This window comes from Saccopteryx leptura, chromosome 9, assembly GCF_036850995.1.
Source record: "Saccopteryx leptura isolate mSacLep1 chromosome 9, mSacLep1_pri_phased_curated, whole genome shotgun sequence".
NCBI lineage: Eukaryota > Metazoa > Chordata > Mammalia > Chiroptera > Emballonuridae > Saccopteryx > Saccopteryx leptura.
The window spans coordinates 17,214,593-17,267,440 of NC_089511.1; the positions used below are offsets into that span (position 1 = coordinate 17,214,593).

At 44.9% G+C, this 52,848-nt stretch overlaps 1 protein-coding gene and 1 non-coding gene across 2 annotated transcripts; both read right to left on the minus strand.

Annotated features, from left to right (window-relative positions):
• Nucleotides 1-10,225: 10,225 nt before the first annotated feature.
• Nucleotides 10,226-10,356, minus strand: LOC136381637 (small Cajal body-specific RNA 8). The gene has a single exon (XR_010747124.1). It is a non-coding gene; the product is annotated as a small Cajal body-specific RNA 8 (non-coding RNA).
• A 1,350-nt stretch (nucleotides 10,357-11,706) lies between these two features.
• On the minus strand, nucleotides 11,707-43,567 carry DYNC1LI2 (dynein cytoplasmic 1 light intermediate chain 2). Its single transcript, XM_066348228.1, has 13 exons — nucleotides 43,409-43,567; nucleotides 43,220-43,293; nucleotides 40,605-40,721; nucleotides 33,870-34,100; nucleotides 26,935-27,104; nucleotides 25,543-25,636; nucleotides 24,101-24,236; nucleotides 21,287-21,398; nucleotides 19,323-19,382; nucleotides 18,533-18,574; nucleotides 18,025-18,142; nucleotides 16,161-16,277; nucleotides 11,707-14,661 (listed from the first exon to the last, which is right to left on the minus strand). The coding sequence occupies exons 1-13, from the start codon at nucleotides 43,513-43,515 to the stop codon at nucleotides 14,561-14,563; spliced, it is 1,479 nt and encodes a 492-aa protein (XP_066204325.1). The 5' UTR covers nucleotides 43,516-43,567; the 3' UTR covers nucleotides 11,707-14,560.
• Between the last annotated feature and the right edge of the window lie 9,281 nt (nucleotides 43,568-52,848).

Genomic DNA, 52,848 nt, shown 5'->3' on the forward strand with positions numbered 1-52,848 from the left:
ATTGGGTGTCCAGGATTCCATGAGGCCAAAACATAATTCATAATCTCACCTGATGCCCCCCAATAAACACACCATTTCTTTCTTTCTTTTTTTTTTTTTTTTTTTTGTAGAAATCCAGCCAATCAACACATTTTTTTTTTTTTTAGAAATCCCACACCCATTTCTTTATGAGGCCAATAAGAGGGAGAGAAGGAGGAAGAGGAGGAGGAGGCACTTACATAGTGCTTTCCATGTGACAGACACCCCTCTACTTGGTTTTCACATGAACTCATTTAATCTTCAGAACAGCCCAGTGAAGAGGGCTAACTCCTGGACATCCAGCAGGGCTCAGGCTAGATGTCAACTCACCCAGGAGCCCCTTCCTGAGTCCCCAGGCTGGGTCAGGTATCCTCCCATCAAACTATTACACAGTATTATGACTCACTGTTTACCCATCATTGGCTGCCCTTCCAGCCATGGGCTCAGAGAGGGCAAAGGTCTCACTTATCTCTGTTGCGTCCCCTGGGCCTGGCTCAGGGGTAGATGTGGGATAGACATGGGAGGAACCGTTCACAGAACACAGGGTTGTATCCACTGCCTGTGTACCCTCAGACAAGATACTAACCTCTGCGGGCCTATTTCTCCATCTGTAGATTGAAAAGAGTTTAGAATTGTGTCTGAGACAAAACAGACACTCAGCAAATGTTTACTCGTTATTGTTGTCATTATTCTGAACAAGCAAGGCAGGGCAGGGCAAGGCATTCTGGAGTGAACAGCTGTCTTAAACAAAGGCCGTGATGGAAAGGCCTGAGAGGTTCAGAAAGATGTGAGCAGCCTGGGTTCCTGTTCGGACAGGGAGAGGTTAAAAGGTATTTAAAGGGCAGGGGAAGGGCCAGCTGGGTTGGGAACGCTGGGAACACATTCTGAAGGCCCGGCCTTCAGGGAAGCCATCACAGCTGCATTGTGCTCTTTAAGCAGGGACTGATGTGATCAGATTTGGGTGAAAACAAAAAGTATAGATGAATAATTCAAAGTCTTATCTCCTCAGTATCAAATGGGTAGTAGAGATTCTATTACCCTGAATAATGTAGAGTTCTTAAAACAAAAAAGTTCTCAGAGCCCCCAAGAGTATGTCTGTGAATACCTAGGGGACCCCAATTCATGTGGGGAAAACCTGGAGAAGCAGGAAATGCCCTCAACAGTTCCCTGATTCTTGGGAGAGAAGGATGGGGTGAGAGCCCTTCAGATCTGTGGGCACCTGAGCTAAGCCCAAAGGACAGACAGGCCTGAGGTAAGTGATCAGAGTGGGCAGAAAAACACGATGCTTGGACATTTGCAAGGCAGAGTCTGGGAGACCCAAAGATTAGAGGAAGGGGAATGAAATCGTGGCTGAGGAACATACTTATTAAAGTCACGGGGTGAGGGTTTTAGGAGCTATTGCCAAAGGCCTGAAAGTCACACCACTTGCGCTTTTTAGCCTGTATACACGGGCAGGCTTGAAGATTGTTTTAATTAAATATATTTATTTGGAAACAATATCAAAAGTATTAAAAAAAATTTTATTTATTCATTTTAGAGAGGAGAGAGAGAGAGAGAGAGAGAGAGAGAAAGGTGGGAGGAATAGGAAGCATCAACTCGCATATGTGCCTTGACCAGACAAGTACAGGGCTCTAAATCGGCGACCTCAGCATTCCAGGTCGAAGTTCCATCCACTGCACCACCACAGGTCAGACCAATATCAAAATTATTTTAAAAAATTGTAAGGCTCTTAGTACAAAGAACATGCCAACTAATACTCCATCACTCCCAAATATACTCTAGTGCATATGTCCTACAAACAGGGGACATTCTTCTTTACCAGAACACAATCAGGAAATCATTATCAATACATTATTATCACCTAGTCCTGGGCTCCCATTCAAGTTCTGCCAAACGTCCCAGTCTTTGTAGTGCAATGATCCCATTCAGAATCACACATTCCTTTCATTGTCACGTCTCTTGAGACTGAAACAGTTCCTCAGACTCGGCTTGACTTTCATGACCTTCATTCACACTTTTGAAGATCACAGCCAATTATTTTTCAGAATGTACCTCAATTTGGATTTGTCTAACGTTTCCTCAGGATTAAATCCTGGCTGTACACTTTTTTTTTTTTTTACAGGGACAGAGAGAGAGAGGGATAGATAGGGACAGACAGACAGGAAGGGAGAGAGATGAGAAGCACAATTATCAGTTTTTCATTGCAACACCTTAGTTGTTCATTGATTGCTTTCTCATATGTGCCTTGACTGTGGGCCTTCTGCAGACCGAGTAACCCCTTGCTTGAGCCAGCGACCTTGGGTCTAAGCTGGTGAGCTTTTTGCTCAAGCCAAATGAGCCCACACTCAAGCTGGCGACCTCGGGGTCTCGAACCTGGGTCCTTGGCATCCAGTCCGACACTCTATCCACTGCGCCACCACCTGGTCAGGCAACGGCCGTACACTTTTGGCAGAAACACCCTAGAAGTGACATGTTCTTAGTACAGCCTATCAGGAGGCTCGCGCTTGCTCTCTGTCCTGTTACTCATGTTCACTCAGTTCTCTAGACTTGTGTCTACCAGGCTTCTCCACTGTAAGTTACTTTTTTTTTTTAATCCCTTGTCATAAACACACACACATACACACACACACACACACAAAACCACCTGGGACACTGGCTCTGGCCAGTTGGCTCAGTGGTAGAGCACCAGCCCGGTGTGTGGAAGTCCCGGGTTCGATTCCTGGCTAGCGCACACAGAAGTGCCCATCTGCTTCTCCATTCTCCCCCCCTCTCCTTCCTCTCTGTCTCTCTCTTCCCCTCCCGCAGCCATGGCTCCATTGGAGCAAAGTTGGCCCAGGTGCTGAGGATGGCCCCATGGCCTCTGCCTCAGGTGCTAGAATGGCTCCAGTTGCAACAGAGCAACTCCACAGATGGGCAGAGCATCACCCCCTGGTGGGCATGCTGGGTGGATCCCGGTCAGGCACATGCGGGAGTCTGTCTGTTTGCCTCCTTCCGCTTCTCACTAAGGAAAAATACAAAAAATAAAACCTGAGACAATTTGAGCATCCAAATATTAATTGTAATGGATTATGACCCATTGGATAAATCATATAAATTTAAATTTTGATGAACAATGCTGTTTCTCATGAAACTTTCAATTTATTGATTGGCATTAACATAGGCTCATGATTTCCTATTTTATTCAATGGGTTATACTCCATTATAATCTTTTTTTTTCTTTTTCTTTTTGATGCTCAAATTGTCATTGATTTGGCCAGTGGGCTCCTGCTTTTGACATGTTCCCATCCTTCTTTGATCCCTTTGACTTTCTGGCCCAGATGTTCCAAGTTCACTTACACTTTCCTTGCGCCAGCCCTGGAATCAGCCATTTCTCCCTGATTTATTTTACTGGAAAATGGTATTTAGAAACAAAGATCTAGGCACAAGGTGGGCTCATTGCTATTAGGCTTTCTCTGTTCCCAGTGCAAACAGCTAAAGAATATATGTATATAAACATATGCATACATATACATACTTACATGTTTTTTATACCTTTGTGTATTGAAAAGTATAAGTTCACACTGATAGTTCCAACATTCTAGTTTTCTTTTTCCATGATTTTTTAAAAATTTATTCATTTTAGAGAGGAAAGAGAATGAGAGAGAGAGAGAAAGAGAAAGGGGGGAGGTGCAGGAAGCATCAACTCCCATGTGTGCCTTGACCGGACAAGTGCAGGGTTTCGAACCAGCGACCTCAACGTTCTAGGCTGACACTTTATCCACTGCACCACCACATGCCAGGCCAGGCTCTCTTTCCATTATTTTTAACTCCCTTCTCTGTCAGTGAGAAACCTGGGCTATTTTCTTTCACACATTAACTTAGTTGATCAATGGCCCTGTATGTAACCATTCTCCCACCCCCACCATTACCCCATATGCAAATGCCCTCCTTCCCATGACCCCACACTGGACCACCCCTCTCAGGTAGAGGCTCACTTCAACCCCTTCAGGTTCTGACAACCCATGTGGATGCCCTCCTCATACCCTGACCCACGCAGGAAGATGCCCTTTTCATCCTAAGTGGGCTAACTCTCCATGCCAGGCCACCTCCCTCGCCCACCTCAGACACACACTTGCATCCTGCTCAGGTTGCAGACTGGCTCTGGGTCACCACTGCTCTCCAGCCCAGCTCCAGACTCTGACATACCATGCTCTGCCCACTTCAAGGTTTTAGGATCAAGTCAGTGGGAAAGAGGAAGATTGCCACAAAACTTTGGTTATTTGAACAAAGAAGCTGATTGTGCCTTGGCCAGATAGCTTGGCAGGTGAGAGTGTTGCCCCAAAAAGCACAGAGGTTGCCAGTTCAATCCCTGGTCACAGCACAGAAACATATCAATGTTCCTGTCTCTCTCTTTCTCCCCCTTCCTCTTCCTCTAAAATCAATAAATAAAAATTTTTAAAAAAGAAAAAAAAAAGGAAGCTGATCTGGTGGTAGGGACATCAGTTGGCTTGTCTGTTGCTCCTAGAAGACTAGTCTGTATGGGCAGGACCTACCTTGTTCACCTCATCACTGGCATCTCGAGTGTCACACTCATGCCCACTGTTCCTTGGAAGATGGCAATGGTTGCTGAGGAACAGCAGGGAGGCCTCAGGAGGCCCACACTTCAACCACGTGTGCAGAAGCCCACACACGCAGATGGCAGAGAACTGCTTTGCCCAAGAAATCAGGCAGTTACCCAGGTGATGGAGTTTATGGTGTATAGAAAGCTTGTCTCTCCAAAATAGTGCTCCTGCTCACAGTCTAAACTAGCAGTTTATTTCCTCGGGTTGAGACCTGGTGTTTGGCATTGCCCAGGCTGGGGGAAAAGTGTGTAGACTGGGTAGAGGATGGCGGCCACAACTCCTGGCTTCTGGATCCTGTCCCAACTCTGCTCCCTTCTGTATGATTCTGACAAGTAACCTCCCTCCCGGGTCTATTTCCCCATCTTGAAAGTGGCAATTTCTCAGGCCCTTTTAAGAACTAAGATATTTCTCTCTTACAATGTTATCAGGGCTGACTGGGGATAGAGTGCAGAGGATAGAGCATCGACCTAGGATGCTGAGGTCTCAGGTCTGAAACCCAGAGCCTGCTGGCTTGAGCAAGGGGTCACTGGCTGACCTGGCACTACCCTCCTCTGCCAAGGCACACATAAGAGAGCAATCAATGAACTAAAGTGACACAATTACAAGTCGATGCTTCTCATCTCTCTCCCTTCCTCATTCCTCCTCTCCCTCTTGCTCTCAAAAAAAAAAAAAAAAAAAAAAAAAAATTAGGTCTGGTCCTGTTTCAGGATCATCGCATGCTTGGCACTGCACAAAGCATTCACCTTAAGGCATCTAACTTCCCTATGAGGCAGGTGAGAGTCTCCATTTTCCAGAAGAGGAGCTAAGATACAGAGAAGTGACTTGTTTGCCTACATTTATGAGTCAAGACTCAAACCCAAGTCTGACTCAAGGTTCCAAGCTGAGACAGCCCACGTGTCAGGCCTGGAGCTGTGGGCTAGTGTTCCTTTAGCGTCCAAGCAGTTCCAGTTCAACTCAATGCCAGAAATACCCATGGTTACACATGTGGGCAAAAACCATCTGGTAGAATGGCTGGTTTTAGGCTGTTTGGTGAGGCCTCCCTTGAGGACTCAAGCCAGCAGCAGGGCAGTGTGCCCAGGACACTGGTGCCCATGGGAGTCACCAGAGAAAGCTTATCCCAGGGGTAATACCTCCCAAGGGTGTCATAGTTATGGCAAGCCCACTAATTTCCAGATGCTGATTCCCCTGGGGCTGCGGGAGAGAGAAGAGCAAGTGGCTCAGGAGAAAGCTGACAGGCCACACAGGTCACCTGAGTCCACATTCTGAGCTGTGACACATACCCTGACCAACCTTGGAAGCCCCGTGTGTGAATGTTCTCAAAGGGCACCTTGAGGGGCCTGCCACCACTTCACAGCCACAGCCAGCTGAGAAAACCCACAGTTGAGCCCTTGTGAAGTCACACCTACCCAGTCACCCATAAAATGAAACGAAACAAAAACACAACCTGTTTAATTTAAATCTAGTCTTCCAATCCTACTTCACCTATAATACATGTCCAGAACACACTTTGGGAAACCCAGATTTAGGCTTTGACAAATGGGAAGGGGAATGTTGAGTGTAGCTGCCACAGTGCAAAGCAAATCCTTGCTGTCTGTCTGCTCGCCTCCTATGGGCCTGTGTTAGGAGCCCACATATCCTCAGATGAGTTTTCAGGGTACAAAACCACTGGGAAGTAACTGGAACCCCTGAAGTCCCTTCTCAACACGCACGTAGTATCTGTATAAAAAGTTTAAACAAGTACTGTGTTCAGTTTCCTATAAGCTCCAAAGTTTAATTCCAGGCTAACATTTGTGAGATGATTCTAAGTAAAAAATGGATTCCCAGTAAAACGGTGCCAAATACTTGAAATATCAAGGACAGATGTTAACATGCCACAGCCTGCTGACAGATGTACTAACGCAACCCCACTCTCTAAAATAAATTACTGCCTTAAAAAGGGACATACTTTTAAATTGTTGAATTCTTTTCCAAACAATAATTAAGATGCTTATAATCTAAAATTTAGATCTTATTTGCTTTTCTAGCACTTTAGTTTGTTTTTTTTAATTACATTTATTGGGGTGACATTAACGGTGTTTGCGAGGAGGCAGGGCAGGGTAAATGGTGGAGCCCAATGACCACTTAGGAATGTAAATTGAGTTCAATTAACATCATATATAAAAATATCATGATCTTCTTATGATTTTTTGTTGTTATTGATTTCAACAAGAGGGGGGAGAAAGCAAGTGAGAAAGACAGGAACTTCAATCTGTTACCGTATATGCCCTGACAGGATCAAACTGGCAATCTCTGTGCCTTGGGTTGATGCTCTAAACAACTGAGCTATCTGGCCAGGGCTGTGATTTATCTTGAGTTGCTTGGTAAAAGCTATCTAAAACACAGTTAATGTTAGCAGTACAGGAAAAAATGTTTTTATCTACATAGGAATTTTTTTAAAAATTTATTTTAGAAAGAAGAATGAGGAGAGAAACAGTGATTTTGTTGTTCATGCCTGCATTGGTTGATTCCTGCATATGCCCTGACAGGGAAGCAAACCAAACCCTAGCGTACTGTGAAGATGCTCCAACCAACTGAGGTATCTGGTGACGGCACACATAGAAATTTATTAAAAAGATTAGACACCCTTGAAAGGTTGGGTTCCTCCTGTGTGAAATGTTGCCCAAGGTGTCGACTCTCCCAGAAAGAGCCCTGGTTTCCACCAAACCCCCATTCCTATCCTCTCACACCCCTGCTAGCTCAGCAGCTCCTCTCCCTTCAAGCTGTGTGATTCCCTCAGAATCACAGCCCAGGATACTTCTGGGCTATGGCTAAACCGCGACCTGGCCCACTGCGCCAGCTGGCCACATTGTCCAACCACAGTGGGAGTTCTACCTTCTTCCTTGTGTTCCCAACACAGCTATAGGTCTACAGTCTCCTCTTAATCAGAACACAGCGTCTGTGCCTCATCCAGCAAGTCACAGAGTATCGAGGTGGCACTGTGCATCCTGTGGCTACCTGCTGGCCTTGCAGGGCAAGGCACACAGCACTAATCAGAAAGCACTGTCCTTGTCTCCAGAGTTGAGGGCTCAGGCGTAGCTTCCCATGGGAACTACACCAGAAGAGTGGTTACCAAATACCCAGCCCTCCAACCTCTCTACTTTCTTTAGAGAGATGTAAACTACAAAATATGCCACAAATGGAAAGGGTAGATTCTATACGGATACAAAGGGCATTGCTGGAGCAATGTTTATTAGTTTCCTAAAGGTATTTTCACGGTCAACAATACACTGAAAACCTACCATATGCCCGGCACATGTGGACCTCATCTAATGTTCACAAGGAGTGAAAAGAAATGTTATCCTCACTTTACAAAGAAAGGCCTAAGAGGGGTGAAATTCCCCAATTTTGGTTGTCTTCTTGTTCTTGTTTTTTTCTAAGATTTTATTTATTGATTCTACAGAAAGAAGGGGGTACAGAAGAAGAAGTATCAACTGAGTTGCTTCACTTTAGCTGTTCATTGCTTGCTTGTTGCTTGTTGTAGGTGCTGGACCGGGCAAGCCCAGGATTTTGAACCAGCGACTGCAACATTCCAGGTGGATGCTCTAGCCACTGGGCAACCACACACCAGGGTTGTTCTGCTTCTTGGTCAATTTCTCATCTGTCTAAACTGTATTTGCTTGATTCCAAAGGTCAGAGGAAATACCAGGACTGGAACCCACCGGAGCCCACGTCCTCCCTCCCCAACACTCCAGGAGCTCCTCCCGTGGGCTGCTCCCAATCCAGAGGTGGCAGGAGAGAAAATCCAGATGTAGACCTGGTGAAGGTCTACATCCAGGGCCTGCCAGAAGCCCTTACCACAGGTGACCCTCAAAGCTCTTCATGCCCTGAGAGGCAGAGGTCCTTCCAAGATGGGAGAATGGCAGGCACTTCACCTCCCTTTCTCAGCAACCTGTGACTACAGCCCCTCCCCCTTTGTGCGCTGGATACTTTCTCTTTAGGTATATTCTCTGCCTAATAAAAACGACTCCTCCATCCATGACACAGAGGGGGAAAGGCTAAAAAAAACAACAGACATGTCCTTAGGATCACATAAAAACACTTTCAATGGACAGTTTACCCCCTCTGACTTAAATGAGTACAATAAATAGCTGCACAACACCATGATTAGCTGAAACTCAGCAGCTTGACCTCTTGGGCTCACATTCTGCCTCTGACCTAGCAGCTGTTTAGCCTATCTGTGCCTTAGTTTCCTCATTGGGAAAATAAACGGAGATGGTAGAGGCACTTGTCTCACAGTTATTGTGAAGATTTAAATAGGTAATTCTCCTAAGAAGATATATACAAATAATAAGAGCAGGAAAAAAATGTTCAACATCATTAGTCACTGAGATCCACCACTAAACATCTACTGGGCTGGCTATAATTAAACAAAAAACTCCCAGAAAACAAGTAAGTGTTGATCAAGATGTGGAGAAATTAGAATTTTTATACATTGCTGGCAGTAATGTGAAGTGGTTTAGTTGCTATGGAAAAGTTTGGTGGTTCTTCAGTTATAACTGAATCACCTATGACCCAGCAATGCCACTCCTCAGTATGTACATGAGGAACACACACAAAAACTTATGTTAATGTTCACAGTAGTGTTAATCGTAACCAACAATTGGAAACCCAAATGTGCATAAACAGATAAACAAAATATGGTTTATCCATGCAAAGGGACATTATTTAGTCATAAAAAGCAGTACTGATATGTGCCACAACATGGATAAACCCGGGAAACACTACGCTAAATGCAAGAAGTCAGACACAAAAAGGTAAATACTCTATCATTCCTTTTATGTAAAATATCCAGAGTAGGCAAATCTATAGATGTGTGGTTGCCAGCGACTGGAGGAATGGGAGAATTGGGATTAATAGGTATAGCGTTTCTTTTGGGGGTGATGGAAATGTTCTGGAGTTTGTTATTGGTAATGGCACACAACATAGTGAATACACTAAAAATCTCTAAATAGAACACTTTAAAATGGGTTTTATGTTGTGAATTATATCTCAATTAAAAAAATGAAAAAGACACAGCTAGTTAAAGTAATTACCACTCATTAAATCTGGGGGTAAGGTGAACATCAAAAAGATTAAAATATTAGATTACATAACATTTGAATAAAAAAAAAAATTCATAGTGAAAACCACCACCCAAAAAGGACCAAGTGAAGAACTCTTCTTTACAGATGAATGCCTGCTAATAAATGTAGGAGAAATGACGGGATAAGAGAATTATCATTTAAGGACTCCCTAATGTGGTAGCTGACTTAGGCAAAGATCTTCAGTGAATGTTATAAGCAAAAAGCAAAAGGTGGCTTAAGGCCAAGATCTTCAATAGTTATCACCTCACAGTTCATTTGATAGATGAGGGAAGGGAGATGGGCAAGCACCATCTTCATCAAGGACTCAAACCCAGCCATCACCAATACAGGGACAACCTGATGTGACACACTGGAACACAAACCTCACTTATTGAGCATTCTTGCAAAAAACTGAACCTGAACTGAATCATGAGGAAACAATAAGACTAATCCAGGATGTGGGCTTTTTCTTGTCTTTTTAAAATTAAAACAAAACAAAACAAAACCTATCTGCCCTGCAACTATCTATTACAATTTCACTTAATTTGTCCTGGTTTTTAAAAGGCAGTTTATTCTAGGGCAGTATGGTGACAATTAGAGCAGTACTTCAGTATAATTTGTTTATCAGCCTCCCAATGTGGGATTTTTCTATAAAATAACTGGCCTGGACTCATCTAATATATTTAGGGGTGAAATGCCTTGATGTTAAAACTTACTTTAAATGACTCAGCAGGGGAGGGTATGTGTGTGTAGAAAGACATGGAGGGAGGAAGAGAGGAAGGAAAATAGAGAAAGCAAATGTGGCAAAAAGTGACTAACTGGTGAATTTATGTAAAAAACCATGGGTATTCAATATATTCCTCTTCCAACGTTTCCGTAGGTTTATAATTTTTCAAAATAAAAACTTGAGCCTGGGCCCTGGCCGGCTAGCTCAGTGGTAGAGCGTCGGCCTGGCATGTGGGAGTCCCGGGTTCAATTCCCGGCCAGGGCACACAGGAGAAGCGCCTGTCTGCTTCTCCACCCCTCCCCCTCTCCTTCCTCTCTGTCTCTCTCTTCCCCTCCCGCAGCCAAGGCTCCATTGGAGCAAAGTTTGCCCGGGCGCTGAGGATGGCTCTGTGGCCTCTGCCTCAGGTGCTAGAATGGCTCTGACTGCGGTAGAGCGATGCCCCAGATGGGCAGAACATCACCCCCTGGTGGGCGTGCCGGGTGGATCCCGGTCGGGCGCATGCGGGAGTCTGTCTGACTGCTTCCCCGTTTCCAACTTCAGAAAAATACAAAAAAAAAAAACTTGAGCCTGACCTGTGGTGGCACAGTGGATAGAGCACTGACCTGGAACACCGAGGTCATGGGTTCAAAACCCTGGGCTTGGCCAGTCAAGGCACAAAGGACAGGCAATCGATGAACAACTAAAGTGAAGCAACCATGGGTTGATACTTCTTGTGACCCCCTCCACTGTAAAATCAATAAATCTTAAAAAAAAAAAAAAAAGGTGGGGAGAAAATCTGTATAATAAACCAGCTTTAAAGAACAAAATATTCAACACGCTTAAAGTGTAATATCAGAAACACAATGAATCTCTAATACAAATGATTTTCCTGAACATATTTTACTGTTCCCATTGTTATTGTTGCTCTGAAATTCCTCTATGACTCCTCAAGGCTTCTAAGTTAGTTAAGTGAAAATCACTTAGCCCATTCAGACAATCACAAATTTATCCAAGAGACAAGAAAATAGGTTGGGCAACGCACAAACCCTACTGTACTTTACCCATAGCCTGGGACTCCACATACCTCAAATGTTTCCAAATTTTTGAAATGGGAAGGTGTTTCAAGGCTTTAAAATGTTTTTTCTTTAACAGAATTTCTGATCATTTTTCAAGTGAGACAGGTGTACATTTTTAGCTACAGGGCAGATTCCCCACATGATCGGCACACAGGTCAATGTATCTCCAGTAGGAGGATTTATCATAAAAAAGTCACCAAAAATTGTAAGCAGTCTGGACTCGTGTTTATTGAAGCCAGTAATTAGAGACATTTTTTCCAGCACTAGAAAGCAAGGTTCCACATGACTGCATACTGCCTCTGGATAGAGCCACACCCCTGGACTAAGGCTGGTGGGGGAATAATCTGCAGTCCTAAGTTTAAGTTAAAAACACCAATAAACCTAGTATCGAGACAATAGTGGACTTACACTTATAGCATCAACATTGTTAAGGTCATGATGTACAGAGCAGTCACTCTCAACTTTGTTAAACTAATGAAATGCGATGTCTTCAATTTAAATACTGATTTTAAAATGCCAATCAAAAAAAAAGTACAAACAAAATTAAATAATTCTAGCAGCATACCCGTTGCATTTTTTAGGAAAGACCAATTCATGGCCTTAATATGGCCACATCTTCAAAACTGAGCTTATTTCTTTGATTTTTTTCCATTTTAAAGAAAAACAGCAGATGTAACCACTATAATGTATATAAATAGTCATAAAATTGTCTTTACCAGTCTACCATACAAGTGTATTATGCAAATAAAATGAATTTTACTTTAAAAAGTAAAGGCTATTTATTGTTTGGCCTTTGGTTCCAATGCTTGAAAACCCCAAAATAACACAAAAAAACTTCCCGTCCTCCCACCTCCCATAAAGAACCCTGCAGCTCCCCAAAGCTGGTAGACTTTGGCAACCACTGAGCACACGACACTATGCATCAGCTTCATCTGATACTCAGAGCACCCACTAGTCATGAGAAACTACAAGTGATCTCCAAGAAGCTTTCCTTCACAAGACAGGTGTCTTAACATTTCATCAGATTTAGTATATTTTATATTGATACAAAAGTGCTTATCACTTTAAATGATAAAAAAATAAACAAAAATGTAAAATTATGTATTGAAATTTGAAATCACACTCTCTCCCTCTTAGGCATGTTCCTTTCCAAGAATGCTTTCTTGTTTCTGAGGTCACTCATTCTGTGCCCCAACCCCCAGCTGCTAGAGAGAAATTAGGTGACCCCTACACTGGGTGGTCACAGATGTTTGGCATCTGTCAGTCACTGCACCATGACTATCACTCCAGTCAGGTTACTGTCATTACCTGGACAGTCTGGTAAATGGAAACCGTAAGGCATTAAAAAAAACCCTGAATTTAAAAAGGGGGAAAAAAGTATATTTTCAATAATAAAACTGGCACAAGAAACATTTTACATTTGTCAGAAAGGCAAGTAAATACTCAGCTTTCTCCTTAACAGTGTTCAGACCTTTATAAAAGAGCAATTCAAGACAGTTTTAGAGTCTTGTTATACAACATATTAAGTTACGCCCAGTACTATGTTAGTGGTCAGTCAAATCTTGCATGTAAAAGTAATGACATTAGGGAAGTTATGCTCAGACACAGTACAATAAACATTCATATAAAAAAAGTAAACTCCACATAAGTGAACTGTGGTTTTTCCCTTGGCTTGACAACAAATGTTTTACACATTAATTGGTAGTGTTTGCATTTAAATGCTCTGCATCATGTATAAAATTAAAAGTGCCATTTCAGATCCACAGAAGTCATTTCCAAATGGTGTTGTGACATGATAATGTGCATGAATTTGTCCTACATGGAGACACCTGACACTCTTATTTCCATAAGAAAAAATGCTACGTTTTATGAAAAACAAGAAACAAGAGAAATGTTATCATTTGCATTTTCAATATAAAACATTCACTTATTTGTCCACCTGATAGCACTAATCAGACCAGGGAGCTAGGACAGACCCTTTTCCCTCAGTGGAACTCCAGGATGGATACCACACACCGTAAGGCAGGGATTGGTGCAAGCCAATTAACCAGTGTGCAATTACATTAAAAACCTCCCTCAAACTTTCTGTAGCACATTGCATTATGGTAAAATGAGAGGTTGGTCACCCACTCTCTATTTGTAGGCCAGCCTGTGGTAGTAAAAAAACAAAGTTTTTTTTTTTTAATTTAAAAAAGCAGGAGTTATTTAAAGAACATAATTCAAAGAAAACTAATTTCATAACTGCTGATTTTAAACACACCCCACAGTGACTGTCTGCCTCACAACGCACATGCGTGGAGCCCAGCACCTGCCATGGGGACGTGGCCTAGGCTAAGCATGTGAGTCCTGGGCAGCTGCCATCTTCCCCACCCTTGTCAACTCCACCTGACTCAGGCACACCAACACTTAACACATCTTCCATAAGTTAAAGATGCATTCAGAACAAGTCTCATTCCTATTTTGCTTAGTGTTTAGTTTGGAAATGCTTCTGATATTAAGTCTTAAAAATGATTATTCAACTTCTACTGAACGCACAGTATTTATTAACACTGTTCATCCCCTTCTTGCTTCATCTCCTTCAATGTTCAGCTTCCTCCTATCACTTCTCTCATTCCTCCCTTCAGCCTTTATTGTTTCCTGGACTTTCTGCTACTAACCTGCTTCCCAAGAACAAGTGAATTTGCTAGCAAGCAACTGGTCAGACTAACCACCATCTGATAATGATCTCCTGGTCTCACTTGCTCCATCCACCCTTAGAGAAAGCGGGCCCTTTCTCTCCATCCACCGGCCCCTCCACATGAAGCCCCGCCTGCACTTGCCTCCCACAGAGAGCCACATGCCTGAGAGTCCAAGGTTATCCTTAACAACGGGATCTGACACATAACCTTCCTAAATGTGCAATTCTCACTCGGACAAGCCAATGAAGTATTTTTTTTTAAAGTTCATCTCCCCTGCCCCCAAAAACTGATAGTATGTGCCATATCAGAAAAATCCTGGTCTTAGCAGATCAATATACATAGTTATTTGGTCATTTTACATATGCACTTTTAAGGAGTATCAGGCTTCATTTTCTGTTGAAGAGTTTGTTACCAAGGAGTCTGGTTTTCGAGTCATTCTATCCAGTTCTTCCTGAACATTTGTCAACACAGTCTTTTGTCCTTTAAAAATAAAAGAGAGCAGTGATGAGAGACCAGAAAAGAATTTTTAGAAAGGAACACTTACAACTATACAGACTTTATTTGTGGTGATAATAACCTCAATCTTAGTAAGAATGAGAAAAGCTTTATTTTATTACAATGATTATGAGACAGACCTAAATTTTCCTTCTTTATTCCAAATCTCACAGGTCTGTGCTCCCCTGATCACATGACTGTCCCCTGCCTGGGGATGCCATTGTGCCGATATGAGGGCCTTTCTGAAACCCTCTCACTGTGGATGGCAGCACACTACTTTCTGTGCCTCGAACACGGAGGTGTTCAGACTTTGTTTCTAATTACAACACTAAACTGACACAAATGTATGGGCCAGAAACACTACATTTCAATAAGAAAATAAGACTAAACCCAGACATTTTGATCTTACACAGAGTCAGTGTTCATATTTTTTTGTTGTCAAATACTAACTGGGGCCTGGAAATGACCCCTATTTTCTACTAAGGAGGAGCTCACAGCCTGGGCCATCCGACAGGATTCTGAGTCTCTAAGAACTCAGGAGCCCCTGAAGGCCCAGGCTGACCTGAGGACGGAGTGACTTCTAATGGTCTCCCTTCGATATGAAAAGATTAATTAGAGAAAAACCCTGTATCAATATTTTTTATATCCAATGGAGAATTAAAAGCCAAAAACTTAAAATGGCCACAAGCTTCCCGGGAAAATATGTAACTCCCAAGAAACTTGAGTATTTGTTTCAGAGACTTGTAAGATATAAACTGGCCCTAATGGCCCATACAGAAACACAAATGGAGGGGGTGGGATGGGTGGAGGTGCTTCGTGGAGGAGGAAATGAAAACCCTCCAGTGAGACCGTGAGTGTTCGCAGGCTCCAGGTCATGGCATGACTGGGGGCAGTAAACAAAAATCCTTGTAAAACAGTAAGAAATTAAATACATAAAATGTCAATGGTACACCCTAGAGTCCTAGTGGTTGGCAAACTCATTAGTCAACAGAGCCAAATATGAACAGTACAATGATTGATATTTCTTTTGAGAGCCAAATTTTTAAAATTTAAACTATATAGGTAGGTACATTCCTTATCGAGGTATTTTGTGGAAGAGCCACACTCAAGGGGCCAAAGAGCAGCATGTGGCTTGTGAGCTGCAGTTTGCCGACCAGGGCCCTAGGCCATGATCTCCAATGGATCGAGCTTCTACGCCAGGGCCACATGTATAGTTTAGGACCTACCTCAACTCACCCAACAGTCAGCTCCTGAGAACCTGAGTATACACAACCCCCACCTTAGTGCCCAGGAAACCTGTACAGCAGTAAGGTAATCCCACCGTAAAGTATACTGTCAGCATAAAGCAGAGAAGTGCTTCCTTGCTTGGCTGTTCATGTTCAGAAAACCGATGGTCTGCAGGTCCGGTGAGAGCAGACTCTCCTGCCGCCCCCCTTCTAGACTCCTCAAACAGAAGGTGATAAGTCTCGACGGTCCTTCAGTACCTGACTTCTTGGCTGTGCTCTGCACCCCACCAGCACCAGGACTTCCAGGAGAGCCTGTTTTTTTACTCAATAGACTATTGAAGAAGCTGGCCAACACACCTTCACTTGCCGCATTATCTAAGGAAACATTAAGGGGAATAAAAGCATTACATGAACTGGATTACTCGACAAAATACACAAACCTTAGTTTTCAGCTTGGCATCATCCACTGGTGGTTATTGTCTTCCTAGGATACTAAGCACATTCATTTACTATGATGCCTTACACACTGCCACTGCTGAGGCTGGTTATATGTTAGCGTGATTAATAAGTGGAAACCTATTTAGATTTCCACCTGTTTGGGGCCTAATAGATAACCTGTATTCCACATCAGCTCCCTGTCCACAAGACAGTGCTTTCCTCATTTTTTTCTTTTTTTAAAGATTTTATTTTTGATTTTACGAGGGAAGGGGAGAGATGAGAAGTTTCAACTCATAGTTGCTTCACTTTAGTTGTTCACCCATTGCTTGACCAGGCAAGCCCAGGGTTTTGAACTAGTGATCTCAGCATTTCAGATTGACACTCTATCCACTGTGCCACCACTGGTCAGGCCAAAACAAAAAGTTTAATGTGACTTATTCTATTGTATTTCCCTCCAAAGGAATTGGCACTGCCTAACCAAGGTCTTACAAAAAGCCAGGTGCAGGTGGAAGGGCCACTGATTCCAATAAAGAAACAGGCCTTGCCTGACCTGTGGTGGCGCAGTGGATAAAACCTGGAAACGCTGAGGTTGCCTGTTCAAAACCCTGGGCTTGCCTGGTCAAGGCACATATGGAAGTTGATGCTTCCTGCTCCTCCCCACTTCTTTCTTTCTTTCTCCCTCTCCCCGCCCCCCCCCTCTCCCCCCTCTCTCTATAATGAATAAATAAAATCTTAAAGAAAAAAAGAAAAGAAACAGGTCTTGACCTGACCAGGCGGTGGCACAGTGGATAGAGCGTTGGACTGGGACGTGAAAGATCCAGGTTCAAAACCCCAATGTTGCCAGCTTGAGCCCAAGGTCTCTGGCTTGAACATGGGGTCAACTCAGTCTGCTGTAGCCCCCGGTCAAGGAACATATGAGAAAGCAATCAATGAACAACTAAAGTGCCACAACAAAGAATTGATGCTTCTCATCTCTCTCCCTTCCTGTCTGTCCCCATCTGTGTGTGTGTGTGTGTGTGTGTGTGTCTCTCTCTCTCTCTCTCTCTCTCTCTCTCACACACACACACACACACACACACAGAGGCAGGCTTTCCAATAAACTTAAAAAAAAAAAAAACAGGCCTTGGCCTCTCCCTGCCATGAGCCCCTCTCTTTGAGAGAGGGGATATGGAAGACAGCCCTTCCTGGGGAAAAATTGCCCAGGTGCCATGAGTCTTTACCTTCCACACCCAGTCATGTGGGCCCACAGAGCTCGAGCCTAGGACTAAACCACTCTCCAGAGACAGGATACATACTTTTTTTTTTTTTTTTGTATTTTTCCGAAGCTGGAAATGGGGAGGCAGTCAGACAGACTCCCACATGCGCCCGACCAGGATCCACCCGGCACGCCCACCAGGGGGCAACGCTCCGCCCATCCGGGGCGTTGCTCTGTCGCGACCAGAGCCACTCTAGCGCCTGTGGCAGAGGTCAAGGAGCCATCCCCAGCGCCCGGGCCATCTTTTGCTCCAATGGAGCCTCGGCTGTGGGAGGGGAAGAGAGAGACAGAGAGGAAGGAGAGGGGGAGGGGTGGAGAAGCAGATGGGCGCTTCTCCTGTGTGCCCTGGCCGGGAATCGAACCCGGGACTTCCACACGCCAGGCCGACGCTCTACCACTGAGCCAACCAGCCAGGACCTGGATACATACTTTTGATGTTTGGATCTGGTTTCTTTACTGACGTGCCTGGAGAGGCGCTGGGCACGCTGGCTGGCCCTCCCCGGCCCTGAGTTCTTGGAGACCCAGAGGGTCCTCTTGCAGGGGATTCCTAAGTCCAAAACAAGCCCAAGTCACACACAGGCATAAAAATAACAGAAAATACATATTCCCAAAATGAAACCATGAGTGAAGAGGGTATTGTGCACAGTCTGGGGAGAAGGGTGGGAGGATTGGGAGTTTACTCCCAGTTCAGTTCCTCTCTAGAGCTGTTTCTCCTGAAAGAAGAGATATCAAGGTAACAGCCTGCTCACTTAAATTCCCAGAGCAGTATTCCTTCCTAAGGTATTTTCTGAGTTCCTACTATGTTCCTGGCCCTGGGCCATTGGGGGACCAAACTCCCTTTGAAAATTCAAAGCCCACACTAACTCTCACAAATGACAGAACAAAGTCTGAAGACACCCAAGACACTGGGCCTTGACCCTCTGTTTAAGGTACTCACGGAGGCTCTGGTGGGCGTGGCTGGCTGCTTGGCAAGGAGTGACTGCAAAGAGAGGGACACACGGGCCATTAACCAAAGCCTGCAGAGTGCACTGAAGGTCTGAAGAAACATTTCCAAGTATTCCACTAGAGGGCACCATTAACAATCAAGTCATAGATTTTACATTCTAAATGCAAAAACCTTAAATTGAGCAATTTGGTATGCAGTAGAAAAAAATATCCCAAGTAACCAGTTTTGAAACTAATAAAGCAAGGAAAGCACAGAAGGGAGGGGAAGTTGGCAAAAGAACTGTTAACACCCCCTGCGGACCTGCCTGTACCATCAAAGCAGACCTAGGACATGTCTTAATAGTCCAAGTGAAACAGTAAGGCAAGATTGAGTCCCTAATGTCAGTTCGGGGAAGTTACTTTCCTCACCTACCAAGTGGGTGTATCAGCTCACCTGCCTTCCGGCACAAGGCTGTGTGGGGCTATGTAAATAATGGAAGTGAGGTCAGGGCACTTGGTAAACTGTCAACATAGGAAATACCATAAAGAAAACCTACATTTCTAGACAGAAAGAGTACTTAAAAAGATAACGAACCCAATCACTGTAGGAGAATCTGTAAGGCAGGCAGAGAACCCCAAGGCAGGGGGTCTAACCCCTACTCTGTACCAGTTTTAGAAACAAAAGGAAACAAGGAGACCTGCTTGCAACTCCTTTAGCAAGCTCGCTGATACCGACACCCTGTCCAGGGGCTGATATTTCACTCATGAGGAGGCCTCTGCTCTGGCCTCACTGGTCTTCTTACCTGTTGCTTCATCAGGAACACCTGCTCATCCTCTGCTGACAACTCTTTGTCATGGACCAGCTGTGAAGGGAAAAAACAGAATTCATTCATGGTCACAGTTCAAGAACACCCGAACTACTGTCAAAATTCATGCTGAGGCACTGGCCAGTTGGCTCAGCAATAGAGCGTCGGTCCAGCATGTGGAAGCCCCGGGTTTGAATCTTGGTCAGGGCACACAGAAGTGACCATCTGCTTCTCCACCCCTCCCCTCCTCCTACCCATAGCCATGGCTTGAATGGTTTGAGCAAGTTGGTCCCGGGCGCTGAAGATGGCACCACGGCTTCACCTTAGGTGCTAAAATAGATTGGTTGCCGAGCAACAAAGCAGTGGACCCACATAGGCAGAGCATGGCCCAGTAAGAGGCTTGCCAGGTGGAACCCAGTTAGGACACATGTGGGAGTCTGCCTCACTGCCTCTCAAAAAAAAAAAAAAATTCAGCTGAAAGGAGAATCTGGACTAAGATCTCCCTCCACATGGGTCTGGGAAGAGAGCCTGCTGAGCCTGCAGTAATGTTTTCCTATCTTGGCAGAAGCTCCATGCCTTGGCATGTGTCCAACTGATCTTTTATAAGTCTGGCAGGTTCTAAATACCTACCAGGTCAGTCTGCGGGAGCTCACAGGAGCAAGGGGCTCAACTAACAGTCCAGAGGTGGTGGTAGCATTGTCAGGACTTAATGGGAAACTTCAACCCCACACAATGTGGCTACTCCATCACTCAGACCCTGCTACCCAAATCTATTTGCATAATACCAGACCTCATCTAAATTTTTTTTTATTTTAAGCAAGAGAGACAGACAGACAGGAACGGACAGGAAGGGAGTGAGAGGCATCAATTCTTCACTGTAGCCCCTTAGTTGTTTATTGAGTGGCCTCTCATATGTGCTTGATTAGGGGGCTCCAGCAAAGCAAATGACCCCTTGCTCAAGCCAGCGACCTTTGGGGTCATGTCTATGATCCCATGCTCAAGCTAGCAATCTCAGGATTTTGAACCTGGGTCCTCAGCATGCTCTATTCATTAAGCCACTACCTGGTTAGGCTAAAGACGTTTTTTTTTTTTTGTGCCACAGAGAGAGTTAGAGAGAGGGATAGGGACAGACAGACAGGAAGGGAGAGAGATGAGAAACATCAATTCTTCGTTGCGGTCCCTTAGTTGTTCACTGATTGATTTCTCATATGTGCCTTGACCGGGGGACTACAGAAGACCAAGTGACCCCTTTTTTGCTGGAGCCAGTGACCTTGGGCTCAAGCTGGTGAGCCTTGCTCAAACCAGATGAGCCCATGCTCAAGCTGGCGACCTCGGGGTCTCGAACCTGGGTCCTCCACATCCCAGTCCGACACTCTTATCCACTGCACCACTACCTGGTCAGACTAAAGACTTTTTTTTTAAAGGGTGCTTAGATTATGTTTTCCCCCCAGGACAGTTCAGTTCAATGTGTAAGACCTGATTCTTTTTTTTTTTTTCATTTTTCTGAAGCTGGAAACAGGGAGAGACAGTCAGACAGACTCCTGCATGCGCCCGACCGGGATCCACCCGGCACGCCCACCATGGGGCGACGCTCTGCCCACCAGGGGGCGATGCTCTGCCCATCCTGGGCGTCGCCATGTTGCGACCAGAGCCACTCTAGCGCCTGAGGCAGAGGCCACAGAGCCATCCCCAGCGCCCGGGCCATCCTTGCTCCAATGGAGCCTCGGCTGCGGGAGGGGAAGAGAGAGACAGAGAGGAAAGCGCGGCGGAGGGGTGGAGAAGCAAATGGGCGCTTCTCCTGTGTGCCCTGGCCAGGAATCGAACCCGGGTCCCCCGCCCGCTAGGCCGACGCTCTACCGCTGAGCCAACTGGCCAGGGCCAAGACCTGATTCTTTATAGGTTTCCTTTCCCATAAAAAATAAGCAAACACCTAAAACTCTTAAAGTGATTGATTTGGGTACCTTTCTCACAGGAGGTTTCATGATGAAATCTTCATATGCATCTTCTGGCTTCACAGTTGTGAAATTTTCATGTAAAATAGCTATTTTCTTTTCATTGTCCCAGCCAGCAGGTCTAAAGGCAGAGAAACAATGATTGACTGTTTTCCCTGAGACTGCCTTACAGCATACAACACACATTCTGGGTTAGACAGGACTCCTGGGTAAGTTCCTTTCCCATAAGAGCTCATCTGTTAGTTGTTGGAGCTGACCTGTAACTTTCATTAGACAAGTGAAATACTGCATGTATAACCCATCAGATCAACATTGCAGGTCCTGCTCCACACTGAGTTCATGGGGCCCAAGGCCTAAGAAGCCAGAATGGGATCTTACTGACTACAGATCCTGAGCCACAGCAAATGTTCAGAGCCTTCCCACAACTCCACCCAGAAGAGGAAGGATACAATGGGGCCCTGTTCCAACAGCAGAAAATGCAAAGACCAGCATAGAGGACAGAGATCAGGATGGGACTGCTATTCTTTGGCATGCAAGCAACTCTCCTGTAAGCTATTTCTCTGAGAACTTTTCTTTCTGACAATAGTTTCTTATGGATTGGTTCATTAATTTTACTGGTTTGGGAAAATCTACCTACCAGATTCTATACTACCTGGGCCCCAAACCAGAGGACACGAGTCCTTGAGCCTCCTACATGGGTGCTCCCTAGCTTGACATCATAGGGCAAAATGGCACCCTGGTTCCACTACGTTAAGCCACAGCCCACCAGACTTTTCTAAAGGAACAAGTATAATGTCCCACATCAGTAGTTTTCAACCTTCTTACATTTGGAGACCGGTGAAAATAGATTTCAGGGACCACTAAGGCAGAAATCACCCTGAGCATAAGTAAATTCAACTAAGATCACTGAGTCTATAATCTTCATACAACATCAGGGCGGTTAACTCTTTCACAGACCAGCACAAAATTTCTGGCAGACTAGTCCACAGACCGGTGGTTGAAAAACACTGCCCTACATGACATATTTTGAACTCTAGAAGCTCTAAAAAATAGTGATTGATTGTTCTCACAGGCATCTCATTCTCCATCCAATTCCTGTTCCATAGCCCTAAAACCAAGAGGGTGCTTAGCCGGGGCTCTCCGCCCAAATCGCTTTGCTGACATCACCGGCTCCCAAATAGGCAACTATCTCCAGGACCAAAAGTGCAGAGGGAAAAGATGTGATCAAGATATCACCATGAGGCCCTGGCCGGTTGGCTCAGTGGTAGAGCGTTGGCCTGGCGTTCAGAAGTCCCAGGTTCGATTCCCGGCCAGGGCACACAGGAGAGGCGCCCATCTGCTTTTCCACCCCTACCCCTCTCCTTCCTCTCTGTCTCTCTCTTCCCCTCCCGCAGCCGAGGCTCCATTGGAGCAAAGATGGCCCGGGCGCTGGGGATGGCTCCTCGGCCTCTGCCCCAGGGGCTAGAGTGGCTCTGGTCATGGCAGAGCGACGCCCCGGAGGGGCAGAGCATCGCCCCCTGGTGGGCAGAGCGTCGCCCCCTGGTGGGTGTGCCGGGTGGATCCCGGTCGGGCGCATGTGGGAGTCTGTCTGACTGTCTCTCCTCGTTTCTGGCTTCAGAAAAATACAGGAAAAAAAAAAAAGAAATCACCATGACCCATGCAGCCTTCAGAAGCTGCGAGCTACTTCTCTATTCCGGACCAGCCAATTCTGCCTGTTCCTCCTGCTTCCTGGGATCCCATGTGATCTAGGCATTGGCAGATGCCAAAAACACAGCACTCTACACTTGTTATATCTTTGGTGCCGACCTGACTGCTCTAGGGGATTCTCTAAAATCAGTTGAAGTGTCTAGCTTTGCTATCTGCAAGCACCTCTAGGAAGGCTCTCCCTGAATGCTTAGGAGACAACCAATACAGTCCTGAGCTCCTGGCCTTCACACCATCAGTCTTCTTACCGACTGTGCCTCCCGCCCCTCCATTCTCTCTGGCCGGCCTGGCCGGCACCCCTCATCCTTCCAGCATCGCCCACTCTGCCTTCCCTGCTGCAATGCCTCCACTACCCCACTACTGCCCTACCTCTCCTTGACTGTGTGTGCCACCTTCAGGGACCACCTCATTCATTTCTGTGTCCTCAGCACAGAATCCGGGCACCTAGGAGGTCCTCAGTTTTTGTGGAATAAACTGTAATTCTTTATTAAGTCAAGAGGATATCTAAACCTAAAAACAATGACCTACTGGAATAAGTCCTCTCAGAGACCACAGCTTCAATATTTATTTATGCATCATCATTATTTATGCATCATCATTCTCCTGGGAGAGAAAGATACAAACTTGGGCAAACAGGTACCCAAGTCCCTGGCCAGTAATGTGAACTGCTGGAAACACAATAAGCAAGCAGTATGGCAAAGCCCATGCTGACAGAGATGCCTGCTGATGGGCAGAAAAACCAGATGCTTCAACAGAAAACATTCAGGATCCCCACAGCACCAATTCCCTCTCCTTCGACATCCCTCCCCAGGCAGTATTTTATCAGAGTAGACAGTAAGTGGCAAAAATGGCTAGCTTAAGTTTTGGCAACTGCTCTCAATGAAGGCAGCAACCGGGACCTCACACACCCACTTCCCTCAGGCTGGAGGCAGGATAGCAAGGACCCTGGGAAGGAGCAGAGAGGGAAATCTGGGTGTGCCTATCACTATGCGGTCCAGCACAGGCACTCTGCCCCAAGGCTGTGTAAGACAGAAATCACCGTACTTGGAAGGATAAAATGTAAAGAGCAAATGTACTATGAAGAATAGAGTTTGAAAGCATCACTTATAAAAAACTCACATAAAAACTGAGTCCTTTTCCACAACTAAGGCAGGAGTGGTAAAGTGGAAACCGTATGTTTTATGAACAATGTACTTATACAACAAGTCGAGGTTTTTCTCTTCCTTCACTGAGGTGTAAATCAAGGCAGCTCCATCTAATCAATCTGCTTAAGGAAAACCAATTCACTACAAGAGGCAAAAGCACACACACTCACACACAACCCTCACAGTTACTACTCATAGGTTGATCAATACAAAAGTGTTAAAAATTAAAAAATTAAAAGGATAATAGCCCTGGCCAGGTATCTCAGCTGGTTAGAGCATCATCCCAATAAAACAAGATTGCAGGTTCGATCCCCAGTCAGGGCACACATAAGAATTAACCAATAAATGCATAAATAAGTGGAACAACATATTGATGTTTTCTCTCTCTCAAAAAGTCAATTGAAACAAACAAAGGATAACAGCAGCAGATTAAACAGGTTAAAGGCATAAAGCACGTTGATACTATATGGGTTGTGCAGTTCATTTTTTAACTCGTAAATTTGTCTTCTGACTCATCCAATTGCTTCCCGTAGTCAGGTTAATGGCTCCAAGGCTAGCCCGGGAAAACACCCTCAGCACATCCAAGACACACAGATTCTTTCCCAGGCAGATGCTCACATGGTTAAGTTTATCATCAAGCACACCTTTTATGACAGATGGGTGCCTGCGAGAATCAGTAATCTCTGGACAAGCTAACGGGTCCAAAGGAAGCGACAGAAACATATCCCTCACTCCCACCCGAGGGTGGGACTAAAGCACAAACTGCTACTGGATTTTTATAGGAACAGGACTCAAAGAATTACTGACACGGTATCATTCTCAGAGATAGCACTTGTAGCATCTAAAACAGAACCATGCTGATAATTAACCTTTTCTGTCAAAAAAGCAAAGTTTAAAAAAATTCCCAAGATGAAAGTGACTGGGTAATAAAATCATCACCTATCAGCTTTCTTCTTAAATATAAAAATCTGGCCTGACCTGTGGTGGCACAGTGGGCAAAGTGTTGACCTGGAATGCTAAGGTCTCTGGTTCAAAACCCTGGGACTGCCCAGTCCAGGCACATATGAGAAGCAACTGCTATGAGTTGATGCTTCCGGCTCCTCCCCCTCCCTTTCTTTCTCTCTATCCTCTTTCTACAATCAGTAAATAAAAAATCTTGAAAAAAAGGTCTTAAATACAAAAGCCCAGCAAATATATAGCATTAAAAATAAAGTGATCAAACTTAAGTACAAATCAGTGAGTCTCAAATTCCAACATAATAAAAAGATATATACAATTATCTCCCAGGCAGAGAACTATTCTGGATTCAGGAAGTACTTTATCTCCTTGAAGATGCCCCATCCAGAGGGAAGTCTGGATTAGCACCCTGAGAGGGAAGCCTGGGCCCCGGGCTCCGAAACAGCGCCCCAAGGATACACTGGAGGCAGAACCTCCGGAGATGTGACTGGATGAAGTCAAAGTGCTCGTCCCTGTAGTCATGCTCCTTCTCCAGGACACTCACGGCATCACACTGCAGGGAAGAAGGAAAGAGAAAGATGTTATCTTTCTGCACCTCTGCCTACTGCAGATTAGAACAGCGCCTTCTTCAGGAGTAAAGTATCACAGCTCCAAAGAAAGCCACAGACAAAGGTCCAAACATTAATTAAATGAACAAGAGGGAAAAGCAACAATTTTCTCTTTCAACCTGGGCCTCAGTTTCCATATCTGTAAAGTAGGGATATAATAGCCCTGATCACCTCAAAGGTATTCTAACAATCAAAAAGGTGCCCTGGCCGGTTGGCTCAGCAGCAGAGCATCGGCCTGGCATGTCGAAGTCCCAGGTTTAATCCCGGTCAGGGCACACAGAAGAATCAACCCTCTGCTTTTCCAGCTCTTCCTGTCTCCTCCCTCCCTCTCTCTCTCTCTTCCGCTCCTGCAACCATGGCTCGAATGCTGTGAGCAAGTTGGCCCCGGGTGCTGAGGATGGCTCAGTTGCCAAGCAACAGAGCAGTGGCCTGATGGGCAGAGCATCACCCAATAGGGGACATGCCGGGTGGATCCCGGTCGGGGCGCATGCAGGAGTCTCTCTGCCTCCCTGCCTCTCATTTCACTAAAAAAAAAAAAAAAAAAAGAAAGAAAGAATCAAACAATGTCACATCAGGAAACAGGCCCACTGGATGTGGCTGTGCACAGCACACTCCAAAGGGCTACATTCCCTCAGAACATGTTGAGAACGGCACACCATGTAGTTGGGCAACACAGTGGCTCTGACCGAGAATAAAGTACTTTTGAAACCCAAAATGTTTTTAAAGCCACTTTTTATTTTGTAAATGACATCTTTGTTCCTCTCTGACTGAACTTAATTTCTATTCCCATTCCATCACTCCACAGGTTAAAAGAAGCTCAAATCTCGAGTTCCCTTTCTTCTTTCCCTAGGCTATAGTCCTTTCTGAAAATTATCTTGAGTCCAATAGGCTTTAGAGACCAAAGGCCAAAAGAAGTCTGCACTTCCATATTATTTCTTCATCATTAGTTCGGGCTAGAGGAACTGGTTACACAGCTCTACAAAAATTGTTTAGTTCTGAGTTTGAATCACTCAATAAAGCTGACAGTGCTTCAGCTACGAGCAAAGCGAGCGATGTCATGTTTCCAGCAGCAATGGTTAAAGGCAATTATTTTCTATCCTGACATATTCAGTGTACCTTAATAAATGCCAAACTAGCCCAACTCTTCCCTGGGAAGATGCCTCATTAAAGCCTCCCAGAGTGCCTTTGGATGGTGATGTTCACTGGCCAAACCCAGCCAGGTTTGCAGCTCCCTGACACACACCTTTGTGCACACCACCAACACTGGGATCCCCAGATTATGAGTCAGCACGTTGTCACCGAGAGGCAGGGCAACATTTTCTTCGTCAGGACCCGAGGTCAGAGGTCCTCTTCTCTGTGGGGAACCTTGACAACCTTCTTCAGGTTCACTATAGTCCTGAAAATCTTTCACAACTACAGGTGAAAAAGGAAAAGGAAATTACACACATACAAATACATACCAACTTTAGAAAACTGATAAAGGTAGGAACAAGCACAGAACATGAACAATTATGGCAAACTTCCTAACTGCCTTCTACGCAATGTTAGGGATTTGGGAAGGATGATGCCAAGTGCCAGTTCTGACATATTCTGTCGGAGCACTGCAATTTCAGAGCAGCAAAAACATTCCCTGGACCTCTTCAACTGTACCCAAGACTTAAACAGGTTTTTTGTTTGTTTGTTTTTTTAGAGACAGAGAGAGAGAGTCAGACAGGGACAGACAGACAGAAACGGAGAGATGAGAAGCATCAATCATTAAGTTTTTCGTTGAGCACTGCTACACCTTAGTTGTTCATTGATTGCTTTCTCATACGTGCCTTGACCTGGGCCTTCAGCAGACCCAGTAACCCCTTGGGAGCCAGCGACCTTGGGTCCAAGCTGGTGATCTTTATGCTCAAACCAGATGAGCCCGCGCTCAAGCTGGTGACCTCGGGGGTCTCGAACCTGGGTCCTCCGCATCCCAGTCTGACGCTCTATCCACTGCGCCACCACCTGGTCAGGCTTAAAATAGGTTTTAAAACTTCTAAGGCTCCAACAGTTTCCTATTAGGAAAAGCCACTTTTCTTATATATCATACATTTTCAAAATTCCAGAATAGTTAAATTGTGTTACTTCAACAGAGGCAACCACTAGAAACAGCTTATAACTTCTAAAACTCCTCAGTCCTCATTAGAATAAAGCCATCTGAATTCCACAAGAACATGCAGTTTCCATCCAGCTGAAGTATGTTCACTCCGAGTGAGGCTGGGTTTGCCTGGTACCTCCCCCCATCTCCTCGCCATGCACACTCCTGTGGACTTGGTCTCATCTTTAGGAGATCCTGAGTCACATGTGCAGTGTGCACAGACCCGTTCTTGTCTAACACAAGGGTCGCAGTAGAACATCCATTTCTTACACATACAGTCAGTCATCACTTTGGCCAAGGGTGCAACCCCATAGGAGAGGCTTCAAGCTAAGTGGTCCACGGCCTTAGTTAAGCCAGGTGAACACAAAGCGCACAGACCTGCACCTTTCACAGGTGCTTCAAGGCTCACATGACAGGCCAGAGAATAAGGAAATGTCGGTTAAAGCTACTCGGAGCCAGAGGAGCAAACAGGCAGCTCTACCCTTCTGTGCCCAATACGACTAACAGGCTAAGACCTTTTATGCTCATCCACGTGTTCGTTAAGGAAATGAAAAATCTGGATTAAAGAGAACCTAGAGAAAGATACAAATGAATATTTGTATCGCCCCTCCCCAACACATTTCAAATATTTTAAAACAATGAGTTTTAATTCACAAAGATTCTAAATTATCATTACATAAACTTCTGGAATAATCTGGGAGCACACTATATAATACTGGGCAAACTGAAAAACACTGAAGTACAGATACAGTAACAGTTCACCTCCACAACCTCTCCTTAATACAGTTTCATTGCCAATATAAACAATCTACTCTAGATCTGTACTACATTTGGGACAAAAGCAGGAGTTCCTGATTAACTTACTAGCATGACTGTTGAAGGATCCTGAAGGAATCAAAGGTTCTTATATTTTCTCTTTAAAAGCATTTTAACAAATCTTCAAATCAATGAAAAATACAATAGCTTAACTGTCTGGTTAATATCTATAACTGCCCAGGAAACACCAAACTGTCTGGATAATATCTATAACTGCCCAGGAACACATGAAACACCAAACCCGGGCTTCTCCAAGATGGGGAGGGCAGGGCCTGGAACAGGTGAGCTAAGCAACTGGGGAAACGAGGCAGGGGCAGGGCAGCCCTAGCGGTCTGCTTCCGGACCCTCCACTACCCAGTGTGCTACACAAACCCTGCTGCACTCCACACACGCCATGATGTACACATGGTTCAGAAGCCCTGGGTTAGATTATTCTCTCTCTAAAGGAATGACTTAATTACGGCTGTCCAACAACAGTAGGATGCACATGTGTTTTTGGTTTTTTTTAGAGAGAGGGTGGGAGAGAGAGACAGAGAGACAGGAACATAGAGCTTTTCCTGTTTATGCCCTGACCCAAGATCGAACCAGCAACCTCTGCACTTCAGGATGACACTCCAATCAACAGATCTATCTGGCCAGGGCTTAATTTTTTTTATTTATTGATTTATTTTTAGAGAGTCAGAGAGAAGAGAGGAGAGAGAGGAAAGGGGAAGGGAAGCATTCATTTGTTATTCCACTCAGTCATGCATTCACTGGATGCTTCCCATTTGTGCCCTGACTGGGGATCGAATACACAACCTTGTCATTTCAGGACGACACTCTAACCGACTGACCTAACCGGCCAGGGTGCACGTGTTTTGTTTTGTTTAAAGATTTTATTCATTGGGGGGGGGGGGCAAGCCCAGAGTTTTGAACCAGCGACCTCAGCGTTCCAGGTCGACGCTTTATCCACTGCGCCACCACAGGTCAGGCACACATGTGTTTTTAATCAAGTATTTTAGTAAAATGGAAGGCAGAACAAATATTCATAACAGAGGTTGGTGAAAAAGGAGAATAAAACCATAGGCCCTGGCCGGTTGGCTCAGTGGTAGAGCGTCGGCCTGGCGTGCAGAAGTCCCGGGTTTGATTCCCGGCCAGGGCACACAGGAGAAGTGTCCTTCTGCTTCTCCACCCCTCCCCCTCTCCTTCCTCTCTGTCTCTCTCTTCCCCTCCCGCAGCCGAGGCTCCATTGGAGCAAAGATGGCCCGGGTGCTGGGGATGGCTCCTTGGCCTCTGCCCCAGGCGCTAGAGTGGCTCTGGTTGCGGCAGAGCAACGCCCCAGAGGGGCAGAGCGTTGCCCCCTGGTGGGCGTGCCGGGTGGATCCCGGTCAGGCGCATGCGGGAGTCTGTCTGACTGTCTCTCCCCATTTCTAGCTTCAGAAAAATACAAAACAAACAAACAAAAAAAACAACAAAAACATAGTGAGGATTATGTAATTCAGATAATAAAATGTGCACTTCCCTTAGGGTACCCACCCACATCACAGTATTAACAACTTCTCTTTAGGCAGAGGGACAGCCAGTGGTCCACAGCAGCAGTCTCGGTCCACCTGGGGCTCCCCTTTAGCGTTAGATGAGAGGTGCCTACGAGGAGGCAGTAGTGTGCTCTACTCCAGCTGCTGCCCCTTTCTCACCTTTTCCTCCTGCCTCACTTCATTGGTCATCTGTTGGTCCCACCGTCCTAACCTTTTTCCTCTACTTGATATACAAGGAAAGCCCCGGGCATAAAGCAGGAAAGACCAGACTAATCTACACACAAGCATCATCTTCTAGTGGCTCTGGGGGTTGCTCTGCCGTCCCCTTCACCTAGATGGATCTTGCAGCCAAACAGCTGCTACAGACTCTACCCCAATGGGGAACCTAATCCTGAAAGAGTGGACAGCCATGGAACAGTTTTCAAACTCAACAGACTGGAGACTGGTGACAGACTGGAGACTAGTTGGGTAATAGTCCTTCATTCCTCCAATACAATACCTAGAGTCCCATTAATCTGGAAAGCCCAAGTCCTCTGAGTAAAAGGAAGGTCAACTGTTTTATTAAAATGTAACCTAAAACCAGCAGTAACAAAGGCACTCCTTCAACAGGCAACATCTCAGAGGAGGGATGGGGAAAACAAGAGAGGTCAGTGGGAGGGTGCTCAGAGTCAGGAGGCATGGACAGGTTCCAGCAACTGCTAGCTGCCCTCCAGTGTCCCCTCTCCTCTTCCTCCTTCTAACGGAATTACCTGATACTTAGAACACATGGCACATGACATTTCCCAGCCTCCTTAGAAAGAGAGCAGACGTGCCCTTCAGCCCTTCCTTCCTCCTCCTTTACCTGCTGTCTGAGACAGGAATACGAAGGCTAGAGCTCCAGCTGTCGAGGAAGAGAACCACACCCTAGAGAAGACAAAGCAATACGCCAAAAGGAACCAGGGTTCTTTTTTCTTTTTTAAAAATTTTAATTAATTGTAATTTATTGTACTGACATGAATTCAAGTGCAGGATTCTTGACCTGTCTTCCCAGAGCTGCTTTCCAGTCCTGAACTGCCTACCTCGATTTCATTACAGGAGAAAACCACACTCAGTCTTGTTTAAGCCACTGGTATTTTGGGTTTTGTGTCACATGCAGCTGAATCTAATCCTAAGTGATACGTATCAATGATTAAGACCACAAAATAAGTTCAGAGTGTGTGAGAGCTCCCGGGAAGCAGGCATCTTATCTGTTATATGTATCTCCAACAGCTGGAGCAGTCCTGGTACAAGGCCAACACCTTCCCTATCTGGAACAAACAATATCCTTCATTTGATCTCTTTATTTTTTTCGTTTCAACAAATCTTTACAAGGTTATAACTCTCAAGAAAACGTCAGTGTTTACCCACTAATCTAGGTACGATGCTAAGTGTACCATGAAAGGAAAACTGCTCTTCAGCCTCAGAACTATTCTAAGTTGTCTTTAGGATCTCTATTTCAGGGGAAAGAGGCATTATCTAGTGGCTGAAGACAGACAAGCTGAGCTGCATACCAATCGCTGCAACTCACATGCGGGTGACCTTGGAAACACACATACACACAGCAAACCAAAGATTAGATGTAAAACTCCGTTTAAGCTACTGTAGGACAGAAGCAAGTTATGAAGTTATAACAGGAAGACACATGGCAAAAAATTTCATTTGAAAAACACATCAAAATTTCTGAACCCTTCTGCCAGTAAGCGTGATGATCCCGTGTGCCGTGCCTCAGAAGCCCTCATTAATTCACTGAAGGGAATGATGTCATCCTTTGGAAATAAGCCAAGCCTGGCCTGGCCGAGACTGCGGCCACCGCCACCACAGCTCCAACCCCTGCCCCTCCCACTTCCCTGGCAAGTGGACAGAAGCTGATGTAACTGCACAGAAGCAAGGGAAAAGAAAACAAGCTTCTGAACCACATTAAAGAAAAAAAAAAAAACAACTTCCTTTAATTTGAAAATTCTTTGTTTGTTAAAAGACTTGAATATCCTTAGTTTTAAAATAGCCTTTCATTTTAATGACAAAAAAAACCCTTCTTTTTTATATGAACTAAAATCTTATTTGCTGGACCCCAAAATGAGCTAAGGTAGGAGCTGAAAGATTTGTCTTTGATAGATCTTCCTTAAAACCTGCCAATTAAGAGGTTCCATAGGGTCTCAATGGATTCCCAGGCAATGGACTCAAGCTGCAGAGATCACAGTAAGTCTCCATACCCATTGATCCTAACTCAGCAGGCAAAGAGTGACAGAAAAGCAAAATAATGTACAGAATTGATCACATACTGGAGGGAAAGGGAAAACCCTTATTTTAAAAGAGAACCAGCCCTGGCCAGTGGCTCAGTGGATAGAGTGTTGACCTGGTATATGGAAGTCCCAGGTTCAACCCCTGGTCAGGGCACAGGAGAAGCAACCGTCTGCTTCTCCCCCACCCCTCTCCACCTTTTCTCCCTCTTCTCCTCCCACATCCAGTGGCTCAACTGGTTTGAGAATGGCCCTGGGCACTGAGGATAGCTCCTGTGGAGAGAGCATCAGGCTCAGGTGCTAAAAATATACTGCTCACAAAAATTAGGGGATATTTCAAAATGAATATGAAGCTATAAAATATCTCCTAATTTTTGTTAGCAGTGTAGCTCGGTACTCAGGCATCGAGCCCCAGATAGGGTTGCTAGGTAGATCCCGGTAGGGGCATAGGCAGAAGTCCACCTCACTATCTCCCCTCCTCTCATCTAAAAAAAAAAAGAGATAAAAATAAAAGAGAACCAATGAAGATAATAAGAAATATTAATTGATTCATTAATATTCTTCAACTGTGACATGATACAAAAACTGCTTTGAATACCTGACTACTGACTTTACAGGAGCAATTCTGAAATAAATGGTGCAAACAAAACACAAACACTCTGCAGGGGAAGCATTGCAGCCTCTTTTTTTTTTTTTTTTTGTATTTTTCTGAAGCTGGAAACGGGGAGGCAGTCAGACTCCTGCGTGCGCCCGACCGGGATCCACCCGGCATGCCCACCAGGGGGCGATGCTCTGCCCATGTGGGGCGTCGCTCTGTTGCAACCAGAGCCATTCTAGCGCCTGAGGCAGAGGCCACAGAGCCATCCTCAGCGCGGGGGCCAACTTTGCTCCAATGGAGCCTCGGCTGCGGGAGGGGGAGAGACAGAGAGGAAGGAGAGGGGGAGGGGTGGAGAAGCCGATGGGCACTTCTCCTGTGTGCCCTGGCCGGGAATCGAACCCGGGACTCTTGCACGCCAGGCCGACGCTCAACTACTGAGCCAACCGGCCAGGGCTGCATTGCAGCTTCTTGACACTAAAAAGAAAGGTGACTGAAATTATCCAAAAAGACTACTGAATTTTCCCATTAAGGAAATCTTATGCCCTAGCCAGTTAGCTCAGTCACTTAAGAGCATTGTCTCAAAACAACCAATGAGTGAACAACTGAGTGGAATAACAAATGAATGCTTCCCTTCCCCTTTCCCCCCTCTCTCCCTTCCTCTCTCTGTCTCTCTAAGAATCAATCAACAAATAAAAAAATTAAGCCCTGGCCAGATAGTTTGGTCGGTTGGTATTGTCCTGGAACACGGATGGTGCCAGTTCGATTCCCTAGTCAGGGCACCTGTAGGAACAGCTCAATGCTCCTGTATTTCTCTCTCAAAAAACAAAACAAAATATATATACATATATGATATTATCTTATTTTACTTACACTTCCGTTCCAGCTCCCTTATTTCTTCTGGTGGAATTTTCATTTTATCAATGTGCTCACGTAAAACACTAGCCCATTTCTGTAGAGATTCCATCACAGTCCAAGGCCTAGACATGTCTGCAACAAAAATGACCAGGGTCTCCGGCAAGGATTCAGCAGAAACTGCAAATTTCAGCAGGCCTTTGTGGTATAGGTCTCCATCCAGAATCCACACATTACAGCGTGTGTGATCTAAGAAAAGAAGTGAGGCTAAGTTACTACCTGACAAAACCCACCAGCACAGCTGAAAGAAGAGCCTTGAAAAAAATTTGAAGGACAGTCACAAAATGCCACACAGAATACAAACAGAAATCTTGACCAGGAAAGGGCCCACGTGTTCAGTGGATAGAAACCCTTGGTCCAGGTGCCTGGTGAATTGTCTAGACTTTAAACTACCATAATATATTGTGTCCAGGTATAAAAAGATGTAATGTCTGAGGAGTAAAAAGTTAAATACACGTTAGCTTTCAATAAGAATAAAAAAATACTAGTAAGAGCTACTAATGTTCACTGATCAACTGTTCCATAGTCTAAATATAAATAACCCATTCTCCTAAAACATTAGCAATCTGTGAGGCAGTGGGCTGTGTGCCACAACCTGTGTTTAAACTAACTCTTTTCTGGGTCAGTTACACTGAGCAGGACGCTCACATAATTAGAAGGGTGCCAAAAAGACAGGACACCTTTGTATTTATATGCTAAGATAAAATCATTACTTATATAAATTGAGATGTGAATTACTGGATGCCTGATGATTTAAGGAATTACAATTATTATTATTTTTAAAGGTTTTACTTATTGATTTTAGAGAGAGGAGAGAAAAAGGGGGGGTGGAGTGGGAAGCATCAACTCATGGGTAGTAGCTGCTTCTCATATGTGCTTTGACTAGGCAAGCCCAGGGTTTTGAACCAGCAACTTCAGCGTTACAGGTCAATGCTCTATACACTGCCACCACAGGTCAAGCTACAATTATTTTTGATACAATAACATGGTTATTTTTAAAAGCCCTTATCTTTTAGACATACATATGAAGTATTTGCAGATGTAATGATATGTCTGAAATTTGCTTATAATAATTCAATATGGAGTAAAGGAAGAAGAGGATGAGTAACAGTTGAAATAAAATTCATCAAGAACTGGTAACTGGGCCCTGGCCGGTTGGCTCAGCGGTAGAGCGTCGGCCTAGCGTGCGGAGGACCCGGGTTCGATTCCCGGCCAGGGCACATAGGAGAAGCGCCCATTTGCTTCTCCACCCCTCCGCCGCGCTTTCCTCTCTGTCTCTCTCTTCCCCTCCCGCAGCCAAGGCTCCATTGGAGCAAAGATGGCCAGGGCGCTGGGGATGGCTCCTCGGCCTCTGCCCCAGGCGCTAGAGTGGCTCTGGTCGCAATATGGCGACGCCCAGGATGGGCAGAGCATCGCCCCCTGGTGGGCAGAGCGCCGCCCCATGGTGGGCGTGCCGGGTGGATCCCGGTCGGGCGCATGCGGGAGTCTGTCTGACTGTCTCTCCCTGTTTCCAGCTTCAGAAAAAATGGAAAAAAAAAAAAAAAAAAAAAAAAAAAGAACTGGTAACTGTTAGCCTGACCTGTGGTGGCGCAGTGGATAAAGCAACGACCTAGAGCACGGAGGTCGCCGGTTCAGAACCCGGGGTTTGCCCGGTCAAGGCACATATGGGAGTTGATGCTTCCTGCTCCTCCCCTCTTCTCTCTCTCTCCTCTCTCTAAATATGAATAAATAAAATCTAAAAAACAACCCAAAAAACAAAAGAACTGGTAACTGTTAAAGACAGATGGTAGATACATTCATTTGGGTTCATACAATCTCTCTATGTTGTACACAGTTTTTGTTTTCCATTAATAAAAAGTTTAAAATGTTCACACAACTGTACAAGTGCTGACATTTAATGAAACGTGGTTCTAAAATCATAACTGGATGAACAACCTATAGAAGATAATTCTCCAAATTGCTAATATTGCATATTTAAAAAAAAATTTTAGTCATCATTTTTTTTTTTGTGGCAGAGACATAGAGTCTCAGAAAGAGGGACAGATAGGGACAGACAGACAGGAAAGGAGAGAGATGAGAAACATCAATTCTTCGTTGTGGTTCCTTAGTTGTCCATTGATTGCTTTCTCATATGTGCCTTGACCAGGGGGCTACAGCAGACTGAGTGACCCCTTGCTTGAGCCAGCGACCTTAAGCTCAAGCTGATGAGCCTTGCTCAAACCCGATGAGGCCACGCCCAAGCTGGCAACCTCGGGATCTCGAATCCGGGTCCTCTGTGTCCCAGTCCGATGCTCTATCCACTGTGCCACCGGCTGGTCAGGCTAGTCATCGTTTTTGACAAAAACTTTTATTATAAAAATGCCTTGAGAAAGAACTCCTACTATCAAAATTATGCCATTAAACTTACTTCCCAAAAAATTTCAACACACTTTAAAAATTGGTGTGCTGTTAGCTCCTTTCTTTTGTATAATCAATACTATAAAAAAAAATTTCATGACTTTATTTCAACAGTATAATATGGTATCTATATCTAGCTACACTTTCAAAACTCTATTTTTCTATTAAATTTTTTTAAGATTTTTATTTATTTATTTTAGAGAGGAGAGAAAGAATGGAGAGAGCAGGAAGCATCAACTCCCATATGTTGTGCCTTGACCAGGCAAGCCCAGGGTTTTGAACTCAACCTCAGCATTCTAGAGCAACACTTTATCCACTGCGCCACCACAGATCAGGCATACTTTATTTATTTTATTTTATTTTTTAATTACAGTCTATATTCAATGATTTTGTATGTTTTAGGTGCATCAAAATTTTAATACATTTTAGATAGTAGTTTTGCCTACAGAATGTATATTTATAAACCCATCACACCGCCTGACCAGGCAGTGGTGCAGAGGATAGAGCATTGGACTGGGATGTGGAAGGACCCAGGTTCAAGACCCCGAGGTCGCCAGCTTGAGCGCGGGCTCATCTGGTTTGAGCAAAAAGCTCACCAGCTTGAACTCAAGGTCGCTGGCTCCAGCAAGGGGTTACTCAGTCTGCTGAAGGCCCGTGGTCAAGGCACATATGAGAAAGCAATCAATGAACAACTAAGAAGTCGCAATGCGCAACAAAAAACTAATGATTGATGTTTCTCATCTCTCTCCGTTTCTGTCTGTCTGTCCCTGTCTATCCCTCTCTCTGACTCTCTCTGTCTCTGTAAAAAATAAATAAATAAATAAACCCATCACACCATATAATTAAACAAACAAACAAAAACTACAGCTGAATGACATATATGCCCTGCCCAGATAGCTTGGTTGGTTAAAGAATCTTCCCAGGCCCTGGCCAGTTGGCTCAGTGGTAGAGCGCTGGCCTGGTATGCAGGAGTCCCAGGTTCGATTCCCGGCCAGGGCACACAAGAGAAGCGTCCATCTGCTTCTCCACCCCTCCCCCTCTCCTTCCTCTCTGTCTCTATCTTCCCCTCCCTCAGCCAAGGCTCCATTGGAAGCAAAGTTGGCCAGGGCGCTGAGGATGGCTCTATGGCCTCTGTCTCAGGCGCTAGAATGACTCTGGTTGCAACAGAGCGACGCCCCAGATGGGCAGAGCATCGCCTCCTGGTGGGCATGCCGGGTGGATCCCGGTCGGGCGCATGTGGGAGTCTGTCTGACTGCCTCCCGGTTTCCAACTTCAGAAAAATACAACAAAAAAAAGATCTTCCCAATGCCAGAGGTTGCCAGTTTGATCCCTGGTCAGGGCACATATAGAACAGATTGATGTTAATGTTTCTGTTTCTCTCTTCCTCTCCCCCATCCTTCTTCCCTCCCTCTCTCTCAAGTCAGTAATTATAAAAAATAAAAAGATTATAGTTAATCATGAGTTCAAAGAGGAATCTGCAAACAGGTGGCCTAGAAAAATCCCATAAATACAAAACCAAGAAATTTTTAAGGAAAACTGAAGAAATCTGAAATAAAAGTTAACATGTATTTCAACTCAAAGGCAAATGAATATGGTTAATATGCTGTTTTGGCATGAAGTATGCCTATGCCATCTTGAAACAAAACCCTGGAGAGTCACAGAGTACACTACATTTTTCAAAAGGGTACTTACTATAGCTACCTCTGTGTCTTAAGCACTCAGCTATATGTGACACAAGCCACCTCTCGTTCTGTCAACCTACAAAATATGTATCATTACCCAACTCTAAAAATAAGGAAACTGAAGTGTAGAATGGTTCCATAAATCACTAATGACTACAGGAGTGGGGTTCTGAACCACTTCTGCGTGGCCAGAAAGCCCAAGTTCTTTTCACAATAACCATGCTGCCCAATAAAAACAGGAAGCAAAACACTCAGACATATGAGATCGTCTAGGCCTGCCTCAGTGGCCCAAGTCCCAGACTTACCCAGACAAACTCCAGTTGCCCTAGATGGGCACCTGAATGCCTCTATCCATTTACACAAGGAGAACCCTCAGCACCAGTCTACCGCCTACCTACTTTTCTTTCACAACCTTCAGGGAATGTTCGGCATGGCAAAGGAAGTGGGGGAAGTAGTAGCAGATATAAAGTCCCTGGGGTTTTAAGATGACAACTAAGTTACTATTAATATGATGCAGGTCTCCAAAGTTTTAACAAGTGATCCTTACTCATACCCTCTTAATAATGACTCTTGGAGATTGAAGAATTATTGTGCTAGACAAAACCTGAGTCTAGCTACTTCATTTTAGCAATAAAGAAACAGTGTACAAGCCCTGGCTGGCTCAGTGGTAGAGCATTAGCCTGGCGTGTGGATGTCCTGGGTTCAGCTCCTAGTAAGGGCACATAGGAGAAACACCTATCTGCTTCTCCACCCCTCCCTCTCTCGTTTCTCTCTCTCTCTTCCCCTCCTGCAGCCATGGCTCAATTGGAGCGAGTTGGTCCCAAGTGCTGAAGATGCCCAATGGCCTCTGCCTCAGGCGCTAAGAAGAGCCTGGTTGCTGAGCAGTGGAGCAATCTCCCAGATGGGCAGAGCATTGCCCCTAGTGGGCTTGCTGGGTAGAGCCCCATTAGGGCACATGCAGATGTCTTTCTACCTCCCCTCCTCCCACTGAATTTAAAAAATATAGTGGATCAGAGATGGTGAGACCTGATCCTTTATATAATTACCCTTACCTCATGATCCCTACTATTTAAATGGGTAAAGGAAAAAATAAAGGAATTGACTCAATATATTTTATCCTTACTCTACATAACTTTCCTACAAATAAAAAGACCTAGACACAAATGATTATTTTAGGAACAATCGAGATCTAACATACAACCTCGAAGTTTATAAAGCAGGTAACAGAGGAACGGTAACCAAAAACCATTACTCCAATCCAGCTCATAATTTCATTTATAAGAAAAAGTTGTAAAGTGGTATCTAATAGGAGTGCTTACCATGCACTAAATCATCCCAACTGCCCTGTAGCAGAAACTATTACTATCCACATTCTAGAGATGAGGAATTAAGAGAACATTATATTACCTCTGAGCCTGTATTCCTTCCACTGGAAAAAAAACCAAAAACAAACCAAAAAAAGGCAGGAAATTAGCACTTTTACACTGTCACAAAGAGACTCAGAGTCTCCTGTGTCTGTTGAGCTGCTATACTCTGAATCATACCCATTTCAGATTTTTCACTAGAACCAGGCAGAGTAAGAATGGTGCCCAGGTCAGTCTGCCAAGCGTTTCTCTCACAGAGAAGTCCAGAGCTTTTAAAAATATCTCTCTTATTACTTTTACGCGCATCTGAAACTTTACCTTAAATATCTCATTTTAAGTGGGAGCTATTCAGAGCAGCAGCTGACAGTCCCTTTCCTCCATTTTCACTAAGATACTATAAAGCGGAAAGCCAATAAAACCCTACAAAGACATATACTTCATCTACTTCCATGACTTATTCTCTTGAAACTGTGAACTCCAAGAAAGAAGATACCTACTAAGAAGGGCTCCTGGTGGCTAACTAGGCTCAAATTAAAACACAAAACAAGCCAGAGCCTAGCAGTCATTTCTATATGGGGGCCTCTCATGCAAACCACACTTCAGGGAGAAGCCTGCACTAAGCTGCCTGCCTCCTACACTGAACTGCCTTCCTGGCGTGTGTTTATGTCATCTGAGCCAGTCTTTATTGAGTTCCTAGAATCCTATCTTAACCAATAGGACTGAGACTTTCCCAGTCCACTGGGAGCTACACACCTATATTCTCACCAGCATCTCACTGACCAATGAGGGACCAGGGACAGGACTTCTGTCTACATAAGTCAGCCCCCCTCTGGCTTGGGAAGTGCACTTTTCCTTTTCACCCAAGACAGAAGACAGTGTTTCCCAGCTGAAGATGTCTTGTTAGGGCGGAGTGGAGCAAAGAGGAGCAGATGGTGCCTAGCAGAAGAGAGGCCTCCTCGCCCCAGGGCCTTCTCAGTCAAGAAGTCACACAGCTTCATAACTAAGCTATAACTACAACAAGCTGTTCCACAGCCGAGTTGTATCACAATTGAGCTATTTTGCGCTGTCAAGTTTCATTCTTCAGCACACCCCAATTTGGGGAATCCTGTTGGCACTGAGCTAGCACCCCAACAACCACTGGTTGACAGAACTAAACAGAAAATTGAGAATGCCTGGCCATGTGCAGGAGCTGCACCTAAGCAGTCAGAGACCTGCATTCACCCCTCATCATGGGCCAGCACTCCACTCACCATCTCGGTCCTCGTCATGGACGCTGAGGTAAAGATACTCTAAGCCTCTTCCTTTTTTGCCATGCTCAGCTCCTTGTAGTTTAGTCATGAGGGTTGTTTTACCAGAACCATCTTCACCTAAAAATAATGGATGTAAGAAGAAAAAGCGTACTGTTTATTGTAGGCAAGGATGGGGAGTCTCAACATTCACACAAAGAACAACTTAGAATTTCCTGCAAAGCCTACTGTTGAGGTCTCTCACCTGCATTCAGAAACAAAGCAGGCTTTGCTCTAAGAGTGGTTGGTGTGGGGAGGGGTGATAAAGGCAGCAAATTCCAAGATCTAAAATGACACTCTACTGCAACTGTCCTTACTTTACAGGGGAAGGACTGAAACGGGTCCGCAAACCTTACTTACAATTTATAAGACATGCACCTGGAGAAATCAAAGTAAAAGGTGGTGCTGATTTCTCACAAAATAAACTTTTATTATCACAAGAAAGGCAAGAAATCTTCAAAACAGAATTAATCTTAAAAACCAGGAACTGAGAACTAAAAAGAGTCTGATTTGCTTCACAAACATGAAGAACGGAAGCTATTATTCACTTCCTCATCCCTCTCCAACCAACAACCATCCCCGCTCCAACAAAGAAATCGTAAACGTCAAGAACCACCACCACCAAGGAACATCACTAAGCGCTCCTGGGATTTCATAATATGGACTTAGAGAACATGAGAACTGAAAGGCACTCCACAGATCAAGGTCTCCTTCCCCATCCCCAATGCCACTACCTTACTCAGGCCCTCCAGATCTCCTCTGGATCATGTAGTACCCAGCAGGTACTGTCAGATACCTGCTTATTTTGAGCCACCTGCCACTTCCCTTTCACAAAGCTTTGGAGAATTCCCTTTCTCCAGCACAGATCTAGTACTTTGACCCCCCCCCCCACCTCTTGAAGATCTCTAAGGCAGTGGTCCCCAACCCCTGGGTCGCGACTGGTACCGGTCTGTGGGCCATTTGGTACTGGTCCGCAGAGAAAGGATAAATAACATACTTTATTTCCATTTTATTTACATTTAAGTCTGAACAATGTTTTATTTTTAAAAAATGACCAGATTCCCTCTGTTACATCCGTCTAAGACTCAGTCGATGCTTGTCTCAGTCACGTGATACATTTATCTGACCCACCCTAAAGGCCGGTCTGTGAAAATATTTTCTGACATTAAACCAGTCTGTGGCCCAAAAAAGGTTGGGACCACTGCTCTATGGTACAACGGTCACCACCAAAAGAAGACCATCGCTCCCCTCCTCGCAGTGATTCCGTGAGGGGAATGGAGGGGAAATAAAAGGCCCTTGAGGATCAGGAACCTTCAGGAAAAAAGCATTAACTCTTCAGCCTTCCACAATCTGCCCCCAACTTACTTCAACAGTCATCTTCCACAAGGGACTTCTGGCAGCTTCCAAACTCCCACACCTTGTCACCTCTGTGTTTCTGCAAGCACTAACCCTCTGTACCAGGGGAAGTCAACCTTTTTATACCTACCACCCACTCTGTATCTCTGTTAGTAGTAAAATTTTCTAACCGCCCACCGGTTCCACAGTAATGGTGATTTATAAAGTAGAGTTACAACAAGTTAAAGCATATGATAATAATGACTTACCAAGTACTTTATGTCAGATTTTCGCTAAGTTTGGCAGAATAAATCTTTATAAAACAACTTACTATAGTTAAATCTATCTTTTTATTTATACTTTGGTTGCTCCGCTACTGCCCACCATGAAAGCTGGAACACCCACTAGCGGGCGGTAGGGACCAGGCTGACTACCACTGCTCTGTACCCTTGCATACTGACACATCCTTCAAAACACCTGATACCAAAATCACCCTCTTTCAGAAAAGCACCAAGCACTATGATATGCTCCCATAATTATCTGCCTATGCCTGGTTGGTATACTGCAGTTACCAATACACCTGTCTCTCCCTAGACAGAGATTCCGACGTACTGTCTGACAGGTGTCTGTGCTGCCTGGTGCACACCCTACAGGTCCCACTCAACAAACGGGTTTGCTGTACCATCGAACCAAACTCCAGCACTTGTATGAGGAAACTGAAACCAGAGACGTTAAGGGACCTGACCCAGGTAACCCAGCAGTGAGGTCTGGAATAAGGCAGCAAAGCCCCTTGGTGAAGACTCCAAAGCCGGCTGTCCTTTGCAGGATCCCTTCAACTACTCATGAAGATGGAAGAGCGGCTCCTGTGCCCCCTCTCCACAACTTCAACCCCAACCCCAAGTCACCAAGTTCCCCTAACTTCTAACTTCCACGTACACTCACGCCCCTCTCCACGCCCACAGTTGGAGAACTTCGAGGCTGTGAACGCCAGGAATCAGGGACATTTAAAGCAAGGCCAACGTTGGAACAAATGACTGAGGAATGCACCGACAACCCCATGAGAGCATCACTGGGCTCTCCCAAACAGGCAACACCCAGCCTCCGGCGTGGTGGACCTGGCCACTCCCCGGCTGTCCAGCCGGGGTCCTCCGGGCGCGCGGCGGGCGAGGAAGGCGGGGACCTGCGAGCGGCGCCCGCCTCGCCCACCCCGGCACCCCGGGCAACGCCCCGCCGCCGGCGCTCACCAAAGACCAGGATGTTCTTGCCGGACGGCAGCTTGGACCTGGCACGGGTGGACACCTCGCTCAAGATCGAGGACCTGTGGAGACAACAGCAAAGCGGTCAGCGCCGGAGCCGGCTTGGATCTGACTGGCCCAGGACGGCCGTCAGTCTGCCCGACGGCCCGGCCCAGCCCGGCCACCTCGCGGCCTCACCATAGGCTCTGGCCTTCCTCTTCCTCACTGGTCAGGTCGCCGGCGGCCGCCACCGCGGGCCCGTTGGGGCCCAGCAGCACCTTCTTCTCCACCCCCACCGGCGCCATCTTGCCAACTGCAGCCACAAAGAGGGCCCTCCCCCGGGCCCGCCGAGGACCCGCGAGGACCCCGGCCGGGACGCCCGCCGCCCGCCGTCCCCTCGCCACGTCTCACTTCTCCCGCCCAGCAAGGTCTGTGCCTTCGGCTGCGCTCCTCCCGGGATGCGATGTCCGCAGGCTCTCTAAAGGTCGTGAGACCGCCTCGCTGGCAGGAGGCAGTCGGGAAGCGGCCGGGTGGCGGTCAGGCGGCAGTCGAGGCAGCCATGCGCTGGGGGGAGGCGGGAGCGGGAGCCGCGGGACAGGGCGCGCGGGCGGCCTCTGCTGGCCGAGGGGCGCAGCGGCACCCGCCCCGGGTCCTCCCCGCGCAGGCGGTTCCCGCTACGCTGTCGGGGGGGCCGTCGGAGGCCGAGGTAGCCGATGGACAGACGCCAAAAGCTCAGTCTTTGGGATGAGAGTAATACTTAGCTCCATTTATCTAACTCTTCCACAGTTACATTATCTCCCTGAATCATATCTAACCCTTTTACAGATGAGGAACCTGAGGGTCTTAAAACTTAAGAAACCTGCCCAGGAACCCAATGGTAGAAGATAGCATCCTGGTACTTCCACTCTTATTCACCGACCTTAACCTGTTATATCACGAGTTTTGCTTGATCCTAATCAAACCCTGCATTTTAAGATCGGCCTTAAACTAGACCCTAAATTCTCGTAAGAACCCTTTTCTCATTTCCTCCTTCATTGACCCTATTTAGAGTGTGAGGTGAGCTTTACCACAGTGACAATACCCTTGAACTTATTAACAGGTTTTTAAAAATGTGTACAGGAAGCCAGCATTTGACACCAGAAACAGGTGGCTTAAATTTCCTTCCTTCAGGGAAGGGAAAGAAAAAGAAAGAGATGTAAAAAGGGAAGGGATAAGGAAGAGAAAGGGGAACAAAAAGAATAATGGAAGGAAAAAAATACATAGTTTGCCTATCAAGCATAAATTTAGGTGTAGCCACTACCTGAGGGCTCTTGCAGTAAACTTTGTGATAACAGGCTTACTTTACAAGGCATTTCTAAATATCACAAGGAAGTGAGTTAAGGCAAAAAAGCAGTCACCTCCAGTGGGTTTCAGATGAGTAACATTCTGATCCTGGCTCTGCCAAATGAATTACTGGAGCCAACAGACATATCGTCTGCTAACTTGAATGTAAGGTTCAAAAGGGACAATGGGAGTGAAAACCCATTAAGACTTCCACCTCTGGAAATCTGGAAAGAGTAGTCAAAGTGTTGTAAGTCATAAAAGGGAAAGCAGTGTCTCAATTTTCACAGAAGAGAAGATGAAGTTGAAAACTACAGGCCAATGAACTTCCTCCTTTTTTGCAGGAATTTTGGGCAGGAGGATACTGTAGACATAGCAAATGCAGATTTCAATAGGGCATTTGACAATTTACATTATAAAGAAGAAAGTAAAATGCAGGCAAGATTGAGGCTTGTTGAAGACCAGGTCGAGAGGAGGCTGCTAAGGATCTGCTCCAACCTGGCCCAGCCAATTCAGGGTGCCATTAGTGACTTGGATAAGAATGCAGCAGAGCCTGACCAAGCGGTGGTGCAGTGGATAGAGCATTGGACTGGGGCGCGGAGGACCTAGGTTTGAAACCCCAAGGTTGCTGGGTTGAGTGTGGGCTCATCCAGCTCCAGCACGTTGTCGCTGGCTTGAGACCAAGGTCGCTGGCTTGACAAAGGGTCACTAGCTCTGCTGTAGCCTCCTCCCCCACAAGGCGCAGTCAATGAACAACTAAGGTGCCACAAGGAAGAACTGATGCTTCCCATCTCTCTCCCTTCCTGTCTGTCCCTATCTGTCCCTCTCTTTGTTTCTGTCACACACACACACACACACACACACACACACACACACACAAAAGAATGCAGCAGAACACTCATAGAAGTTGTGGATGACCTGAGTCAGGAAGGGATGCTGTAAAGCCAGTGGCCAAGGCCCATCACAGCAGCCTGGCCCAAGCAGGTTCGCATTGGATTCGGACAGTCAGTAAAGAAACAATGGAGCCAAAAAACTGATGGGCCATCATCTTTAATCCTAGCTTGCACCTGGTGGGCACGTAAAAACACACACTGGGCTCCAAAACCCACTCATATTCAGTGCTCACAAAGCCACTGACTTATCCGAGTTTCCTAGAATCAAAGGTTTCTAGCTCACCAGACTTATTCACCTCTGTTTCCCATCTCCTTCCGTCTCCCAGATATAAACTCTGCACAAACTGGCCTCTCACTCAACACTCCACCATCTTGGCTGCTTTTCCTGGCCTCCTCCACGTGGCCTTTCTCTGCTCTCCTCTGCTCTCTCTTCTAAGATTAATCTCAGGAACCGAGAGAGAGCAAGCTCCTGTTCTGCCCTCATTTTATAGCGTAGAAATCAAAATCTTTAATCCAATATACAAAATAAGAAAGTCTCTGATACAAAGTCACTTATCTGAGGCATAATTGGATTGTACCACCCCACATCAAAAAGGGTGGGAAAGGCTTAGTCCTAAAACCAAGCCTCAGGCTACAAGGATCCTGCCTGCCCACAGCCCTCAGAGACACACATTAATATCACCTGGGCGACGGCCTCCACGTGGGCAGCGCCATCTTTAACAAAGTGAGCATAATATATTTTATCTGCCCAACAGATGCCTAATATAATGAATGACAAACTGAGTGTAGGCTAAACCTAGTAAAATGGAATTTAATATGAATAACTTAAGTCCTGTAGTAGGGTTAAAAATAAATGCATAAGAACAAGATAAGAATAAAAGCTGTATTCTATAAATCTTTATTAACTATAATCTGAGACTTAGACAGAATGCAAAGAAGCATCTTAGGTAAGGTTCACAAAATCTCACTGGGCCTAGCAAAGAAGCTGATGCTCTATTCTGCCAGTCAGGTCACATTTCTTTCTGGACACAGTCTATAAACAAAGAGGTGTCCAGTGGTCGGTGACTAAACTCATAAAGAGAAATGACACTGTTCTGCTGAAGCATGAAGTAGCTGGGGCTCATCAGCATGCAGGATAAAGGATGTAGATCAGAGGTCGGGAACCTATGGCTCGCAAGCCAGATGTGGCTCTTTTGATGGCTGCATCTGGCTCGCAGACAAATCTTTAATAAAAATAATAATAACGTTAAAAATATAAAACATTCTCATGTATTACAATCCATTCATTTCCTACTGCTCATGTTCATGGTTGCAAGTGGCTGGAGCCAATCACAGCTGTCCTCCGGGACAACACCAAATTTTTATTGGATAATGCCTAACATATACGGGTCGTTGTATGGCTCTCACGAGATTACATTTTAAAATATGTGGCGTTCATGGCTCTCTCAGACAAAAAGGTTCCCGACCCCTGATGTAGAGGGAAAAGGGGGGAAGTGATAGACACACATCTTTAACTCTACCAAGGGCTGCCATATGGAAAAGAGATTAAACTTTTGGTGGTTCTTCAGAAAGTGCTGCAGGGAGGCACATTTCATTTTAGGCAAAGGAAGAACCGACCATTAATTATTACCCTGTGAATTAGTAAATCACAGGTTTCTGAAGATACATGCAAAATTAAAGACAAACAGCAATGTTCAGATTGTTATGAAGCAATTCAAAGCTCTGACAGGAAACTATAATTAAGGTCAGTTCCAACTCCAAAGGTCTGTCATTATTAAAATCATATTTTATTCCCTGTTGATTTGGCCAGGTCTAAATTCCTACAGCCATACAGTCTTCTAATAGGCCATCATTTTTGGCTTTCCTTTTATTTTAGTTTATTACCATATATCTCTGTTTGAAAGAGGAAAAGCAGCTTATGCTAGCCAAAAGTAGGCCAAGAGTTAGGGTAAAATTAAAGAAGGTTTTAAAAGGCAGTAGGTTATTTAAATATAGTGTCAGTGAGAAATACAAAACAGTGTCTAAGTTGCAGTATGTCATACTCTTGGGGATTTGTTAAAATATTTTTTTATTGATTGATTTTAGTGAGAGAGGAAGGGGGAAAGAGAGAGAGAGAGAGAGAGAACAGAAACATCAATCTGTTCCTGTATGTACCCTGACCAAGGACCAAACCAGCAACCTCTTCACCCCAGGACGATTCTCTAAGCAACTGAGATATTCGGCCAATGGGGATACTTTTATAAGCAGTGTTTGATGATTCTGTTACACACATTATTTCCCAAAAACTGTTACGTAAGACCCACTTAAAGTGGAAAAATATTTTTAAATCATATCTGAACAATGGTAAAAGATAACTTCTGCTTATCTAAGCTAATGAGGCTGAGGCAATGACAATATGTTTCCCCCTTTGACCTAAAACAACTTTCATAAATCTTGAGAAGTACAAATCAAAATAATATAGCAAGACTATATAAATCATCCCCATAGTGCTTAGGAAGCAGATAATGGCCTAGATTAATTTCCACTTTAAATACTGCAAGGGATTTTACTAATTGTAAATTATTCTTTTGCCTAAAGAAAATTTTGGATTTAAATAGAAATTTTTCAGCTTTGGCTCATTGGCTCAGTGATAGAGTGTTGGCCCAGCGTGTGGATGTCCCAGGTTCGATTCCCAATCAGGGCACACAGTTCGAGAAGTGCCCATCTGCTTCTCCACCCCCCCCCTCTCTCTCACTTTTCTCTCATTCTCCCTCCCCAAGCCGTGCAGCCATAGCTCAATTGGAGCAAGTTTGGTCTGGGCGCTGAAGATGGCTCCATGTCCTTCACCTCAGGCACTAAGAAGAGCTTGGTTGCTGAGCAACAGGTCAATGCCCCAGATGGGCAGAGCATTACCCCCTTGTGGGCTTGCTGGGTGGACCCTGGTCCAGGCGCATGCAGGAGTCTATCTCTGCCTCCCCTCCCCAAATTAAAAAAAATAGAAAATTTTCTTATTAAAGTTTTTCAATATGTGGATCAAGTACTGGAATTTTCAAATGTGGATCAGAAAATAAGAAATTTAATAAAAATTATGCTTCATCTAAGTAGAAGTAGTCATGATCTGAAAAGGTCAAAGAAATCATACTCATAGGGAAATACCCTTTGGGACTGAAGAGCCTACTATAATGACATGAAGCAGTGAGCCAATGGGTACATAAGCACAGCAGAGCTTTTAGGCCCTGATACTTGATCCCTTGACAATAGCAACAACATTTTAAGTATAATGGAGGCTGCAACAGCATTCTTTTGGGATCATGATAGAATACAAAAAGAGTAAGAAAAATAAAAAATTGAAATATAACAGTTTGGTTTTCCATTAGAAGAAAACTATCTTAGAAACAAACAATAAAAAATTGTTTTAGGCCCTGGCAGGTGGCTCAGTGGATACAGTGTCGGCCCAGCATATGGACGTCCATGTTCAATTCCCAGTCAGGGCACACAGGGGAAGCAACTGTCTGCTTTTCCCCCTTTTTCTCTCCCCTTCCCGCAGCCAATGGCTCAGTGGGCTTGAGCGTGGCCCTGTGCAATGAGGTTAGCTCTGTTGGAGTGCATCAGCCTCAGGCCTAAAAAATAGCTCGGTACTTGAGCTTCAGCCCCAGATGGGGTTGCCAGGTGGATCCTGGTTGGAGTGCATGTGGGAGTCTATCTCCCTCTCACCTAAAAAAAAATTGCTTTAAGCCCTGGCCGGTTGGCTCAGTGGTAGAGCGTCAGCCTGGCGTGCAGGAGTCCTGGGTTCGATTTCCGGCCAGGGCACACAGGAGAAGCGCCCATCTGCTTCTCCACCCCTCCCCCTCTCTGTCTCTCTCTTACCCTCGCGCAGCCAAGGCTCCATTGGAGCAAAGTTGGCCCAGGCACTGGGGATGGCTCTATGGCCTCTGCCTCAGGCACTAGAATGGCTCTAGTTGCAACAGAGCAACGCCCCAGATGGGCAGAGCATCGCCCCCTGGTGGGCGTGCCGGTGGATCCCGGTCGGGCGCATGCGGGAGTCTGTCTCTCTGCCTCCCCGTTTCCAACTTCAGGAAAAAAAAAATTGCTTTAAATGTTTTAAAAGTAAAAACAAACATATACCAAAAAAGAAATGAACCTGACCATAGAATTTGGAAGTATTCAAAGCAATTTTACAATTAGCCTTTAGAAAACATTTTAAGTAATAAAATGTTAAACATTGAGTTAGTGTATGGGAATCTCATTGAACAACTTGGGAAACTATTCTGTCTTTTGTAGAGCAACTCTCACTGGGTAATACTAAAATCCAAATGTCTCACACTGTATTCATTGAAGTATAATGTCAAATAATGTTTAAAGGCTAATACTCTTTTTTTCTGACCTATGTTCTTTGAGCTTAAGGAAAAATAAAAGCATATTCCTTTTTTTTTTATTGAGAAGTGGGGAGACAGACTCCTGTATACACCCCAACCAGGATCTACCCAGCAAGCCTCCATACTACTACTGGTGGATGTTTTGCCCATCTGGGGCCATGTCTCCATTGTTTGGCAACCAAGCTATTTTAGCACCAGAGTCGAGGCCACAGAGCCATCCTAGCACCTGGGGCCAACTTGCTCAAACCATTTGAGTCATGGCTGTGGGAGAAGAAGAGGGGGGGAGGGGTGGAGAAGCAGATGGTCACTTCTCCTGTGTGCCCTGACTGGGAGTCAAACCCAAGTCTTCCACATGCTGGGCTGATGCTCTACTGCTGAGCCAACTAGCCAGGCCAAAATCATATTCCTAAACAAATGTTTGAATTTATGAAGGAATTTTGTCTTACTAATCTACACTTTGAAAATGTATTTGTTTTATAAACTATTTTAATATTTTGATGATTTACAGCTCATCACATCACAAAAAGTATTTAACATAAAAACAAAACAAACTAAAAAGTATTTAATATAAACAGTATCCTGGTTTCCTTCCACATTCCTTGTCTCATAAGAGTTTAAGAGGATATTTTAATTTTTTATCTTCAAGGCACTGTATTTCAAGAGTCACACTAAAGAGTGACAAGTCTTCTTCCAATTAAGGAGCTGTACACTTGGGGCGTTTGATCAGTTTGTGGTATTTCTGAGCAAGGTCAACAGACTTCCGTCCTTTTTGAAAGGGGAAAGACCACAAAATTAAATTCCAGTGATTTCCCATTTTCTTAACTCCACTTAAAATGTAATTTACTTCTTCTTCAGCAAAGTTTTTACGAATTTTTCTTTTTTCTGTAATTAATGAAAATTGTAGAATATGTTAGTGCCTGATGAAAAAAAAATCTTCTTGAAACCCAAATAAGTGCTTAACTTATTCTAAAGATGAGAGCTATATAGTGAGAAAATTTTATGCCTGGGTTACTCATTACATAGAAATCCATTTCAGTTTTTAAAAACTGAGTGCCTTCTATTTAGATATTATCACTATGACTTCTTCAGTAATTGTAACTTTATCATATTGTAATATTACTTGCAACATCTTTCAATTAAGAAACACAACAGTTTATAAACATTTGATTGTTGATTCTCTTAACAATCCTAGCAGAACAGTTAACAAACAGCTTACCTACCTTATAGATACAGTCTTCCCAGAGGGCTCCATAACTTCATAGAATAGAAAAGAATATCAACACTTGTTACTTTAATTACCAGTCTTAATATTTTTAAAGAATAAGGGTCTTGCCCTGGCTGGGAAGCTCAGTTGGTGAGCATCGTCCTGATCCGCCCAGGTTGCAGGTTCCATCCTGGGTCAGCACACATATAAGACTCAACCACTGAATGTATAAATAAGTGGAACAACAAATCAATGTTTCTCTCTCTGTCCCCCCTCTAAAATTAATAAATAAAGAATAAAGGTCTTCCAAAATTCCCTTTAAAAATAAGTTCCTTACCTATGTGGCTGCTCAGCTTGTTAAAACTAAAATAATAATAATTATAATTTTTTTAAAAGGCTGCAAAAGGGGGAAGGAAGTTTTTAACTATCTAATTTTTTTTTTTTTTGTATTTTTCTGAAGCTAGAAACGGGGAGAGACAGTCAGACAGACTCCCGCATGCGCCCGACCGGGATCCACCCGGCATGCCCACCAGGGGCGATGCTCTGCCCACCAGGGGGCGATGCTCTGCCCCTCCGGGGCGTCGCTCTGCCGCGACCGGAGCCACTCTAGCGCCTGGGGCAGAGGCCAAGGAGCCATCCCCAGCGCCCGGGCCATCTTTGCTCCAATGGAGCCTTGGCTGCGGGAGGGGAAGAGAGAGACAGAGAGGAAGGGGGGGGGGTGGAGAAGCAAATGGGCGCTTCTCCTATGTGCCCTGGCCGGGAATTGAACCCGGGTCCCCCGCACGCCAGGCCAATGCTCTACTGCTGAGCCAACCGGCCAGGGCCAACTATCTAATTTTTAGGGACACTTTCTACAACAGAAAGAGTGCACAGTTAATGTCTGTAAACAAGAATATCTTCTGATCATGATTACTAGAAAATAGTTCTCTTGAGCTTTTTCATTCATTGCTAATTTGTGCTATCATTGTCAGTAGATGCTGATGAAGAGGACCTTTTCTGTATATTCACTTAAGATTGCTATTTACTTTAGTAGAACCTGGAATATCCTTAGAAAATCTTGCCCTTGTATGTCAAGACTTTAGCTATTTATCTACCTCTCCTAGGACAGGGGCCACAGTTCTGATCTTTTTTTTTTTTTTTTTTTTTTTAGATTTTATTTATTCATTATAGAGAGGGAAGAGAGAGAGAGAAGGGGGAGGAGCAGGAAGCATCAACTCCCATATGTGCCTTGACCAGGCAAGCCCAGGGTTTTGAACCGGCATCCTCAGCATTTCCAGGTTGACGCTTTATCCACCGCTCCACCATAGGTCAGGCAGTTCTGATCTTTTAAAACAGAAGAATATCTTTCTTTCTTTCTTCTTTCTTTCTTTCTTTCTTTTTTGAGAGAGAGAGAGAGAAAGAGAGGCAGGAAGGGAAAGAGAGGAAGAGAGATGAGAAGTATCAACTTGTAATTGCATCACTTTAGATGTTCATTGATTGCTTCTAATACATGCCTTGACTGGGGGCCTCCAGCCAAGCCAGTGAGCCTTGCTCAAGCCAGTGACCTCAGGGTTTAGAACCTGGGTCCTCAACATTCCAGGTCAATGCTCTATCCACTATGCCACCACAGGTCAGGCCAGAAGTGAATCTTAACAGCAGAAGGCTGATACATAAATGAAAATAATATCTGGTTATGAATTAATGGTCTTATTTAGAATGTAAGCTCCAGGAAGATGGAATTTTTGTCTATTTTGCTCATCACTGTATCCCCGGGGCCTAAAACAGTGTCTGACACATAGTAGGTGATCAATAAATATTTGTTGAAAGAAAAAAGTTATTATTGGTAAAAAACTGTTCTAAAGCTTATCAATGAAATTACTCTGTACT

Coding starts and splice junctions, on each gene's coding strand:
- DYNC1LI2 (XM_066348228.1), bottom strand. CDS start 43,515: ATGGCGCCGGTGGGGGTGGAGAAGAAGGTGCTGCTGGGCCCCAACGGG. Junction 43,294..43,408: donor GAGGAAGGCCAGAGCCTATG/GTGAGGCCGCGA, acceptor TTGTCTCCACAG/GTCCTCGATCTTGAGCGAGG. Junction 24,237..25,542: donor CCGGAGGTTCTGCCTCCAGT/GTATCCTTGGGG, acceptor CAGATTGATTAG/ATGGAGCTGCCTTGATTTAC.